Source organism: Mustela putorius, unplaced genomic scaffold, assembly GCF_011764305.1.
Source record: "Mustela putorius furo isolate JIRA1106 unplaced genomic scaffold, ASM1176430v1.1 tig00000585_pilon_pilon_pilon, whole genome shotgun sequence".
NCBI classification, from domain to species: Eukaryota; Metazoa; Chordata; class Mammalia; order Carnivora; family Mustelidae; genus Mustela; species Mustela putorius.
In genome coordinates, this window is record NW_025421424.1 from 7422031 (window position 1) to 7492179 (window position 70149).

At 52.5% G+C, this 70149-nt stretch overlaps 1 protein-coding gene across 4 annotated transcripts; it reads left to right on the plus strand.

Annotated features, from left to right (window-relative positions):
- The first annotated feature begins 2114 nt into the window (after nucleotides 1-2114).
- Nucleotides 2115-59268, plus strand: SYT6 (synaptotagmin 6). 4 transcript variants are annotated; one of them, XR_001176087.2, is made up of 8 exons: nucleotides 2115-2369; nucleotides 13083-13431; nucleotides 14898-15456; nucleotides 45127-45247; nucleotides 49495-49666; nucleotides 50860-51010; nucleotides 54823-54891; nucleotides 56474-59268. XR_001176087.2 is itself a non-coding variant. In XM_004769856.3 (7 exons), exons 1-7 carry the CDS (start codon nucleotides 2207-2209, stop codon nucleotides 56543-56545), a joined length of 1587 nt encoding a protein of 528 aa, XP_004769913.1. In that variant the 5' UTR covers nucleotides 2115-2206; the 3' UTR covers nucleotides 56546-59268. The 4 variants fall into 4 exon arrangements, 2 of the variants coding, with proteins under 2 accessions (XP_004769913.1, XP_012899937.1); XR_006607273.1 differs by having other exon boundaries at nucleotides 50860-50989; XM_004769856.3 differs by lacking the exon at nucleotides 54823-54891.
- Nucleotides 59269-70149: the final 10881 nt, after the last annotated feature.

The window sequence follows — 70149 nt, forward strand, 5'->3', positions numbered from 1 at the left end:
GGCGCCAGAGAAGCCGCAGAACCGTTCGCCTACTGTGGAGGCTGAATCCGGGAACAATGAGAAATTATCTGTTAATTCTCGGCTCCTGCCACCTGCTCTGCTCCAAACAGGCTCCTTTGCCTTCAGTTTAGATGCAAATTCCCCCACTCGTTGTAAAGCAAAATATTGATTTCCCTGCATCACAGGCCTGGGCCCTTGGAAGGTCCTGTGCTTTTTCATTCTCTGCAAAGGCAAAACAAGGCTCTTTGTTCTGCGAATTTCCTCAGGAACTCGGGAGGGGGAGGGAGAAATCGCCGCGGAGTGACAGAGTTGCCATAAACATAGGCAGAGAGCAGTTCTTCTCCATTTGTATTTTACATAAACACAAACCTGCTCCCTCGGAAACAACTAAAGAGCATGTAACAAGGGGGCCTCTCCGGTGTTGAGTTCTGTATTGGGTGGGGGAGCAGGAGGTGACAGGGCTTCTGGGCTCCTCAGGTGGGTTCGTGAAGCACTGGGGGGGGGGGTGGCGCCGAACGGGGACTCCACAGCCTCCCCTGTTCTTGGAAGAGCAACTGAGCACCTCCCTCAGGAAGGCGTCCTGGATTGCATAGTGTCCCCGGGACCACGCTTCCTCGGTCCCTCCCGCCTGAGTTTCTAGCATTCTCCCATCGCAGGCTCCGGAGGTCAGGGTGGAAGGTGTGAACCCGGCACAACTGCCCATCCCCCCACCTTCCCTAACCCTCCGCCCACGCTACGATTGTACCAACTGGGCTTTCAGCACCGTGGACAGAGCTATGGAGCCCTTCCCGAGAGCAAAAACCAGCTTAAGCCTGGGTCCTCTGAGGCCTCAGCTTGACCCTCTGTACTCCGGGCACTAGCTGCCGGGGGCTCTCCAGTCCAAGGGCCAGCTAGCGCGGCTGGCGCAGATGGCGCTTGTGGAGACCGCCAGGAGCTAGGGCTCCGAATCTCCTCCCTCTGGAACGTGAGTCACCGCCCGAGCCACTTCCAATTAGCGTGATAATTAGGAGGAAAGACCCTCCTCCCCCACCAGCTACCCGGGTACACACCAGCCCCGCGGCTTCCGGGGGCTCCTGCTAAAGTTTCCTTCCCAGCTCGGGGGAGGCAAAGGGACCTGAGCCTGGACCTTCGGGTGAGCCGCACACGGGAAGGGGCCCCCACCGGCTGACAAGCCGAGGACGCGCGACTTCCGTGACAGGGCCCCCTGCAGGGCCGCGCCGGTGGCGGCCCCTAGACCACCAGGGCTGAGTGAGGTGCCTCCGAGCCCCTCCGCCAACCTGTTCCTAGACCGTACGCCCCAGTTCTTGGAGGGGAAGTCTGCCTTAAGTCTAGCCTCAACCCTCCCGTTTAGTTTTCAGGCTTTCTGGCCCTGGCTATGCTTAATAGCAAGACGCATTATCTCCGGTGGCGTTGCACCGCTGTGGGGAGACGGGTCCGGCGGGAGCGGAACTCCCTCTTGAAATGCCCCCCATTCCTATTTGCGAGAAACTTTCCCCTCCCGTTGCCATGGAGAGAGACGGCCGCTGCCTCCCGTTGCCATAGCAACGTGCGGGTACCGTGGACCGCAGGATTGCGGGGCTCAGAAAGTCTTTCTGCAGTTCAAATAGCCCCGCAGTTTTAGGGTTTTCTGCCTCCGAAGCTGGGACTTGGGGCTAGTGTGACTAACTTCTCCCGTTAGAAACCTTGGCCAAGGTTCTCCTACTCCCAGCCGGGTCATTCTTCTTTCTATTTCGTTGCCACTTGTGTGGAATGTGGCAATTTATCCAGTGTTTTCACGAACACCATCTTTATATTCCCAGGCAGTCCGTGAAGCCCTCCTAATCATTATACCCCTTTTACAGAGTGGGGAATTGAGGCTCAGATAGGCCAAGGTCACACCAGGCAGTGGATGTGAAGTCAGATGCCAGGCCCATTCCTGGGCCTTGCACCCTCCGGGGTGCTGGACAACCGGGCTCCCCTGCCTCGAACCCCGCCGGGACTCAGACCTGTCCCTGGGTGTAGAGGGGGCGGCGGTGAGGCGCCAGACTTGCCAGCTGCCGCGGGATGCCACGTGAGGGGCGGAGACCCTGCGGGGAAGCGATTAAAAGCTGAACGGAGCCGCAGGGGGCCGCTGCGGGGAGGGTCTTCTTGGGGCAGCCTCGCCCCGCCCCAGTCCGGCGGCGGCACCGGTTCCGGCGGCTGCTTGAAGCGCCGGGGCGTCCCGGGCATGAGTGGGGTTTGGGGGACCGGGGGGCCTCGGTGCCAGGCGGCGCTCGCGCTCCTGGCCTCGCTGTGCCGGGCCCGGCCGCCCCCTCTCGGGCTGGACGTGGAGACTTGTCGGAGCTTCGAGCTACAGCCCCCAGAGAGGAGTCCGAGCGCGGCCGACTCAGGTAACGGGAAATCCGAGGACCCCTCTCCTCCTGGATTCTCACCCTGGCGGTCCTGCCTCCCAGAGTACCGGCCCCGGGAGCACCGGAACCTAGGCAGAGAACTCCAGCTCAGGATCCTGGATTCGAAACCAGCCCTAGCCAGTGCCCTGTTCCATCGCCCGCAGGGCAAGCGGAGAGATTTGAAAGGGGACCTGGGAGGCAGCGACTCCCCGAGCCCCCTCCCGTGTGACTCTTCGGGGGTGTCGCGCAAAGCAGCGCTGCCGGGGTGCGGCGCCCCACGGGGGCCTCAGTTTCCCTAGCGTCTCTCCTCGCTCACCCAGCGGGCAATCTGCCAGGGAAGAGGTCTGTGGAGCGACTAGGGGACCAGGAACACCCCGGCGGACGAAGTAACTCGTTTCTTGGGGGTGTCGAGGTCCCAAGGTCCGTCTGTCGGTCTGCGCGTCCCTTTGTTCTCTCAGCGAACGCGGTCTGAGCCCCCTGGCGTCAGGGAGAAACTTGGGTCTGCGGGCGGCACGAGGTCTTGGTGTCCGTACCTCTCTCCGGCTGCGAGTGGCTGTCTGCGTCTCCGCCGGGGGGCGGGGGGCGGCGCGGGGGAGGGTGTCTCGGCATCCTCCCCCCCGCGCCCGCCCCTATAACTCGCTCCCTCGGTCCCTCTCTGACTCACTCGGACTCGGGGCCGGTGCGCGACTGAGCCGGTGCCTCTCGCCGACTTTGCCAAGCCGGCGCCTCCTGCTCGAACCGCGCGGAGTGCGCGCGGGCAGCCCCGGCGGCCGCCGAGCCCAGGCGGGAGCCCGAGCCGAGGCGAGCTCGCCGGAGCCGGTGAGTCTGGAGCCCGAGCCCCACAGGGCCCGGGCCCCGCGCGCAGCGTCGGCGTCCCTCGGGAGTCGCGACAGCGGCAATGGCGTGTCGCGCCCTGGCGGCGGGAGCCGTGGGAGGGTAGGCGGCCCGCCGGCCCGCGTATTTACTTGCCGCACCAGCGCCGTTCGGCCACGCTCGCCCGCTGCGGCCGGGCTTCTTTGTCGGAATGCCGACGTCTGGAGGGTCCTGGGCGAGAGGGAGCGTCGGGTCGCCTTCCCTCCATGGGGAGGGGCGGGGGGGCAGAGTGAAGCCTCGAGAGGGTGAGGAGTGGGGGTGGGGAGATCCTGCAGGGACCAAGGCGCCGGGCTTCCTTCAGCTCCGCAGACACCGCCCCTCCTCGTCCCCCGACCCTGACTGACCCCGGTGGCGCTGGGCCTCGGGGTAGGCGAGGGTCGCCCCCGTGGTTCCGCACCAACGGCGCGGGAAAGGGAGGAAGGGGCAGCGAGAGGCGGGAATTTCGTCTCCACGCGCGTCTCCAGGGACCAGAAGCCAGAGACTGGAGCAGCGGTTCCGGGAGCAGGTACAGGTGGGGTAAGCTCCCCAGAAACCGCAGGTTCCAGGGCTCTGTTTTCACTTGAGGTTAAAGGTCAGAACTGTTGGCAAGCTCCTGGGTTAGAAACCCGGCCGCTGGGCGGGGTGGGGTGGGGGGTGGGGGGTGAGGGGATGGGTAGAGGAATAGAAGGGAGGTAGTGAGTGGGCCGGGGGAAGGATTGTGTGTGAGGGGATTGTGTGCAGCCTTGGAGGACTGGAGCGCACCTCAGCCCTGTGAGGCTGGTTGGGGCCCTGCTCTCTTGCGTGCACTCTCCCTGGCCCTAGACAATGTTGGATCAATGGGTTGATTACTGCAGCAGAAGGGACTGAGGTTAGACCTAAAGAAGAACTTTCAGAGGACAGTACGGTGATGGGTGCTGGAGAAGTTGATTCTCCCCATGGAAGAACCTCGGAATAGAGGAGGCCCAGCAAGTGCTGTTAGATTTTGGTTCTCAGGTGCCATCATCTGCTATCCCATCCCTCTTCCCGTGTCTCCCAGACACACAATTTTCCCTAAGTTAGAGAGTCTCATTCCTGGCTGCCTACCCAGCTCTCTTCCATCCTTTCCTCCAACAATTCACCGCCAGTGGGGGGCCTTAATGCCGGTCCTGACTCTCAAACCCTAAAGGGGGTAATTCAGGGTGAGAACACACCTGTCGAGTTCCCCCTGCGATGGAGGCTGCTGCCCTCCTCCCCTGTCTGTCCAGAGCAGAAATGCTGTGTACTGGGAAGGGTGTGTGTGTGTGTCTGTATGTGTAACTTTCAGATACAGGGAGGCCCTGGTGTTTTGACTCCAGAGGGACACCCTGCAGTCTGGAACGACAGGAACCTGGTGACCAGGCTGAGAGTAAGAGAAGGTTGAGGAGCAAGAGCAAGCAGCCTCTGATGAATCAGCTTGCCTTCCCTGTAGGCTGCTTGAGCTTGACTTGTCAACCCTAGGGGGACTTGAACTTTGGCTGCTGAGTCACAAGCCTCAGGAAGCACCCCCGCCCCCTGGGGTCAAGCGAGGGGGCTGAAAGGGAGGAGGGGGAGGCAGCAAGAGACCCTTGACCATAGCAAAAGAAAGTGGTTGAGAGTGGCTTTGCGATCTTGGGGTTTAAGTGAGCTCAAGTCTGGGGAGATATATAGTTTGGGACCTGCACCCCAGAGCCACGGCCAGATTCTCCAGTCAGAGAAATGTTGGATCTCTTCATTTGTATTTTCATGAAAAATGCAAGTAACTAAAGCATGCCCAGTTCTCTTTAGCTCTCTGTATGTTTCCCCCTGCCTTCCTCCTACTGAAAGTCTCTAGCTCATGGGTTTTGTAGTAACACCCTGAGATTCAACAACTGAGATTCAGACTCCACTATCATTTCCTGGGACCCTCCTCTATGTCATGGTCTGTGCTAGGAATTGCACAGGAAACCTTAATCAGATCTCCTTCGCTTTCCTGACTTGAAACACCTCGAACAAACTGTCCCAGATAGAATCAAGTTCTGTTTTACTTTAAACATTCTGAAGGTGAAGGGTCTACTATCCTCTTTAATATACAAACCCCCTCACCCCCCCCCCACCCACCCCTGCAAGTGGACACTGGTAAGCGGTTCTCTTTCTTCTTCATGCTGTTTGCCTTGTGGAGATTAATGAACTTGCTCCTAGGCCAAAGTGAAGACTGTTGGGTGTGGGTAGGAGGGTTCTGGATTTGAGGTAGCAAGCAAAGGTTCAGAGGTATTTCAAAAAAATTCCAGAACTGTTGGGAGACCCTGAGCTGCCCTGTCCCCACCAAGCTGAAGGCCAGGAATGTTTATTCTTGGCCTTAATTGTGGCCATGAGATGTACGTACTGTTGGTTCACTTCTCTACTGACTCTGGAGATGTTCTGTGATTCATTCAGCTGGTTTGAAGTTGGCCTTCCACAGCACAGATTAGAATTTTCCTGCCTGTGATGGCAAGTTAAACGCATAGCATTTCATCAAAAGACAAATGTCCTATTTCTATAACTAATCATTACTCCCTCATTCCTTGCTGGCAGGAAGACATTCTGCAGATGTTGCCAATTTTGAGGAAAGGTGCAGTGGAGGATCCTTTAGAACGTACATCCCTTAGACGATGTTCTGACTTTATGGCGTGTCTTCAGCTTTAAGATTCTAGAACTAGGGTAAAGTATCTAGGAGCTATAGAGCACTTAGGTTTACAGTTCTAGAAGTTTTCTTCTACTTCTGTCTGTGGGAACCTTAAGAGTGGAATGGTAAATCCATCCCCTCCATGTTCCAGTATGGAAGATGTGTTCTAACTGTTCTGTTCCTCTGTCCACAGAGTTGAGGGTATAGCACAGGGCTGCAGAAAACTAGGACTAAGACTGGGGCATCTGCACCTGGCAAGGTTTCTTTAGGGTCTGAGAGTAAGGCTGTCTGACATGGGGAAAAAGCAGGCTAAGGGAAAGTCTTGATCCAGCTCCATGGCACCCCTGCTGGTCCTGCTTAGGAAAAAAGGTCTCTGAGCACCAGAGGACTGAGTCACATTTAGGAATTTTCATGCAAGGGGATGTTGAAAGCGGAGGTGAATAGGATACCCAGCTGTGGACGCTGTAGGTACACAACACTGTCTCATCTCCCTTCTCTCTCTTGCTGATCTGTTTTTCTTGCTCCATGTGTGGGCCTGAACAGACCACAGACCGCTCCTCTCAGTGCTTGCCTGTGTAAACAGGAATGGGGGTGTAGAGGGAAGGAACATTTCTGGGTCTCTGTCTGCCCCTCCCCCCATCACCCCAGCCTTGATGTCCACAACTCAGAGAGGCCCCAAGCCCTGACTAATCAGGCAGAAAGTTACAGTTACCATCTGCCAAAATAGAAATACTAATAAATGCTAAATTAATTCCAATGCTCTGTTAGCTACAGCTCTCCACATTAGTCTCCAATTTATCTCTGAATCCCCTAATGGTGGTGGAAGCCAGTGCCCAGTCATAAAGCCCAGTCATAAAGCTGGTGCGGCCATAATTAGCCCGGCATTGTCTCTCCTCATCACAGCTTTTCAGGGACATTAATTCCTTCTCTGTTTGGACTCTGCTAATTATCCCCATCGGTAGTTCAGTTCAGCCTGGATCTCTGAAAGAAGGAATGGAAGCAAAGGCTCCCTGCAACCCCCCCCAACCCTGAATTTTAATCACACCAGCTTCTAATAAATTTACAAGCCATGGCAGAGTTTATTATTAATGGACCACGTCTGTAAGGCTGGGAACAGAATAGCCTCTGTTCCCCCAACACACGCACATGCACGCGCACGCACGCACACACACACACGCAGACGCACGCACACGCACGCACACATGCGCGCACTCTTGGGTATTTCTCAGGGACATCTATCTCTGGACAAGGTCTTTCCAGGGGCCGCTGGTTATGGGCCCAGCACCTGGTGGGTAACCTCCAGTGTCTGTACTTTTTAGGGAAGAAGAAAGAGGTGGGGGATGAGGTTGGTCAGAATCCTAGTCTCCAGATTTCTACCCGCAGGCACAGAGGATCAGGCCAAATAGTAGAGGACATGTCCCACACTCTCCTGATTTTAACAAAAAATGCCTCCCCAGCTTCCTCCAGCTTTTGCCTCAACCCACTCAGGGGGCCCGGCTCAGAAGCTCCGACTTTGGCATCAGAAGTCCCGGGTTTAAGTCCCCGCTCCTTCGTGTAACGCAATGTATCCTTGAAGAAGTTACTTAGTTAATAACACCTTTAAGCTGAGTTAATTTATCTTTGAGAGGTGCATACTAATTTCTTAGAGAGGCAGTAAAGATTAAAGGAGATAATATAAGGGGCACAGTGCTGACCATGTAAAAAGGAATAACAAATAATATTACTGGTATTCATATGAATGATTCTGCCCAGAGTCTTTTCCCTTCCTAGACCTGGTGCTGTTCCCTCCAGGCTCTCAGGTCTCTGCATTTCTTGCCGTGTGATCTCTGGGGTGTGCTTGTCTGGGTCTTGTTCTGTGTCTGAATGCGGGCTCCTGGGTCAGGTTGGCCCCTATCCCACACAGGGCAGCCGGTAACCCATTTCCCAGGGTCTACTAGAAGCCCTAAAGCCAGCTTTCTCCAGCTTTGAGGGAAGCAGACAAAATGGTCCTTTTCTTTTCACTTCCTCTCCCCAGTTTATCTTTTCAGGTACAATCTGTTAGCAAAAATGCCTGTTACTGTTATAAAATGGATTTTCCTGACATGGAAACCTATTAGAAAAATGGGAACAATAGCAGGTGATAAGAGCTGCTGATGAATCCTAACATTCTGGGTGGGGAAAAGGGGAGGGGGCACCAGGCCTCCGTCTTTAGAGAAAGGGGAGATAAGAAAGCCCCAGGTTGCTAATTAATAACCCAGCATTTTCCAGGGAAGGAAGGAGGCCATGAGCCATTACCCCTGGCAAACAGTCTCACTGAAGGTGACAAACAAATTCCTGCCCTCGTGGGCTTCAGGGAGCTCTTCACTTCCCTGAGAAGAGGGGCCTGAGGTCTCTTGGATGCCTTGCCCTGTGGTCTGGTGTCCCCCTTCTCCGTCTTAGAGGGCCCAGCTTTGGGTCTGTTCGGTGTTATTTGCCACCAGAAAAACAAACACATGAAGAAAAATAGCAGCTGACCTTTGGGGAGCCCTTCTCATGGACCAGGAACAAAGCCCAAAGTCTTAGTTCATTTAATATTCATAATGACTCTATAAAGTAGAAATCTTTAGAATCCCCATGAAATCAAAGAGGAAAACCAAAGTTGGAAGAATGTTAAGTAACTTGCTCAGGTTCACACAATTAGCAATGTGGACGGATGTGCTCTGTGGTCATTCTGGGGCTGGTGCTCGCCTCAGCTACCTGCCCAGGGTCTGAGCACTCAGCCAAGTCTACGTCCTCTGCCAGGGCTAGAAGCCACCTGCCCCTTCGCAATGCCAGGTCACCAGGGGTGTTTCCAAAGCTTAACTATGCAGCTGTTTGCTCTCCTGGAGGCTGCTGGATAATTGGCTAATATGATTTCCCAAACTGGGTGCCCATGGAATACTGGATTCTTCTGAAACCTGAATAAAGATGTTTCACACCTAATATTGAGTAATGGACTGGACTTGCTTTTTCCGAATTTCCAAGAGAACTTTGCAAAACCATAGCATGTCCTCTCAATTGTTGATTTTTCTTCCATGATTTTCTTTTTACTTCTTTGGCACTCCCTCCTGCTCACCAGATGGCTGGTGATGGTCCCAAAGAAACTGGACAAGTAGCAAGCAAATGAGTACTGACAGAAAAACTCGGAGATGTGAGATCTTTAATGTAGTACATATTGTGTCTTGGCATGTACCTATATATGAAATACTTGTATACTTTCTGCGAGTAAGGTAGTTCCTTATTTGCAATGACAAAATTAAAGCTCTGTCTGTTAGTGTTCATGGCTTGCAGGTGTTCTGCCAATGAAACTTTTCCAGACGAGGGGGTATTCAAGACTAGACTGGGCAGAGCTGAGTGATTCTAATAGGACCAGCTAGTATTTATTTTATTTTTTACTACATTCCAGGCACTGTCCTGGCACTTTGGATCTCACGGAAACCTCACAATGACCCTAGAAGGTAGATGCTCTTATTATACCCATATCACAGATGAGGAAACTGAGGCTTGAGAGATTAAGTACTTGCTAAAGTCACACAGTTTAAAGCCAGTGGAGATGAATGTTGAAGGGCCCCAGTGTGACCCTAGGGCAGTGATTCTTACTCTCCAGGCTGAAGAGGAAATAAAGAAGGAAGAAAAAAGGGAGGAAGAATGTAGAGATTTGGTGGGGGGAGGGAGGTGGGGGGGCTTTCTCCCTTTCTGGAGGGTTGCCTCTCTCTCTCGTCATGAAGCTAGTGCACGATAGCCATATGGAATATGAAGAGAACTGGATCAGGACTCAAAAGGCAGCTGAGTTGCCCATCAAAATTCTATCTGCCTTGCAGTGTTGAGGTTCAAACAAGATGAGTGGGAAAAAGGCTTTGAAGGTGACTCGTGCACCTGTGATTTGCTAGAGGGCAACATGTCCTGGTGGGTTGGTCCCAGCAGGCCTGGGGTAGGAAGGCGCACATCGGAGCTGATCTGGCCCTTGGCAGAACCCTTAGCCCAAACAGGAGCCTGTCCTTCCCAACCTCAGACTATGTGGGTTGGCTGAGTTCAAGCCGCATGTAGTGATTTTACAAGGGCAAATCCTGTACAGTCACCTTTGCCCTGGCCTAATTCTGCTCTTTACCAGCCTTGCTCACTGCCTTCCATCTCTGGCAGGGGAGAATCCATGTAGGAACAGGACCCCAATCTCCGTTGTAATGCCTGTGGGCGAGGTGTCCTGGAAAGAGATTGTCCAGGCAGAAGAAGGGCCTCTTGGTCTTATATAACCAGTATTGAATGCTGGGTGCTGATTCCCAATAATCCATACCTCTGCCTGCTTAATCACAGCTCCCAGGGAACAACAGCAGGGGAGGCGGTGGTGGTGGTGGGGCACATGCACAAGCAGCCACACGGAGGAAAACTGATTCCCTCCGCCCGCCGCCTTCCCCCACCTCTCTTTTCATTTATGAATTCAGTTTTTTGTCAGGCTGAACATTCAGATGCACTCAATGCTCTGGATTCCCCCATTTCTCCCCCTTTCTCATTAAAATTCTAATTATTACCAGAGCAAGCAAGATGTATGATCAAAGGAAAGCAAAGTCTAGAAATACCTTTTTGTTTTAAGGTGACTCACATTGTAGATAATGCCTGCAGAACAGCTGTAAGTGAGAGCAGATGTGAGGGGCCTCGAGACACCCGGATACTTAGAATAAGGACCCGTATATCTGTGGAAGCTTTCCTCGAGAGCCCCAGGGGCATAAGGGCCTACAGAAACAGTCTCCAAACCATTTAGATAATGAACTCATAACAGCACAAATTATTCGATTTAATGCCTCTGATATATATTTGTTCCCATGTTACATACCCAGGTGGGTCATATCACCAATCCACGGCTTACCAGACATAGGGCCCCGGGACAATCTCATCCTCTGTGCCTCACCTTCCTCATCTGCGAAATGGAAATAATCACGCCTCTTTCACTGGAGAGTATTAAACGAGTGAATGCATATAAAGCACTTTACCATGGACCTCATAATGTTCCAAACTTAACTAAGTCCAAAAATAAAATGCTCTCATTTCTATTGCTACCAACTGGTATATTAACAATTCTCATTTATTATTTTTAAGATAATAGATAAATACGAAAGCAATCTGATATTTTTCCTCTTGTGCCCCCAGGATGCACGGACACCATGCCAGAGACCTTTAGTTTAGAAATGAGCTTAGTGTCGGCTTTCCAGATCCCTGGCAGTCTCTGGGTCAGGTGCTAATCCCACCCAGCTCCTTTGGCCAGGGAGCGGCTCTGATGTCTCTGGGCAGGGGCCTGGGGTTGCGATGGGTGTCTGTGATAGTTCATCCAGGCCAGTACCCTACAGTCAGGGAGTCAGAAGGCAGTGCTAGCTCCCCAGAGAGGGTAGCTGACATTCTCACTGCCTTCCCAGGTTCCTCTGGATGGGGGACTGCTTTCCCTGGTGACTGTATGCTGTGAGAGTACTCTGGATTCTCCCCCGGGGTGGGGGGCTTGGCATCTTGGTACTGCAAGCCTAGCTTAGCACCTGGTACCGGCAGGTTCTCAGTAAATGCGGTTAAGAGATAATTATAGCTGTTTTATGTGCCATTCATTCATTCATTCATTCACTCATTTGTTCTCATGGGCCAGTTTCTGTGCTAGGCCCTAAGTCAGACAAATAGAAAAACACAGGGTTACAATAGACTACAGTTGAATCAGGAACAAACAGGGTTGAATAGTGGAAGGACCCCCAGCCTGGGCAGCGGACATCCGGACCCTGGTCCAGACTCTTAGTCTGACCTGTGACCCCAAGCAAGTCCCTTCTCTGGACCACTTCTCCCATCTGCAAAAGCACAGTCTGACCTCAGTACTTGTAGGGTCGTTTCTCACCTTAAATCCTAAGATTCCTGGGTGCGCTGGGCCAGGATAATCCAGACTCTGCAAACCCACAGGCCTGCAGGGGCCACGCAGGTCACAGGGAGACTGGTGAGGACACACCCCTCCAAAGGGAGCCCAGGAGCCCAGGTCCAGTGACCAAGGCATCTAGCCTCTTCCAGAATTTCCAGAAATTTGGTGTGATGGTGGTGATGGTGGTGGAATTTCTCAAATTTTCCATTGTCACCCTAGCCATGCAAGACTCCTCCTTGGGCTTGACCTTGTGCAAACCCTGGCATGTTTGCCATTGGTTTGGAGCCTTCTGACCTCTCAGAGAGAGAAGCAGCTTTGGGCTCTAAGGGTCATTCCAGAGGGGGGTGGGGGTGTTCTTTGCTTAATGACTTAACCATTAAGCAGACCTCTGCTTAATCATTTCTTCCAGAGGGAGGCATCCCCCATGGCTCTCCTGGGATCCCAGGAATCCTGCTGGGGGACAGGGGTGGGCTGGGGGCAAGGCAGTGAGCGCCCACCTCTGCACCAACCACAACATTCAAAAATATCAGCTTTACAGCAAAGCTCTCAACTGGCCATGGGAATGGGAAAAGCCGGCTACAGGAATCACTTGTATGTAGCTTGGAAATAAGCTGTGTGGCTTCAATTCCAACTTCATCCAAGTATTTACTGAGCCTACTGTGTGCAGAGCTGAGAGTCCCAAAGAAGCCTGAGACCTAACACCTGCCTCTCATTGACTTCAAGTCAGCCCATGTTCCTTGAGCTCCGCCTCTGGGCTCCATGGTGGGGTGGGGGTGGGGGTACCATTAGAGATGGAGTTGGCAGAGCCTCTGGTCCTCAAGGCCACACAGCCTGTTGAGGAAGAGAGCTGTATACAAAAAATGACTGCTCTCAGTCTGGCCTTAGTAACAGCTCTAATAGAAATTCAAACAGCATCCGCGTGTGAACGCTTCACGAATTTGGACATTTGCTTAGGCTGCTATTTAAATTACTTTCCCTTCCCGGTGCACATGCCACATGCCACGACAGGCAGTAGGGGCGGCAAGGGAGGCGGCCCAGGTGCTCCCAGGGCTGGCAGCGGGGGAGGGGGGAGAGGGGAGGGTCAAGGGAAGGGGGGGGGAGAAGAGGTTGCGGGTGGGGGGGGTCAGCGGAGGCCCGTGCCAGGCTGCAGACATCTCACAAAGTGGACGGCGGCGCACCACCCCGCAAACCACCTCTCCTCTGGCGGGCAGCTTTCTCATGAGCGTTCTTTTCTCTTCTCCCGTCTTTGTCCCTTCTGTGTGCCCCCCTCTGCCAACACCCTCTCTTGCTTCTGCCCACCTCTGTCTGTCTCTGTCCCTCCCTGCCTGGCTCACGCCGAGGGCAGGTACCTCTGTCAGCCTCCTCGCAGTGGTAGTGATTGTGTGTGGCGTGGCCCTGGTGGCAGTTTTTCTCTTTCTCTTTTGGAAGCTGTGCTGGACGCGCTGGAGGGGCAAGGAGGCCTCCAGTCCCACTTCTGCTAACCCTCCCCCGGAGGCCCTCCAGGGCCCCGGCTCCAGAGGCAACATGGCAGACAAGCTGAAGGACAGCAGCACCCTGGGCTTCCTGGAGGCGGCTGTGAAGATCAGCCACACATCCCCGGATATCCCGGCCGAGGTGCAGATGTCAGTCAAGGAGCACATCATGCGTCATGCACGGCTGCAGCGACAGACCACGGAGCCAGCATCATCTACCAGGTGAGGGCGGACCTCTCCCCTCCCTCACCCCCACACCTCCACATTCTCTGACTCAAGACGTTAATGAGATTCCAGCCCTTGAGGAGCAGAGGCCAGAAATAATAACCCATGTACTCTGATTGGAGACTGTAACAGGTGATGGAGAATGCGGTGGGTAACCAACTGGGAGGTGCGTACCAGGAAAGGCTGGAGGAGAGGGGAACCTTGGAGGTGGGGCACTGTGCTCTGGGGCATGTGTGGGGATGTGTGTGGGGGAGAGGTGGGGGAGGAGGTTGGGGGTAAGGAGAGATTGCAGGCAGAGGGCAGAGAATATGCAAAGGCCCAGGGGTATAAAAGTTCATGGTGTGTCTAGGGATATTCCAGTAAAGCCTTGTCGATGGAATATAAGACAAGAGTTTCCTAACATTTTGAGAATGAGGATTCCTTTATAACCTTTGACACAGTCCCCTGCCGGACAGCAGCTGTATCCATGGCATTCTTTAACGGAGAAAAGCAAAAACAACTCCCACCGCATAATAACAAACAACCTACTCTAAATTCAGAAACAGAAGTGGTGCGTATTTATTCAAATCTAGGGCTCTGGCTGGCTCCTGGGTCCCTGTAACGTCTCCCCAGGCTCCCGGGGGACCAGCCAAAGGGAAAGAGACCAGGTCTTCAGCTGTGAGTTCAGGAACGAGTGTTCTGGGGGTCACATTTTCAGAATTTATCATATGACCTCAGGCAAGTTGCTCACCTTTTCTAGGCCTCACTTTCCCCAAGTATAAAATAGGGCTAATGACTGGTAAGGTTACCATGTGAAGCCAAGGAAAGAATCCATCAGAGCTGGATTCTTTGACAATCTGGAGCCAACTCTGTTTCATTTACTATACACCTGTTCTAAGTGCTTTTTATGTGTATGAATCTTTCCTCCTCACAGCAATCCTGTGCAATTTCTACTTTTACTAACCTCATTTTGTAGTGCAGGGAAGTTAAAAAACTTGACCACGGTCCCGTAGCCAGACAGTGGCAGAGCCAATATCAACCTACACAGTTTGACTCCCAAGCCCAATCACTGTTAACTATGGTGTCCGTGGTAGAGCTGGTGAGGATAACGAAGGGACGGACACAGCCAGAGTAAGAAAGGATGGTCCTTCTCCTAAGGAATCTCATGGTTTCATGGGGGGAGCCAGAGCCACATCTACTAGGAAGAAACCCAGAAAGTAAGAAAAAAAAATGACAGCAAAGGCTACCATTGAATTGAACTTAATATGTACACGCCCCATTCCAGCTCCCTTCCGTGGACTTGAAATGCTTGCAACCACCTGTGCACAAAGTATGTGCAGACAGACAGAGGGTCGGCGAGCAGGAGGAAAAGGGCCCACAAAGGGTAGGATGAGCCAGGGTGGCCGGCAGGTGTTGGCCTGCACGCCCGTCCCGCAGAGCCCTGACTACCCTCTCCCTACCCTCTCCTCCCAACCCCCTGCCAGGCACACATCCTTCAAGCGCCACCTGCCACGGCAGATGCACGTCTCCAGCGTGGACTACGGCAACGAGCTGCCGCCGGCAGCAGAGCAGCCCACCAGCATTGGCCGAATCAAGCCTGAACTCTACAAGCAGAAGTCGGTGGACGGGGACGATGCCAAGTCCGAGGCCGCCAAGAGCTGTGGGAAAATCAACTTCAGCCTGCGCTACGACTATGAGAGTGAAACCTTGATCGTGCGCATCCTGAAGGCCTTCGACCTCCCTGCCAAGGACTTCTGTGGCAGCTCTGACCCCTATGTCAAGATCTACCTCCTGCCTGATCGCAAGTGCAAGCTGCAGACCCGAGTGCACCGCAAGACCCTAAACCCCACGTTCGATGAGAACTTCCACTTCCCGGTGCCCTACGAGGAGCTGGCTGACCGCAAGCTACATCTCAGTGTCTTTGACTTCGATCGCTTCTCCCGCCATGACATGATTGGAGAGGTCATCCTAGACAACCTCTTTGAGGTCTCCGACCTGTCCCGGGAAACCTCCATCTGGAAGGACATCCAGTATGCCACAAGTGTGAGTACAGCCTTGCCTCCTGGGCTTCTGGAGGGTTTCTAGGGTTGGGTTGAGTGGGCTGTGTCCCTATCCTCCTCCATCCTAGAGACAAGTGGGTCTTTGCCCTTCAGAATGTGAAGGGGAACTCTGGGAACAGACCAGTGGCTCCGCCTGCCCTGGGAAGGTCCTTGCACACTGCCCCAGATTGGGGCAACAAAGAGAATTTTTGTCCATTGCTTCTGATTACACGTTCTGGGGTGGTTCCCTCCACCTGCTCGGCCTCAGGTCTAGCTCTTTGATCATGGGAGAGGATTGGGCAGGTCTCTAGACTGAATCAGACAGCAGCATCTGCCAAGTGCACTGATGTGTACTAGAAGCTTGGAAAAGGCAATTAAGAACAGGGCATGTTAATCAGGACGAATGAGGTTATGTTGCAGCAACAAATAATCCTAGGATTTGGTAGCTTAGAGCAACAAAGATCTAGTTCTTGTTCATGCTGTCCATGCTTCGCAGCATGGCTGGGGGTTCTACGTTACCTTGTGACCCAGGGGTTTGAGCAGATAGAGGTTCCATTTGGACATGTGCTCCCATAGTTACCACATCGGGAGAAAGGGGATGTGGGGAATCACGTACTATTTCTCAAAGCTTCCACAACGAAAAGATATATGTTACTTCTACCCGCATTTTGTTAGCTACAGCAAGACACATGGCACCTCAGGAGGGCAGGGCAAAGAAATCCTACCATGTGCCCGTAAGGGGAACTGGAAGCACTCAATGGCTGACACCAGTGACTACCACACAGCCATTCCCTGCCCAGGCCAGCCCAGAGGACACCTGGCTGATGCACACGTGGGATGGAGGCGCTGGGCTACTTATGATCCACTGCAGTTCACCAGGGAAGGTCACAAGGAGCTGAGGCGCAGGCTCCCTCCTTTTTGGAGGGAGGACAGGTTTGGCAAAGAGAATTAAGAGGGCATATCTGGAGCCCTTTAGTCCAGTGTAGATCCCATAGGTGTGGGGGAGCCTCTCTCTAAGCCCATCCAGGCAGCTGAGAGCACAGCATGGGTGTTCCCATCAGACAACAATGGCCCTGTGTCTGGGGTCTTGAGTGCTAACTGGTTGAGCCCTCCCAGATACATCTTGCACTGTTTCTCTGGGGTGGGGCTCACCCCACTCAGTCTGCAGGCCCTCCTTCTGAACAGTCCATTCTCAAGGTCTCCGTGTTGAATCCGTGAGGATGGAGACCAGGAAAATCATCCCCCCTGCTCTGATAGGAAAGCTGTAAGAAACTTGATTTGTTCAAAGCTTGGTGGGCTCTGTTTCTGCCCCAGGGCGGGTCTCGGGGACACCCCATTCTCCGAGCTGGGGTTGACTTTGACCAATTCAGTCCCAGTGCCTCCCCTGCCTTTGCTTTCGGGAAACCCCTAAGAATAGGACCAGCCGCAGGGCCAGGCAGACGGGGCGGGTGGACGGGGCAGGCTGGCGCAGCAGCTGTGCCCAGGCCCAGGCCCAAGAGCTCTGCTCTATAAATCACTGTGAAGTTTACATCTGGTGCAGCTCTTCCCTTATGGTCTCCTTGGGCAGCAGCTTCGTTATGGTGGCTGCACAGGTAGAGAACAGCAGCTCAGTCCTCCCCATGTGAAGGTCGAGGCCCAGGGCTTCTGAGAGTGGGAAGGGGTGAGGCCGGGGTCTAGGGAAGCAGAGCTTGCCTCAGACTCGAGGATTCCCCTCCCTCTCCTGCGACCTTAGCTGTGGGCGTGATGGAAGACCCAGGCCTGCATTGGACAGTCTGTGCCTAAGCATGCTTAGGAGGCCAGCTACCTAAGCCCTAGAAGGCTGTGGCTGTCCCTGTCCTCGTCCCAGCCCCTTTCCCCAGCGCAGCAGGTCATCCAAAAGGTGTTGGACACTTCGTCACCACCCTCATCATCCTCAGTCAGTTCTGTCCTAGTCCTCCTCCCTGTCCTCTGAGCAGAACACTGTGCCCCGCAATGAGGAGTGAGCAGGACTGGGATAAAAGACAGCCTCTTTGATCCACAGAAAATTAGAATCGAATTCCAGAGACAAGAGACATCCGTGCAGGAGCTGGTAATGCTAAGTAGTGAACAGTGTGTACCGGGTGAGGTTGCTTTCGGAGTTAGGACAGCCCTGGAATTTTCCCCGGATAGGGAGGGGGTGGTATATAGGGCGTGACAGAGGGAAGGCTAGCATCCTAGCCCAGAGCACAGGGAGGCTGGACCCAGGAGTTTCTGAGGGGGAAGAGCAGGTGACTGTGCTCACACACTCTGTCTTGCTTGCAGTCTGTCTGAGCTGATGTTCTGCCAGTGGAGGCCCCTGGGGCCCTCCTGTCTGCAGCTCTTCCGGTGGGCTGGCTTATCCTCCTGGTGGACGAGGAATCAGGCAGAGGAGAGGAAAGGGAAGTAAGAAAGTGGGGGCTCTTACCTGTTTTTTGGTGCTGACTCTGAAATTATAGTTATTTGGGGGTCAGAGAGGCCCAAGTCATAATCCCTGAGAATGATAAGCAGTGAGTGCGTGTGAAATCCTGTGGCCAGCGTGGTGGGGGTGGTACAGATGAGCACAGGGGCTTCCATCTGTCCTCGTGCTAGATTCCACTTCTAGGGCTACATTTGGGCCTCACTGAGCTCGGAACTCAGGCAGCTCCTCTGTCCTGCAGCCTGGTCCCCTGAGCATCCCTGACATTCCTGTCCCCTGCCTGTGCTCACAGGCTTCCATCACACAGGCCTTTCCCCCACTGCCCTGCCTGACTCAAACTGGTCCCCCTTTCAAAGTTCCCTGAGCCCTCCTGCTCCTAGAGGAATTGCTCCTCTGGATTTATTCCTGGGTCCCTCAGTTATACCCCGAATCATCTTCAGATTTGCAAAGTCCTCCCAATGGCTCAGGAATGCCTTTGGTCCCACATTTGACTTTCTTTTGTATTTTTCCTCTGGGCTGAGTGTGTCATTTTAAGCAAATGTAAAAACTCAGCACGTTTTTGTAGAATGGCCCCACAGCTTCATTAACTCAATTAAAACTGTATATTGAAGGATGATTAAAGAAGCCGGGGTGTGGGGGGGGAATCGGGTGTGGTTATAACCTGGGAAGGCTTCCCGGAGGAGAAGGTCAAACCATATTTTGAAAATGGGTAGAGTCAGGCTTGGTAGGGAGAGACGGAGCCTGTGTGTTCCTTCCGAGATATGGTTCAGGTGGACGGTTTGTGTCTGGAGCGGTAAGTTGATTCACCAGTTGGATCAGACAGTCTGGACGTAAGCGGAGGGTCAGTGATGCACAGGCTAAGGAGTAGGAGAGGAATTGTGAGAAACAGGGGCTTAGCAGGCTGCTTGGAGGTCACACGAGCCCAGGAATGCTGTTCCCTTGTTGGTCCTTCTGCTTATCTTGGAGCATTACCCTCAGCCCCGGTGGGGGGGACCTGGGTTTGTGCCTCATTTTGGCTCCAGCACCATGGCTCAAGTTGGTTTCAAGTAGCAAAGCCTGGAGCATTCCTGTTGAACGAATTAGGGGCTTCCAGGCTAGTGAAGAAGAGGTGGGCATCCGGGGAGTCTAGCTCTTGGTTAATTGCAAATTTTAAGCCACAAGGGACATTGGCCTCATTCCCCACCCCCACCTCCCGGTTGTTTTGGAGGAAAGCCTGGAGGGAGCAGTGGAGGTAGTATATAGCACCCCCAAAACCAGGCTGAGGGTGAGGAGCAGGCAACTTGGACGTGTTAGAGAAATTGGAGGCCTCTTCTGATCCGCGGGGTCTAGGAGCTCCGAGTGGCAAGGGAGTCACAGCAGTTCACCACATCCACTCCGGCCCGGCCCGGGGTGCCCCTCCTGCTCTTGCTGCCCCTAAGCCGCCTGGCTTGACTGAGAACCGCGGATGGTCTCCTGGGCATTGCCAGCGGCTTGCCATTTTCCCTCCCCCTAGAACTTTGATTGGCCGAAAGCCCCCGCTCTTCCCTCCCCCGTCTTCTGCCCCCAGTCTCATTATTTCTATATAAAGCTATAGATTTATCATTATAATAGAGCCGCTGTCCCCGGGGTTTGCTAGCGTCTCTGTAATCTTGTGGTTATTGCTACAGGGGCCTCAGACCCCACTGCACACAACTATTCCTGTTGCTGTTCCTGCTTCTTGACGGCGGGGGGTTGGGGGGGTGACGGCTGTAATTGGGGCCATAAATATGTGTTGTGCTTGGGGTGTTAATGGACTTGGCCATCTTCCTGCCTTAGCAGGTCCCCACTAGGTCGGAGTGAGCAAGAACGGGTGTGTGTGTGTGTGTGTGTGTGTGTGTACGTGTGCGTTGTTTTGGGGTGCTGGTGGGCTTCGTGCACTTCCAGGGGGCCCGGATCCAGAGTCTGCAGGAAGGAAGAGAGGCCTAATAGAGGGGGAATTCCAGCCTGGGAATGAGCAGGGCCCCCAGAAAGGCCCCCAGACCTGTGTTGTATTCTAGCTTCTCCTCTTTCTAGCTCTTAGACCTTGGCGACGTCATCTACACAGGGTCTCAGTTTCCCTGTCATAGCCCGTGGGAATAGTAAATGTAGAATACTAAAGTAACACACATGAGATGCCTAAGTGGGCACTGTCACAGAGCAGCGTCCCAGGCCCCGTTCTCACAGTGACTCTCCTTCTGGCCCAGCCCGTGGGCCGCTGTGTGTGCTACTCTTGGACCTGACCCCTGCTTTGGTCCCAACCATCCATTCTGGCACACTGTTGGGTATTCTTATTAGTTTAGTTCTTGTCCTAGCCATGCCCTTTGTTCTCTGTGTGACCTTGGGAAAGTGGCTTGTCCTCTTTGAGCTGCAGTTTCCTGAGTGTTAAATCAGCTTCAGAATTCTGAGATTCTTAGACTCCTGGCTTCTCTTGGAGAGAAGTGCTTGGTTCCCTTGCTTCCAGGACAGAGCTACCCAGGCCCTGGGCGTGTGGTCCATAAGTTAGTAGGCCACTTGGCAGAATTCCCAGACGTGTCCTCCTCCCGTAAATGTCAGTAACAATCAGTCCTCTCTTTCAGCCCCTGGGAAATGTCCTCTAGAGGGGGTCCTGCCACGAGGAAGCCCCTGCTCCCCACCAACAATCTGTCTTCCTCCTTTTCCCACGAGGCCCGGCCCCATGGGAAGGAAGAGGGTGCTTAGCTCCCTCCTCACCTGCCTCCTTTCCAATCCCTGTTTACTGGGGAAACGGGGCTTATTACCGGAGCTCCCACCAGGAGCCTAGTGCACAACCAACTTGATCACACTTTATCCTCACCACAAGCCCCATTATCATTCCATTTATGTAAACAAAGAAATGAAGGATCGGGTTAAGTGATTCACCCAGTGTCACCCAGAGAGAAGGTGTTGGAGAGCCAAGACTCAAACCCAGGTCTTCAACCAAGCCTTGCATGGCAGGAGCACGGCGGGATAACATTGCTCCCTGGGGCCGAAGGCAGCTCCAAAATTGTGCCGCTAGTTCAAGGTATCCAGAAGAGTGTTCTTGTTTTCTCTTGTGGCCCGGTTGGGTTCTCTCTTTCCTCTTGTTCCAGACGGCAGCTTTTGCCCTGATACTGGGATTCCTTTCCGATCTCCCCAGGATTCTTCCTGTGGGCAGTAGGCTGATGTTCACTGCTCTTTCATTCAACAAACATTCGAGTGTCGAGGATGTGTGGTCAGTTATATCACTGAGGTAGAAGCTTGTTGAATGTAGGAGCTTGAGCTGGCTCTGGGGAGGATGGCAGAGAAAGAGCCCTCCACCTCAGAGCGCCCAGGCTGACGGGCACCTTAGAGTAGACCTGGAGGCCCTGCCTCCCTTGCACACACGGCACATGCTTGGGGGATGGGCCGGCCGGTTCAGGATGCTTGCAGCAAAACCATGCCTACAGCAAGCCAGGTGCAGAAGTGCTGGGGGAAAATGGAGAAAAGAAATCAGGGTCAGGAAAGGAAAGTTACAGGCTAGACTTTGATGGCAGCGAAGATAGAGAGTGCTAAGAGGCCGGGATGGCAGGTGTAGTGGAGTGCTTTTCTTTATTTTCTCCGGATTGGGGGAAGTGTCTAGAAAGAACTTCTGTCATGTCAGATTGGGTTTTTTCCTTTGTGCAAGACTGGCTGCGGTGTAATGAACTCTGGGCCAGACGGCTAGCATGAAGAATACGAGGGCTTAAACTCCAGTCCCGTCCTTAGAGGCTCACAGTCTGATGGGGGAGGCAGGAAGGTAGCTCTGCTGTCCTGAGGGCTATGCGAGTCCTCACTAGCCCAGCACGTTGAGGAAGGCTGCGCTCCTGGAGTCAAACTGCCTGTCCTTGCCAGAAAAGAGTTCGGTTGAATCCTCTTCTCACGCCCACATACTCAAGTCAAATGAGATCCAAGGGTAGCCACAAAAGGCCTCTTCAAATAGAGCCAAAGAATCAGCTAAATTGATCCACTGTGACTCATTAAATCACTGTGGGATGAAGCCTCCCCAAGGCTCATTGACCAGCAGCTTGAGGCAATGCGCACCTTGGATCTCAGGCTCTCAGTTCCATCCTGGCTGGGAGGCAGCAAGAGGGAAGCGTTGAGAACTCTTTATCCCCTCAACATGTCTTCAGTGATTGGTCAGAGAACTTATTTAGGTCCAAAAACAGCCAAGGGGACTAATAGAGTCCTGGGCTTTCAAGGAGTTTCTCATTGAGTGAAGGTTTCAGAGCAAGGGAATGCGATCAGAATACAATGGTTTGAGGTGATTTTGGAAGCCAGGAGAGTGGGTGAGTGGGCTGAGGGTACAGATGGTGGAAGGAGAAGTTGGGAGCAAGAATCGAGCTTTGCGGAGGACTCACAGTCACGGAAGAGGAGGCGAGGGGCCAGCAAAGGGCAGCAAGCAGGAGGAGACCCAAGAGAAAAAAGACCTGAGGAAGTGAGAGGAGGGCTGGTTTGAGAATGGCGCCTTCAGTGGTGATCTCTTTGACCAGCTGTGAGGTCCCGAGCACAGTCCCGAGCTCTGGGGTGTGATGTTAAACCAAAGCCTTGCTCCCAAGGTGCTTATCCTCGGGTTGAGGGACACAAATGAGTGGGTGAGGTAAATAGTACCATCAGAGAGAGCCTGTGGAGAAAGCAAAGCAGGAGAGTGTGGTGGGGAGAGTGGTTTGACAAGAGGATGGCGTGAAGAGAGGAGGTGCGGGAAACAGGCTGGTCAAGTGCGGCCTCCCTGAGAAGGGCCTTTTGAGTAGACCCGAAGGATGACAAGGAGAGCCATGCAGATGTCCGGAAGAAGGGAGATCTGGGTGGGAGAAAGTTGAATGCAAGGAACGTGGCGTGGGTTGGTTAGAGAACATCCAAGGGCCAGTGTGGTGGATGCAGAAGTTGGTTGGGGAGGGGACAGACAAAAGACGAGGTGAGAAGGGTGAAGGGGCAGGAAAGCTTAATGGGGTTCTACAGTCAGAAGCCCTTAAATATCGCTGTAACTGGAAGGTTATATGTAACTGGACTATACAACCAGGGCAGAGACAGAAATCAGTTGAGAGACCGTTGCCGGAAGAGACCACAGTGGTTTGGACAAGTATGGTGGGGGTGTAGGATCTGGCTTGATTCTGCATATATCTCGAAAGCCGAACTAGCGGAATTTGCTGACTTGTTGAGGGTAGGGTTGGGGGTATGGAGAAAGAGAAGAATCAGGGTTTTCAGCTTGAGCAGCTCGGGAGGGAATCGCCATTCACTGAATTGGGGAATCCTGGAGGAAGAATCCATCTGAGGAGGAAGACCAGGCACTCAGACTTGCTCACATTATATCAGAGATGACTTTGGGACATCCCCATGGAGTTGTTGGAGAAGGACTTGGATATAGAGTCCAGGGTCTCGGAGAGAGGCCTTAGCTAAAGAAAAAAGGAGTCAGCATAGAAATGGTGTGAAAAGCCATGAGACTAGTTGAGAGCCCCTGCTTGGAGACCCATGTTCAGCCTGAGCCTCAGGACTGGGACTGTCTTGTTCGGTGGTGGGGACTGGGAGGGAAAATCAGCCAAGAGGACTGACAGTTGAGAGCCAGTGAGGGAGGAGGAAACCTGGGGAAGCTCAGGGTCCTGGGAAGCAAAGTGAGCATTTCCAGGGTGAGAGGCAAAGACCACCCACACCAGGTGGACCCCGGAAGAGACAGATGAGGGATCCCCCTTTTGCTCAGCATCATGTGACAAGAGCCCACCTGGGGAAGAGATCACATGTGGAAGACTGGGACATGGATTGTATCGTTTGGGGAAAATTTTCCTGGGTGGCTGACCCTTGCAATGTGATTTAAAGGACTAAGAAGGCAGGTTTTGCAGCGAGTTAGTAGGCTGAGTCCAGGGATGGGTCCTGACTCTGGCAAGGCTGGGTTGGGCTGGGCAGGGGGCAGGTGAGTGGCTGCAGCCCAGTCAGAGCAACCCAGGCCAAGATGACATATTCCATCAGGAGTTTGCAACAAGGGCTCAGAAGCTCTAGAATTCTGCCTTCAATTCCCAGGTATCTGGACTTCTGCAGGCAGGATCACTCCAGGATAGAAGCAGAGAGGGAGAGGTTCCCAAAAGAGGCCCACAGGGCAGAGCAGGGTCCCACCGAAGCCACGGGAGAAGTGAGGAGCAAGGCCAGGCCTGGGCTGCTTGCCCAAACCACGAAGACGGCTCCCCAAGCCTTTCTACCAGCAAGGCTCTGAATAATGTATGAAGCCTACCAGCCCTGCCCGCTGTTCCGGCGGCCTGTCCCGAAGTGAGCGCTGCAGGTTGCTTGACCCTGCGCTGGAGTCAGAAGCTGCCTGGGTTCAGAGGCGCAGTCAGGTTGTTTGCACGCTGCTCAGTGGGACTGCCTCCTGGCCTGCTGCTGTTCATTTACCCCCACACTCTCTCAGGTCTGGCCTCGTGGTGCTCTTTCTTCTCTGGAATGCCAAGCCCCGAGCTCTCCTCCTGCACCCTCAGGTGGTGGGCGGCAATGTCCAGACCACGCTCCTGCGAGGGCACAGACAGCTGGAGGAGCCCCTTCCTTTGGTCTCCTTCCCGCAGAAGGGGGTAGAGGGAGGGCCTCGTTGCAGCCTGTGAGGAAGTCTTGGTCAGATGGGAACATCAAAGCCTGGAGCTGCTTTTCCTGCCCAGAACAAGAACCGCAGCCCTACCCTCAGAGCTCATGTCTTACAATGGCCGGGAGCCAACTGGAAGGATGGGCATCCAGGGGTCCCTCCAGGCTCAAAGCTCAGGTCCTTAGAATGCAGCTTACCCTGCCAGGCTCCAGGTTCTGAAGCCAATGGGGCCAAGACTGGTCTAGAAAAACATTGCTGAAAACCTGCCAAGAACCCAGCAAGAGGAGGTGGCAGGGGGTGGGCCCCAAGCTCCACCCCAGAGGCAGCATGCTGGGGAGAGGGGGCACACACTCCCTGAGTGACAGCAGGGCCCTGCGCGCCCCCATGAAGCCTCCATCCGGGTCCGTGCATTCTTTCAGCAGAGGTGATGGGCATGCACCTGCGCTTTCACCCCCTCTCCCTCAGGCCCACTGAGACCAGGAGCCATTCTTGGCTCCAGAGGGTTCAAGGTTTCCCATGCGGTGCTGGAAAACAAAGCTAACTGGTCCAGACAGGGCCCTGACCTGGCTGTGGGCAGAGTTGCTCAGTAACCGCTCTGCTGGCCTTGGGTGCTGCCCCCTTCATGAGACGTCTTTCCCCGAGGCTGCAGAGGAAACAGCCCTAAGAGGCTGCCAGCCAGAGGCTCACCCCAGGAGAGACAGTTCCAGTCTCACCCTTGATAAATTCCTAGCATCAAGACAGCGCCCCTGCCCGCTCTGGCCGACTTCTGGCAGGGCCTGGCTCCTACTGGCAATTGGCCGGAGCCCGTCCTGATTCCCTCCCCTGCTTGCCGCTCGCTGCAGCCTCGAGCAGGCTGAGCCACCCCCACCCCTCAACCCTGGCCCACGTGCCCTTCATTGGTATGCTGTGCCTCGTGATCGTATAAATATCTGATCTTTGCCTTACGCGAGAATGAATGGGAAATCGTTAGGCAGGGAGCTCATGCATCAACAAAAATCTGTAACTCAAACACTGGGGTGCTGTCTGGGCTTCCCCCACCTTGCTGCGTGCAACATATGCACTTGTCTTGTCGCTTCTATCACCTGATAACCCACAGTGACATTTTCTCCCGGAGAGAGATTAGTTGGTCACAAGGTAAGCAACCACCAAACCTTCCCTCTGGACACTGTCAAGGGCGTTCAGACTCCAGGATTCATTCAGGAGGAAGGGCTTGTAACTGGGTCTCCTAGATCAGCATAAATTCAGAGACTGGGGTCTCTGGGTGTTACTCTGTCCAGAATAGCAACCACTTTGGGAGAACTGGCATGGTCCCTGAGGGGTTTCTAATGTCCTGTGGACCACACAGTGTTAGGACTCCATGTTCTCATGGATGTGGGGGAGGTCAGAGCTGGAAAGCTTCTCAAAGATTATCTGGTCCAGTGTCCTGCTACAGAGAGCAAGTCAGGACCAGAGAGGTCACACTTGACTGGGGTGGCTCATAGAGTCCATGCAAATCTGGACCCCAAACTCCGGTCTCATGAGACCTAGTCCTGGGCTCTGCCCACTGCCTTGAATATCTCTAGGTTTTGGGGCGTTTTCTCCTTCCCTTCCAAAGCCACTGCCCACTTGCCGTCTTCACTCCATGCCTGTGAGTCTCTCTGTCCTGCAAGGAAGAGGCCCAAGGCAAGACTGGAAGCCCAAGGCAAGAAGGGTCAAGGGCCATAGAGCAAAGACCACTGCCAACAGATAGCCTCTCTTTAAGAGACTTCTGGTCTCCACTGAGACTGGAAATAGGGCTAACCAACAAGCAAGGTCAGCATGAAAACCAAGGAGGGAAGAGAGGCCATTTCCCAAAGTGCCTCAGACTCTAAGCCAAGTAACCTTGACTTCAGACCTCCTTACCACACATAAATATTTATACTTTGGAACAAGACAGAGACAAGGCTAGCACTAGGGTCTAGGTCAACCTTGTCCTGTGGGTAGCATATTTTTAGGGTGTTTTCATGTCAGCAACTATGTGGAAATAGTGGCCTCTCGAGCAGATAGCCTCCCCTACGCCACTCTCACATCAAGCCCATGCCCCCCATTCACGCTCATCCGTTGTCCCTAACCACATTTTCCTCTCAGGTCTGAGTTGCCACATACTCATTCTCCATGAATATCAATGTCTTCCTCTCTGGATGAAGTCTCTAGGGCTGTAGCAAAACTCAGGACGCAGCATTTTCTGTGGAGCCCACTTGGCATAGGGATGAGGAATTAGAGCAGGGAGAACGCCCCAGGATAGGAGGAGGCTGAAGGTTGAAGGCTCACCCTTCTCTGGCCACCACTGCTCTCAGACTTGATGGCCCAGTGATGGCTTCAGTAGACTCCCATGTTCTATCCCGCTGATGGGCTGGCCTTGGCACAGCCCGGCGTTCAGGGAGGCTCCAGTGTCCTCAACTATGACACTGGTTTCTCCCGGAACTAATTTATATCGTTATCGGAAACCATGTGTTGGAGTCTGCGCAAGGTGGGCAGGATCGAGGTGCAAGGGGAAGCGGCTGGAGACTGGGGCTCGGATGACTGTCTGGCCCCAATCCTATGGCAGATGGAAGCCGACATCAGCTGGGGCTTCTCCGCCTTCTCTGAGGGACGCAGCTTACTCTTCATCCTCAGCACTCCTCACCCCTGCAGGGTGGACACTGTTGTCATCCCCAGTTTCTAGATGGGGAGACTGGGAAAGCATGCTCAATGGCGCAAAGCCAAGGAGATGGGGAGCCAGGAGTCAGACAGAGAGACTTGGCTCCACTGTACGTGCTGCGGGTCCTCCTCTCGGCGGCCTCTTAAAAGCTGGCTAGGGAGAGCTCTCCCCAAGGTCCTGCCTCTCCTGGGGATGGGCCAGTGGATGTTCTTCCTCTGACTCTTAATTTTCTTCCTCTTCTGAAATGTCCTCTCTGCCTCTGGTGGCTCTTTCTTCACGGACCTTTTTTTTAGTCATGGGACACGAGCCCAGCTCCACCCCACCCCCGGGGACACAAAGTGGGTTGCTGTGCCCCAGTTGGAGGTTTCTTGGCGTGGGGACTGGGGATTTCTCCTCCCACTGCTCAGTAAAGCCCCATGGGTGCCTGCCCTGAGGGGCTCTCCCACCAAACCTCCCCGAAGGCACTGGCTCCCAACCTCCCCTGGGCTCTGCTCCGCCTTACCTGCTTCTAAGCCTCAAAGTACAAACGAACGAACGAAGGCCTTCTTTAAATTGTCCTGGGCAAGTCGTTCTCTCCAGCTCATCCCTGAACACTGAAAACCCCACAGGGTGTTTGGTTGGGGTTGGCATGAGCGGCCATCAGCAGGAGCAGTGGGATCCTGAGATCGGTTTCCGGCCTGTGCCAGGCTCCACCCTCCAGAGAAGGCAACCGTGGCTTTAAGTAACATTTGTTTTCTCTTCTTACCGAAGAATTTCTCTGGCCATCGGCGTTCTGTGAGCCCACAAAAGGGCATACAGGGCCATCCCTACAGACCCAGGAAGAAGCCCCTCCTTGGGGGGCTAGGTGGAGCCACCACCGAGATGGCAGAGGGGAAGCCACCCTCCATCTCCCCCCTCCCAGTTCTGCCTGTAGGTTGAGAAGGAAACAGCTCTTCCCACAAGGATAAGGCCTGAAAGGGAGGCCCCAGACTGACAGACTTGTTGGGCAGGGCCTCAGCCGGGAAGGGTATGGGCTGTTAGGAGACCACAGAGGAATGCTGAGAAGAGCAAGGATGCCGCTCTCCAGAAACAGGCAGAGGCTGCCAGGGACAAACCCAGGGAGGGGCCTGTGAAGCTGTCCCGGCCCTTTGGGGCTAGAGCCCCACGTCCCACCTGTGTTGCCCATGGTTATTTCCTTTTGTTAGCTCTCAGTATTTAGAGAAGAGCCAAGCCAAGCCACTTCGGGGATGCTGGGAGCCAAGATTAGAGCAGATTTGAATCTGTACTTGGGTTGGAGCTTTAAAGAGAGTGTGAGGGCAGAACCTGATGGGAGCGGCTAGGACCAGAGAGAAAGCCCAGAAGGAAAGAAGGGGACACTCAGGGGGGCAAGAAGGGAGCTACCGTTCCAGCCCCTCCTCCCCTGGCAAGTCCTCTCTGGAGCCCCTCCCTCTGAATAAGGTAGCCCCGTCTCTGAGGGGCAGGATGGGGAGAGTTGTTCCTCCCACCCCCTAGAAGAGCACTGGTGGAGGGCTCCTTGTCTAGGGACCTCTTCTTGGTGGAGTCCACGCCTTCCCGGAGTCTTTGGCTGACTCACATCTTTAGTGACACAGTTGGGACCATGTGCTAAGAACAGTTCAACTTCCAGAGACAAAAGCAACTCTGGTGGCATGTCATGATGCAAACGTGAGAGGCACTGCCCTTCTCCACGAGCTGGGGATAGGCTGGCTCTGGGACTTGAGGCACCTGCTGAAAAATACTTCGCCACATCCCAGAAACCGTCTCCATCCAAGTCAATCCCCCAAGGCCCCTGCTGGAGTGACACTCTGAGGAACCCTCCCCACCACTTCAGCTGCGAGTAGCCGAAGGTAGGCACGCAGGAGGGAAGGGCCTAGAACAGCTAAGTTTGAGAGCCTCAGGACAGCAAGGAAGAGGGCTGGACGGGGAGAATCCGGGAGCCCGCCGGCTGCCCTCCCCAGGCATTTTGAAGGTGGCGGTTAGGGCTCCGAGGTGCATTTTCAGCGGAGAAACCAGGAGACTGAATTTTCTTCTTGCTTCTGGGCCTTTCTGGTAGTTCTAGGGTAAAAAAGAGGCCAGGGGGGAAGGCAGGCAGCAAGTGCCTTTATAATTCCAATTCCTGCTGACAGAGCTTTTTTTTAAAAAATATATTAGTAAATCCTATCCAAGACTGGGCAGCCACCCAGCTCTCTTTAGGGAGTGAGTGTTCCCTAAGAGAAAATAATCCCCCAACCCTATTTGGGCACTGTTTACAGAGGAACTCTGGCTGAGAAGTTGTCCCTTCTTGCAGGAGATAAGAAGGGTGATGTGCAGCGGAGTCCGCCACCTCCCGTGTGGCCAGCTGGAGTCAGCCTGGGCCTCCCTGGGCCAGACCCCAGACCCCAGCAGCCCGTCCTACATGCGTGCGCGCGCACACAGACACACACACACACACACACACTCTGGGTCCCTGAAGCAAGCTTGCTTGATTAGCTTTGCATCCCTTCCCTGCTCCCAGGGCTCTGGCTGTCCCAGGTGGGACACTCTTGGTGGCCCTAAGAAATCACATTTGGAAAAGGATAATCTGGGGGACACCTTGTGTCCTAAAGATTATGTGGCTTATTATATACCCGGACAGGTGGTTATCAAAGCCCATGGCGGCTTCTGCTCTAGGTTGTGTCTCCCACGGGTTGATAAAAGAGGATAAAGATTATCTCTTGGTTTCACTGGTGAGGAAGCCTAGGATCAGGGAAGGCATCTGTTCAAGGCCAAGCAGTCTGTGAAGGCCCGTCGGTCAGGACCCATAGATGGGCCCACTGGGCAGACATGGAGCCAGCCCTGAGGGACTCGCAGATCAACCGGACTTGGAGGCCAGAGACCGGGGCATGAATCCTGCCTCTGCTGAGTGGCCTCAGGTGGATCACATTACCGCTCTGTTTCCTCACTGGTAAAACTGAGAAATTACCTGTATTTCACACGGTTGTGATGAGGAGGTATTAAATATCAATGAGAAAGGGCCTTCCTGGGTTCTTACTGTAGATTATAGTCCCTGATGCTAACAGCAGGAATACCTAACAGGTTTCCAAAGCATCGTCTGAGTTTATTACCTCATTTAACCTCCTGAAACAGTAAGAAATCCCTATTTTGATTTTATGGATGAGGCAAACTAAGGAAATTTTTGGAGTCATGTGGCTTTGAGATGCTAAAACAGAGAACCCAAACAGATCATTGTCTTTAAAGGCTGGATGGCTATAAGATATTTCCTCCTTCCTTGCCTCAAGGCAAATTATTACAATGTTTCAGATATTTTGGAAAATACGGAAAGCCACACAAAAAAGAAACGCTCCTCACCATAATAAGCCCATTGTCCCAAGGTAACCACCATTACTGTTTTCACCGACTGCAGAGTCTTCTTTCTTAAAAAGATCATGTGGATGCAGGGAGAGGCAGAGATGTGCTGGAGACTCAGAAAGTGCGGCTGCATTGGCTCAGTGAGGGATTTCTAGAAGTTTCTGGGATTAAGTGATTCTGGAAGAATGCTGGGGAAAAGGGCAGGATGTGTGTGGGGAACAGAAGGAAAGAGATGGTTAGGCCTGCAGGTCTGAGGCTCAGGGTAGTCATGACGGGCTCTCACCATAGACTGTGGCCCTGCCTTATCTATTATTAATGAACCCCTTCATTTCCTGAGGTATGAGCAGTAGGAGTGACTGTGCTAGTCTCCTCTTCCCTGTTGACGAGGCTGACACAAGCCTGGAGGATTCTGGGGAGCCTTACAATGTCATGGTGAACTGCTGGCCTTCCCCTGGGGGACCCCAGTCAGCTCCTCAGTGGGCAGAGCAGCAGGGACAGCTCTAACCGAGGCCTGCCTCCAGGTACGGGAGGTGCGACGTCTGGTATAGCTCTGTTCCCCCATCAGAGCAGCATCAGGCCCCTCGGCGACACCCATCACAGCTGTGGGAGCCTTCCCACTACGTGGGACTGGGTCCCAGCCAGCAAGCCCCTCTTCACCAGGGTCCAGACCGTAAATGGTGCAGGTGCCCAGGGGCAGGGACCCATCACGTTATTAATAACAATGTTACTGACAGGTCTATTTTATTACCTTTATATGGCACTATGGAATTGACCAGGCTTTTCACACATTGTCTCATTTAATCCTCAACAAGTCTTTAATTCTGTAGATAGAGAAAATAAGCTAAGAGAGACAAAGAGAACCGTCTGAAGTCTTGCACAGCAAGTACTAGAAACTGTCATTTATGTTTGTCTGTGACTTTGTGCTGCTCCAAAAAGGATTTAGCTAGCCCACGAGACCTATAATGCGATTAAAGCTAAGTTTAAAATGGCATGCAAATGTTAGGGAAAGGATCCACGCAAGACAGTCCCCTGAAGTTCATAGAGGCCACCATACGCGTGCCCTGCCGTCATGCACACAGCTCCCTTTAAGCACTCTGGCAGCGAACGCAAAGAGGGAAACCTAGTCCCGGAATTCTGTGTCCATGAAGTAAATACAGACCGGGTGCTTGGGGAAAACAAAGCTAGTCCTGGTCTTAGCACGGGAGAGAATAATGAACATCACGGGGTCTGTCTAGGGCATGGCCATTGAATTCCAAAACCTTGTTAGCATGCCCCCCCGCCCCCCACCGAGGCCTCAGTTTCTTCATCTGCAATGTGGCGGTAATCGTAAGATCTAGTTCCTAAATTTGTTGTGACAAATGAGAATCTCTTGAAAAGGTTTATGAAAATGAGGAGCTGGGGTAGTGTACGAAAGCACTGTCATACCTTCCTCAATCAGGACTCCAGAAGTATTAGGGGAAACCCAAACACTGGGTAATGAGTGTAATGAATTTGATCCCTGTGACAGCCTTGTACAAAATCAAGCTGGCTTGGCCTGGTCATTAACAGGGGGTGTGTGGGTTCGAGCCACATGACCCTCCTTTTCAGTTAAAATCTCTGGTTGCTATCTCTGCGCTTGCTTCCCTATCTGTACAATGTGGGTAAGAATATCTCCTACTCATAAACACGCAGCGTTCTCACGCAGGTGCCCAGTGAGTGTCAGCTGTGAGTAGTTTCTTGAACGTTTTTCCCTGTAATCCTCCTTAACTGTGGTAGAGGTGGGCAGTCTCTGGAATCTGGGGGGTTCTCGCCCCCTGCCACCCTTCGATCTCATTTGTTTGTATGTCCCCTGCAACCCTTAACCCTTAACCCTTGACCTTAATCTAGTAGGTGCTCAATTTATACATGTGCGGTGAAATTGGAAAGTGAGAGGAAGGGGTTCCAAAGTGGTCTAATATCAGGAAACCCCATCTAGCGTCACCTGGGCCACACGGCCCTTCAAAGCCTTGTTTCCCTGGTCTGTAAAATGAGAAAGGATCTCTATTATCTGAGGCCACTTGAGCTCTTACCCTGATTATCACAGAGAGGGGTTTACTCAGAAACTGCTAACTGCAGAAGGTTCAGGAATCCTTTAGAGACCCAGATCCCACCCTCGTCTTTAGGAAGGCACTGGGCTAGAAAAGGGTCGTCGGGCGCTCTGCAGGGCCGTGAGCCATGTGGATGGCAGTGAACACAGGCTCTGTCATTTCTCACTGCCTGGACTGGCCTGGCGGGATGGGGCCTGGGTCTGCCTGTGAACCCGGTGTTTCCACTCCCATGTGGGTCCTCCCCACCTGAGGAAGAGTGGCCTCAGCTGACAGGACAGGAGATGCTCTTTCTGGTGTAGGAGAGGCAGGTGGAGGCGGGAAGGGAGGCAAGGGTAAGAAGGAAGCACTGGCTGCCATTTGGGAGGGCAGGAAGCTCTGGGCAGCAAGGGCCTAGGGCCTGGGGAAGGAGCCCAAGACATGGGGTCATCCATGGGGCAGCTGCCTCCTTAGCGGCAGCCTCAGCAGCCATAGGAACCCGAGGATGCCCAGCCCAGAGGCTGAGGCCAGCCCTGCCAGGGGGTACGGCCTTGCCTCCGTGCCAGGCTGTGCTCTTCCAGGCTCATTCAGTGCCAAGAGGAAGTCCCTCTCAGTGAGGGAAGGAAAGACCTGGAAGAGCTTCTGCTGGGGGGCTCAGGGACCCACTAGCAGTGGTTCTGGGCTGGGGGCAGGCAGGAGCCCGGGCTCCCTGGATTCCCACACCCTCCAAGCTGCCTCCTCGTCTGACCCTCGTGTTGCTTTTGCCCCTCTCCACTTGGTGCCTGGAAGGGAGGGGAGAACCATTAGTGTCACCCGCTCACCAGTGGGAGACATTAGCTGGCTCCGGCAGAACACACGACCTATAATTTTTGGAGGAGTTACAATAATGGAGCTAATTTGGTGTTTCATCATTGCACTCTTGGGTGAGCAGAGGGGGAAGAGAGAGAGGCCTGGGGTCTGGTTTCAAACAAGCAGCCAGTGAAGAGCGCTGCGGGCATCTTCTGGGGCCGGAGAGCCGGGCCTCCACTTCCGTTGGCCGCCTCCCCCACTACTGGCTTCTTCCTCCTGTGATGTGTTGTCAGAATGCTGCTCGAAGAGGGTAGAAGTCAGCTGCCAGAAGCAGCTCTGGGGCAGGACAAAGCAGGAGGGGGGTTGGAAGTTTGCAGAAATGCTCCAAGAGTCTGCCCTGCAGGGGAAAGTGCACACATCATTCAGCCGTTAACCCCCTTTTATGACGAGAAGGTGAGGCCGCCTCTACAATGCTTTCATTTCACAGCCAAGGACACCGCAGCTCTGGGAGGCACAGTGACTTGCCCGAGATCATTCTGCGGGTTAGTGGCGGGGTTGCGATTAGAACCCAAGCCTCCTGGCTCTAAGTTTATCCTAGTGCGGAAGAACCTGGAGGCTGAGAGGACACACAAGAGGTCTTCCCTCACCCTGCTTGTTGAAGGTGATGATGGGTGGGGAAGCCCAGGCTGGGAGAGAGGGACGAGGCCTCCTACAACCTGGCATGGCTTCACGCGGGCCCCAAAGCCAGAAGCTGGCTTCTGAGAGCCAGGCTAGAAGGTGTCCTCATGGCCGCCCTCCAACCAGGGACATGCCCACGGTGGCTTCCCCGCCTTCTTCTCTTGCTGACCCAGATGTCCAGGGGAGCACACATGGCCCTTCAGCCTCCCAGGGGGGCTTTGGTTAGCCTGTCCCTAGGTTGCAGGGCCACCACCTGCCCTAGTGGGGCTGGAGAGTAAGAGGTTTATACCCTGCCTGCTTGCTGCGTATGCACCTCAGTAGTTCTCCTGGCCACTGGCAAAGTTTACCTTGTGGTCTCCTCTTCTGTCTCCAGATCAGGGTTTACAGCAGCTTCCCGGGGGGAGACCCCTGAGAATGGCTGATACTCAGGATCAGACGAAGTCAAAGAAGTTCAATGACTTTCACAGTCGTGCAGTCGGGAAACAGAAGAGCCAGGACTTGAACCCCAGGCTGTGCCCCAAACCCTGCGCATTCCCCACTTGGGTTGTTTATACTAATTCCCTTGAAGCAGACTAGTGATTTCCTCCCCCTCTGGTTAGATGACAAACCAAGACCCTAGTTTCCCACCAGACCTCCAGTCAAGATTTCTTCGTTGAATATTCTGGGTCTACACGAGGGCCACTAAAATGCCTGGAAACTGTAGAAGGCCAAAGACACTGAGTTTCTGGGCTTTGGAGAAGAGAAGACAGTGAAAACTGACACAGTCTTCCAGACCCTGAGGGCATAATGTCTGCATCATAATGGAATCGTAGGCGGAAACTGGGAGGGAAGGGTGTACCTGCCTTGGGATGCCAGGGGGTACGGCCTTGCCTCCATGCCAGGCTGGAGCACATGCCGGGCTGTGCTCTTCCAGAAGTCCCTCTCAGCGAGGGAAGGAAAGACCTGGACATCAAGGAGAATTTTCCGAGTTCAAAGATAGTGGAATGGCTGAGAAAAGTGTGAGATGTTTTTAAATGGGGGCTTCGTTGTTGAGTTTAGAAGTCCTGCTTAGAAGCTGGGACTGGATGAGTTGACCGATCACTTGTGATCTCTCGCTGTCTAGAATGTGATTGGAGTGGCCTTGCTCGGATCGGAAAAGATCCCACAATCAAGGGCATGAATCTCCAGATATGGCACCTGCACTCCTCTTGGGAAACCCACAGGGACCACAAACCAGCCCCTTACCCAAAACCTAGGGGAGCAAGAAGGTGAAAGTGAGGGAAAATAGGCCCCGTTCTGCAGGAGACAAACTTCTCCACCTGAGGGTTTCCCCCTCCCAGTCCCGGTGTCTGCACCCTAGCTCAGGGGATAGAGACGTGTAGAGAAAGCCTCGGGTCCTTGCTTGGAGACAAGAACTTCTGCCTACCGCCAGTCCAGCTTTCTGCAGGCAGGGTGGAGGGGAGTGAGTGGTGCGTGCACAGTTCCAGAGGATTCTGAGTGACGGGGTGAATAAGAGCCAAGTCTTCAGTGTCAGCAGACAGGAGTCCAAACCCAGGCTTGGCCAATTACTCCGAGAGCTTAGCAAGCTACTTAACCTCTCTAAACCTCACGATGGCAATGGTCATGGGCTCTTCCAAGGAATGTGATATGAATGTGATGAAGAACATATCTGTAAAGTATCCAAACGCTCCATATCTGTTAGTCTCCTTCTCTCTTGACTTTGGCTTTGGTCACCAAGATAAGTAGGTTAAAAGAAGTAAAAGAAAGTTCAAAATCCTGGCCAGAGCGTGCATGCTCGATTGGTTCTGCTAACTGGAAAAGGCAGTGGTTCTTATGTGGGGGGCCAGGAGGGGCGATACTTTGCTTTTCTGGCAAGTTCCAAGTGCTGCCAATGCTGCTGGTCAGGGAAACACCCTTGGAAAACTATTGCAATAGGACTATTCACAGACTAGTGTCAGACATCTTTAAAGCCCTACCCAGGTTTCTTAAACTCGAAATTTGGGGCAGGCGCCTTCTTGCTAAAACTTAGCTCTCCGGGGGATGCATGGTGCATTGAGGAAAGGTGAAGAGCAGGAGTGAACACGCTGCTCCAGGAAGATCTCGCATGGCTTTGATCCATCAGAACCCTTGTCTGCACCCAACAGAAGGGAAGGGGCCCCTCCATCCTCCTAACTTTTGCTTGGTGCCATTAATACCAAATGACTTGGTCATGTTCCATCTCACAGGGATTCTGCTAGGGTCTGATCTACGGTGGCTTCAGAATCCCCTCATTGCCCTTGTGCTGCAAACTGAGGATGTCCAAGAATGACCTGGGGGGTCTCTCAGTCATTCACAGCCCACTTTCACAGGTTCTGACTCAGTCTGTCTTGGGCACAGCTCAAGAATCAAGCCTCCTCTTCCCTGGAGGGAAGTCTGGTGTACCTTATGAGGCTCAACCCTGAAGCCATCTAGTTACCCAGGGGGCATCCCCCCTGGACAGACCAGAGACTGAGATTAACCAAGGTCCACTCCTGTCCCCCACCCCCCCTCACCACCTTCTTAACCGGGTACATCCCACAAAGCTAAGATGTTCATTCATTCAGTAGTTATTTGCTGAGCATGTGTTATGTAGCAGGCATTGTGCTAAGTCCTGGGAATACAGTGGGGAGAGAAATATGGAGCCAAGACTAGGGTCAGGGAAACAAGGTGCCTAGGAGGGACAAGACTGAAAGAGGCCCTCACTCTTGGAGGCATGCATGAACCTGAGAGGGAAGGCCTCCTTCCCTTTTTGCTTCACCCTAGTCCTGCTCCTGATGAAGCAAAACCCAGTCCCTGTCCTTCGGGAACACACCGTCCAGAGCAGGGGTGCGGCTTGGGAGGAAGGGGCCTGAAGGGTGAGTGGACACCTGCCGTGTGCAGAGCTGGGGAAAGAATGTTCAGACGGACAGAGCAGAATGTGAGGAGTCCCAGGAGTGGGGAGACCCCGGAACGCTTCAGTTGCTGCGGGAGGGCGAGGGCGGGGACTTGGACACTAATCAGGTAGGGCCCTCCCTGTGGGTCTTGATAAGTGTTTTAGATTCTATTCCAAGTGCAAGGGGAAGACACTGGAGGGTTTTAAACAGAGGAGTGACGTGTCCCATCTTACAATTTTGCAAGAACACTCAGGCTGCTGTATGGAAAGTGGGACGCGCGAACTTGGGAAGCAGAGAGGTCCATTAGGAGGCGGCTGTAAGTGGGCAGGTGAGAGATGGGTTTGCCCTCTGTGTGGTACTGGAGATGGAGAGAAGTGAGCAGGCTTGAGACTGACTTTGGAGGTGGAACTGACAGGGCTTGGTGATGGACTCCATGCCAAGGTGAGAAGAAGGCAGGCATCGACGAGACTGTCGCATTTCTGGCCCGAGCACCTGGGAGGATGCAGGGGTTTTTCCCCCGTTGGGCAAAACAAGGGGAGGATGTACACGGCAGATCGAAGTTCACCTTTGAACATCAGAGAGATCTGAGATTGCTGTGAGACGTCCACATTGAGACGTTGGGTTGGATGTATGAGTCTGGAGTCTAGAGGAGAGGTCCGAAAAGGGCCATAAATTTGGGAGTCCTGAGAATGCAAATGGGCATTGACATTATGGATGAGCAGAGAGAGAGAATGGGGGTTTAGAATCCCACTGTGTAGAGGCAGGGATGGGAGGAGAATGGAGCAGGAGCTGGGACGGAGAAGCCAGAGAGGCGGGAGGAGACCCCAGGGCGGGAGAGTCAGCCGCTGCGAGAGCCTCTTCACCCAGCAGCCACACCACGGTGAGACCGAGAGATTCTCGTGTGTCGGAGCAGGAGGGGGTAAAGACCTGAACCCTCAGGTCAGCAAAGAAACGAGGAAGCTAAAGTCCCTGTCCCCGGCCATGCGAGCTTGTGGCTGTGACCGAGACCAAAGCCCTGCCCACAGGCATCCTCGGGGCACCTGTCTGCAGAAATGCCCCTCAGCTACCCCAGGAGACAATGGCCCTGGGACCAGGGCATCTTCCCTCCTGCTGAGAGCCCCTGCCCCCACCACCCTGCTTGGGGCAGAGATTAGATCACTCACAGCCAAGATGCCCACCCTCTTGGGGTGGGGGGAGGGGAGGACTGAAGGCGGTTTGATAACCACACAGCAGGACAACTGGAGGCTAGAAAGGAAGAACCCATTCTCATTGTTAACTTCATTATTGTGCCATTTATTCCTGTCATGAATGTGATGCCAGTGGAAGACCAGAGCAGAGTCCCTGGCCTCCCATGGACAAGCCCCCATGCGGCAGACTTTCCAGCTTGACCAGACATTGCCTCCATCTCTTCTAGAACTTTCCCAAACTCTACTCTCCTCAAGTTCCTTCCACCCCCTCACAGCCCCTCTCCCTTTCCGCCCACCTTTTAAAAAGTCATTAGGAAGAGATCTGTACCTCCCAGTGTGATTCTGACTCACGGATATTTGCCCAAAAGTAATGGCGCATGTGAAACACTAAACCTCTTTTTGAGGGCAGGTTCATGGAAGAGAGGCTGAGAAACTTTCCTAAATAAAACCATCTGTTTCCCTGAAGATGCTCAGTTACGGCAACATTTGCCTCCCCCTCCCCCCGCCATGTGCTTTAATCTCTCAGGTCCCAGGGACCCAGCTCAGCCTGAGCATCTCACCGACTTCCTCCTGCACGCCCTGTCCCCCAAAAGCTGGAGGGTCTCTCTCTTTGCCGGGGGCCATCCAGGACTTTCAGAGTCCATGCCACAGGCTGCAGCTGGAGTCCACTGAGTTCATATAAGGCATCTCTCTCCTGCCGGATCATTTATTCACATTGCAGCAAAGCCCTTGGGGCAGAAAGCACTTGAGAGAACAAGCAGGCAGAGATGGAACGCAGAACAAATGGAACCTGCCTTAGCCCCCCGGAGGGAACCCGAGCATCACAGCAGCCTTGTTCGCGTTCCATCTTGGCCACCCCCAGCTTTCTCCCCAAAGCCCTAGAAGCTTGAGCCTGAGGAAGGGCAGGGAGGGAGCCAACCCAGCCTCAGTCCCTCCCCGAGCACCCCCTCACCCCCAGCTCACAGCAGGAGTCCTGGAAGCTGCTGAGGAGGAGCACGCCCACCCCCTGGGATCCAGGGGCGCTGGGCGGGCGGGGTGTCACTCTCTGCTCTCCGCCCCTGCAGCCCCATCATCCAGCGGGTCACTAGAACCTGCTGATCGTTGTTTCAGAAACGTGCTGCCTTTGCTTCAGGGCATTTGTAACACTTGATCTTTCAACTCAGAGGCATTGGGAACCCCAAGTCAGACCAGGGGGGTGAGAGTAGGCAACCCCAGAGGAGGGAACAGAGCAGCTGGCCTGGAAAGACGAGTGTCGTGCAGGGACATCAGAGGTAGGGACAGATGATTTCAGGCAGTGGCAAGAGCAAGGCAGAAGCATGGATGTGCAGAAGTCCCCACCCTGCATCTCACCTTCTGATCCAGAATCTCTCACGTCCCCGCCTCAGCCTAGAACGGCCTCACTCGTTTCCTCTGCTCGTTTTCCTTTGGCTCATCTTGCCAAAGACCCTGTTGGAAGCCTACCCTGTAACTCCAGGGCACCTTATTACTCCCTCTTTCGCCCCTTCCCCCTACATCTCGCCCAAGCCTGTCTTAAAGCATGGATCACCCCAACAGATTTCTTCTATGCTTTCTCTTCCCTGTCCCTGCCCGAGGACTGTGAGATCTTATAATATTTGCAAAGATGGAAGTAATAATTATAATAGCAGTGAACAGTCACTGAGAGCCTGCTCTGAGCCCAGCATTACACCAAGCACTCTACACAGATGACATCATTGAATCCTAACAGCAACCTTAAGAGGTGGCTGCTGTGTTATTAGCCCCATTTTACAGATTAAGAAACCAACACTGTTGGGCGCCTGGGTGGCTCAGTGGGTTAAGCCGCTGCCTTCAGCTCAGGTCATGATCTCAGGGTCCTGAGATCGAGTCCTGCATCGGGCTCTCTGCTCAGCAGGGAGCCTGCTTCCTCCTCTCTCTCTCTCTGCCTGCCTCTCTGCCTACTTGTGATGTCTCTCTGTCAAAAAAAAAAAAAAAAGAAAGAAACCAACACTGTGAAAGTCAGTCGCACTGCTCATTAACATCACAGCTGGAGCTTGGATCGCCCCCCACCCCCGTCCCCCACCTCCTGCCCTGAGCTGACTGAGCCCCATTCCATACTCTCAGCCTTTCTCTCATCAGCCAGTACTTACTGAGCATTTACTGTGGACCAGGCCCTGGACTGGGTGCGACAGAGACCCCATCTCTGCCCTCAAAGAGCCCACGATCTAAGACAAACTGAGCATTTGTCACAGAATCTGCGTGAGCGATAGGAAAGTTAGGGCAGTGGCCTGGGCTATGGAGGAGGAGCTCTGGGGTACTTTGGGGGCAGAGGAAAGGGCCCAGCCCCAAGAGCTAGCCAGCCTCCACCTCCGACTCAGCTCTACCCCGATCCCAAGCCACAGGCCTTCACAGAGGGATTGCTCCCTGGATGTTTTTCTACCCATTGGAGGCAAGTGGCTTCCACCCCGTCTCTCTTCCAGGCCGCCCTGCCCTGGGGTAGCTTAGCCGCACTTCCTACCCTGTGCTTCAGAGATCCTTTTCGGTCTCCTGTGGCCTTCCTCAAAGTGTAGCAGATACTTCTCTGCTGCTGACGAGAGATTCCGACAGGCCACTTAATGATTAAGAGACAAGCGTTCTCTAAGAGATGGGGAAGCATGGTTCTTACTTCGCTTAGCCTGGATTCCCAAGACAGACCCGGAGCATGGATGCCACTCATTGCCTATTTGGAAGGAAGAGAAGGTGGCTAGCGCCGGAGAAGACTAAAACATTTGGGGGTAGTGGGGACCGAAGGAATGAGAGCGTTTGGATTTCAAGGCGAAGTTGCTAGATTCCTTGAGGCGGGTTATAGACAGCAGTCGGGCATCCTTGGGTGGTCTCCTCTGGTGATGTTGATGGTAGGATTTCCAGGGTGTATCCTTGGTTTTTATGGCTGGCAGGGAGGGACTAGAATGTTCAGGACGATCCTTCCATGTTACAGAGATGTGAAAGGACGAGCCCAAGTTCTCGTGGCTGATTGGTGGCTGAAGGATTCGTGGCTGATTGGTGGCTCTTGACTTGTGGTTCACTGTTTTTTCCTGGGCAGCCCCCAGACAGGAATTCTCTTCTGTGCTTGGGGCTCTGTAAGAGGAGGGGACTCTGTTGCAGACAGCCTACCGGGCAACCCACAAGAGCAGCGGTGTGCCACAGAGGGGCCCTTCAGAATCTTGCGGCTCTCTGCCCTCTCCAAACTCTAGCCAGGACTGAGAGCCAGAGCTCCTGGACCCCCATCCGCCCCCATCCACCTGCAGGTTAGCAGCTGAGAGGGCCACGTTGGTTTCTGCCAAGTTCTGGACAGCAGTGACCTCTCCATCACTGGGGAGCTCATTACCAATCAGGGGCCCTAAGGCGGCCTCCCCTGACAGCCAGTGAAGATGAAAGCAATAATGTGCGGGCTATTCTGCAGCCCCTGGTCACCCTGGTTTTATTAAAGCCAAAGTCTCAGGCATCATTAATGAGCATAAAGGACTGGCAAGGAGTATAGGAGCTCCTAAGAGAGGGGGTGGGGCAGAGCAAGGATCTGGCGAGGCCACCCAAGGGGCCGAGCTGGGGCCCAGCTTCCCAGAGAGGGAGGTGACTGCCAGGAGATGCTGACTCTGTGTTTGCTTAGCTCCCCCTTCCCTCTCCTTACTCAAAAGTAACCTCTTTATTTTCCTTTATCAAACAGGCCAGTCCTCTGCTGCCTGTATGAGCAGGGGAACAACACCCCCTCCGTCCATTGAGCCAAGGGCATCCAACTTGCGGTCGGGCCCCGTGAGGCCCCGTGAGGTCCTGGGTCCAGCTGCATGCCCCTTCGCTCCTGTTATCTCTCTGCCTGCAAGTCATGGGGGCAGATTTTGGCTTGTTTTCTTTACTGTGCATGAAGAAAGGAGTTCACGGTCAGAAGCAGGGACCACAATGGGGGTAGGGAGCCCCATACCATGCCGTAGACTCAGCACCCCTGTGCTGCCCAGCTGCCACAGTCCTGTCAAGGAAAGAGGGGGCCCTGCTGGGCTGGTGCCCCCCTGGAGGGAGCCATCCTTGAGAGCAGTGCAGAGAGCTACACATGATTCCCCCACACCCCAAGCCAGTCTCCCGAGTCCAAAACAAATCAGCTCGGACTCCCCCAGATAAGACAGCCCTTGAAAGGGCCACTCTGCATTGTAGGGGGACAGTGGCAGGGAAATCAGCCCCTTCAGAGGGGGCCACTGACATTGAGAAGCACTCCTTCCAGGGCTCTCCTGGCTAAGATAGGGCCTTGTGTTTCAGTTTGCGTTCATGGAGCTCCTCTCACACGTGGCCGCTTCTGAAGCAGGGGTAGGTGTAAAGCAAAGCTAAACCCAAAGGGGTCTCCACTCACCAGAGGTTAGTAGGAGGGCACGGGGGCAGCAGAGGGGGGGACTTGGTAACACCGTGACTCAGGGGCAGAAGGTGCGGCCAGGGTAGGGGGGAGAGGTGCTCTCCGTGGGCTGGACCCTGGGTGAGGACCCCTGCAAGATGCATAGCATTGCCTGTGCCAGGACAAGAGGAGAAACATTTTGGCAAAAGGGACCCAAGCTCCACCAGTCTTGTGGAACGGAGGGTTGGCGTAGAGGAGTAGAGAGGAAGTGAGGTGAGGAAGTAAGATGGGACCCTCAATGCAAGCTAAGACGCAAGCTTCTTGATTCCAGAAGCCGAACAGGGGGAGCCTCGGTGGGTATTTGAGCAGCAGCCTGGATCTGTAAAAACTGGCACCAGAGCACTCACTAGTCACGCAAGTGGCTTAACTTGGGCAAGCTACGTAACTTCACCAAACAGTCCTTTTCTCCTGTCTGCGGTGGGGATAAGAGCACGCACCTTGGGGGGCTGTAGTAAGACTCACTGAGATGATTTGGCAAAAGACTTGGCATATGGCAGACACATGACTGAGTCTGAAAGGTTTCTCTAGCTTCGGGTAGGAATGAACCTACGAGGCTTATGAGGGAAATAAAGGGAGCTGGGGGCCCCCTCATGCCTCAGTGCCTTGGTCAGAGGTAGAACTTCCAGCCAGGTGCACCAGGGACCTGCTACATGAGGGGAAGGTTGCACTTCCTCAGCACCATGCCACAGGGCCATTTCCTTTGTCTCCCTCCTTGGACTAGGGGACTAGGGGGACAGGAGACATACCCGAGGGAGATGGGGACCCTGGCACCTTTTTCGAACTATACACCCCCCAAGACCATGTGTGTGCTGAGGGGGGACTCTATCTCCACAGAGCATGGAGCCAAGTTCTAGAGGAGCCAGAGTCCTCTTGAGGTGCTCCCTGGGTGAGCCTGACGGTGCTCCAAGATAAAGTGAGTGGGAGGAGCGCTCTCCGAAGAGTTGGGAGTCCAGCTGCGTCTCCCACCAGCGGTGTAAGCCTGGGCAGAGCTTTGAGACCTGTGTTTGAACACTGAGGTCTTCAGCCTGTGAAGTGGAAGGAATAAGGACACTTCCTGCCTCACAGAGTTGCTGTGCACAAGAGAGTTCGTGGCTGTGGGTGTCAGCTTGCTGGCTCTGCACTGCTGTGGGGTTCTGTGTGCTGGAGGGGTTCCCACCTCTAAGGAGTGTACACCTCTGTGCCCCCAGCCCCCCTTCTGGGGAGCTGGGGGGTTCCCTTTCTGCTGCTCTGGGATTCAACGGTGGAGGCAAATAAAAAGACCAAGGCTGAGTCTTGCGCTAGAGCGAGGGTGGGCACCCATCCCGCCTAGAGGAGAGCCCTGGGACCCCATGCTCTGGAAGGCGGTGAGAGGCTTGGATTCATCTCTAGCTGGGGCCAGGTGTCAGGTGTTTCTAGGAGTCCTGAACAAGGGGGGTTCTTTATGAGAAGAAGGGACAGAAACCTTGGTGTCACCCTTGACTGCTCTCTTTCTCACACGTTGGCTCCTCAGGGAGGCCTGCCCTGGCCAACCTGTCTAAAATTCAAACAACTGTGGCCTCCTCTATGAGCATGACACATCCCCCTTCCCTGCCTTACATTTTCTCCTCGATACTTTTTCACCGTCTAACTTTTACCTTTTTTCTTGTCCTTTGCCTGAATAAAATGTAAGCTCCGTGGGGCCGTTGGGGCGGGGGTAGGGGGGAGCGTTGTGTATTTTGTTTTTTTCCCGTATCTCTAGCACACAGAACACCACTTGCACAGAGCAGGCGCTCAGTGAACATTTGTCGATTGACTGAATGAATGAATTAGCAAGCGGATGGCCCATCCGAAATCAGAGCCCCTCCAAACCCTGCCCTCCTCCTTCACCCAGGGTTGGGGGCCAGGGAGGGGCGCACCAGACCTGCCTCAGAGCCTGGGGGTAGTTTTGGCAACAACAGCATCCTCCTCCATCAAGTGGGGAGCAGGGAGAAGAAGCAGTCCAGCCAAGTGCGGTTTCACTGGACAGACAGACATTCTTACCCTCTTTGAAGTTTACTGAGAAACTTCCTAGGATTGGGCGCCCCCGGGGGCAGGAGGTGCTATATTCTCTGCCGGGTCATATTCGAGGGATGATCACATTTGAGAGAAAAGGACAAGGTGGATCCAAGGCCTGGCACAGACCCAGGATGGGGAGTGTACCTCTGCTAGGCAGCATGGCCTGAGCAAGGTCACGATCCTTTGTGCTTTCATGACGAGGCCTGGAGGTTAGAGTGCTGGGTGGTTCTCCGGAGAGGTGGGGAAGCTGCTGGGCAGAGGGACTGGTGAGGGACAACTGAGCCTGGGGGCTGGTAGCAGACCTTCAAGGAGAGAGCCCCGGCTGGCCGGAGCGTGTCTTGTGTGGGACACTGTCATGCCCACAGCCGGGCAGGGCCTGGGGTGTGGAGTCAAAGGGGACCAGTGGCTGAGAAGGGCAAACTGGAGGGGAACAGGACGGGGCCACTCCGGGGCTGCTGGTCTGGAGGCTGCAGCCAAGGGCCAATGGAGGGCAGGGTAGGCCCCAGCAGGATGGCGAGGACTGGGACCAGCATCTGAGCAGAGTTGAGAAGGAACAATGCACAGGGCAGATTCTACTGAAGAGGAACATCATTCTCATAGTCTTTTAGTCCCAGTTACTCCCAGCAGGGAGGCCAGACCCTCAGGTCCAAAAGACAAGGCACTCAGCCTCAAAGAGCCTTCTCCTAGGTCCCAGAGTGGCCCTCGGCAGCGGCCCTGGGAGCCGTGTTCCCTTCATGTGCCCTCTTGTCTGCTTTTTTGCAGGAAAGCGTGGATCTGGGAGAGATCATGTTCTCCCTGTGCTACCTGCCAACAGCAGGCCGGCTCACCCTCACAGTGATCAAATGTCGGAACCTCAAGGCGATGGACATCACAGGCTACTCAGGTATCTCTTCTCCCCAAGTGGCCTGCCCATTGGCATTAGCTCCTCCTGTCATTTTCCTGCAAAGGAAAGAGAATAAGAAATAAACAGGGGAAAACAAACAAAAAGCAAACCAAAAACAAAAATAAATTAAAAAACAAAACAAAACAAGGGAATTCTTTCTAGTTACATGAGGCCCCAGGACTTTCAAGGGTTTTGTCAAGTTTGAGCGTGCAGATGTTTGTAGGTTCGCATGGCCCTGGGGCAGCCCCACAGATCTATCTAGTCAAGGGGACAAAGCCCCTGCAAAGCCAAGTGTATTTATATATGAGTTTTTTCTGCAGGGCTCGTGGCCCCAGCCCCTGCACCAGGATTGCTCTTAGGTCCAGAATAAGTCCTGTTCTAGCAACTGAGGACATGCTTGATTGGGGGCCAAGCAGAGACTGATCCTTTCTGTGATTCTGTAAGTCGTGATTCTTCCCATGATTCTAGAAGTCGTTGTCAGAGGAGGTATCGGAGTTTTGATACAACAGAGGCATTGTTTGAGTCCCAGGAGCCTCCTTCCCCCTGTCGGCTCACATTAGCCCGAGAAGTATCCCAAAGAGCAAATGTGCAGAGCAGCCTGGGCTGTGCTCAGAGTTGCAAATGTAGGGAAAAGCTTGTTTCTCTAGACCCATCACCCAAGTGGCTCTTCTGATGAAACAGATTTCCAGTGTCAAACCACTCCAGAGGTGCCGATGTTTCCTTTTATTCATTCATTATTTATTTTCCTCGAAAACCCCTTAGTATCAGCACAGTGACTATAAAGAGGGGATGGTCCAGCTGCAAACCTCCGGGCCCAGGTATGACCTGGTGTAGCTGGAAGATGAGGTATTAGACCTTGAAAAATTGGGTTTGGGGGAAAGGTAGTTGGAAAACGCTGAGGTAATGTGTGTCTGCTGCCGCTTTGACTCCCTCAGAGCTTTTGCTCCCAGCCCCCCATCTCTGAGCAGCGCTTGAGTCTTCCAGGCCGAAAGCTCCCCAAGGTAGCATCCACCCTAATGCTCCTTCCGCTGGAGCTCCCACTGCACTTCGGGGAGGACGCCGGGAAGGGCTTAAAGAGCCTCTCCCGACGTGTGCAAAGCTCTCAGGCCCCACCAAGTCGGCGTCCTCCAAAAATACAGCCAATGTAGATTTCATTTCAATATCAAAATAAGTGCATGCTGGGGACAGAAATTCGCTGAGGACTGTCAAGGCTGCTGAGGGAAATAGGATTTTGCTGCCTAAGTCCCCACACTATCTTCTCTGGTGTAATTAAATTGATGTGCTAGAGAGAGAGCTTACGGCAAAGCCACTGAGGTAATCGTAACGGCCGTTCCACATCAGAGGGTTGGGGGGAGAGATTTTTCTCACGCTAAATTCTAATCTTCCTCTTGCAATTGACCCTCTTTTCTACCTGGGTTTGGAATCTGCTGTTAAATCTCAGTTTGATTCTGAAAATTCAGGGGTCCTCTTTTTGTCAGGAATTTCTGCCTGTTTGGTTCACAGATGTAAGCAAGTGTCTGGAACAGAGCATGCAACACACTAGGCTTTGGATAAATATATTTTGAATGAATGAATGAATGAATAGTGCAAGGAGCCTTGTCAGAGGGTGAAACAATGGGGCATGTGTGCGGGGGGGGCCTCTCAAACAAGATCTCTTGTTTTTGAGGATGAGTTTGAGGTTGCCGTCGGTCCAGACTTGCTTGGATCTTGGGCTAAAGCAGGGAGTGAGTGGAGCTCACTGTCTGTTCTTGATTTCTATGACATTGACCACCAAACCTGAGGGTCTACCTAGTCTCCTTGATTTTACTAGTCCTGAGTCAATTCCCTAAGCCCATCCACTGGAATGATGACAAAATAATAATAAGGATCAGGACACCGCAAAAGAGTGATGAGCAACAGCACTCATCTTTCCCACATCTGGTCTTTACTGATTTGAGTCTAGTGGCTTAAAATGTAAACTTTGGAGTCAGACAGATCTAGGTTCAAATCCGAGGCAAGTTCCTGAATCTCTCCAGCCTCCATCTCCCTATCTCTAAAAGGGGATGATGATGATAGATATTCTATAGCATTGGTGGGAAACTTAAAAGACACAAGGTACATAAATCTCAGCACAGTGCCTGGCACATACTGAATGCTAGACTGTGATGGTTCCCACGACAATGGGGTAAAAGGTATGGCCAGGCTTTGTGCCCCCTCCCTCAGCTGCATGGAACATCATAGGCTCTTAGAGAGCAAACAACCTCCAAGGTCTTACAAAGCCAGCATTCCGCTGGAAGCCACACACTTTTTGGCCCCAGAGAATGCTAAGGAACAGTCATCCCTCTGCTTAGCCTCTTGGACAATCACGAGATTGATGGTCTCTCCAAGGGAGCTACACCCACTGAGTTTTATAAATGGATATGCCTCGTAGGAGTGAACGGGGGGGGGGGGGGGGGGAAGGAAGCTGAGTCTCTCCCAGTTGGTGATAAGCCAGCTATCTGCCTAGTGGCCTCTGGGACAGTTGGCTCTGTCACATTTTTTCCAAGCTAGGTGGCATGGGACACCGCTGGGCTGTGGGAATGCATGGGAATGGGCATGGTAAGGGCTAGGAAAGCACTCGGGCAGCCTCAAGCCTGAAAACGCTTTCCAAGGCACTGTCCACATTACGGAGTGTAGACGTTGCCGTGTTAGTGATGGGTCTTATAACAAGCTTTCTCCACCTGACTGCTCGGACCTCTACCCTGCCCTGGGCATATCCATAGAGAATAGAGCCCTCCAACATCAGAAAGCTGTCTCACAGAGGTTCTAGGAACCCCACCTTCCTTTTTACTGACAACACCTCCGAGAGCAGGGCCTTCCAAATGGGTCATTGGAAACAGCAGGTCGATTAAACACCACTGTTTAATCACAGTCTTGCCAGCTCCCTCGTAAACCTGAGTGCCCCCATGGTTAAGGCATAGCTGCCCTGTCGAGTTAGTTAGTCCGCAGCTCCTCTGGGTGTCTGCGGCAATGCCTTCAAGGCTTGGTGTCTCCACTCACATGTTGTAGTTCTCTCTAGCTTCCCCAGCGCTGGGTGCCTCAGCTGCCCTGTGATCGATGTCCAGGGAGCGTGAGGGCCTGGCAGGTGCTCAGTGGCCAGGAGATAGAACCACGTGCCTGGGCCTCAAGGTTCCAGGCAGCGGCCGCTCGGCCCACAACCTCCCCACCCCACCGCCCCCATGGCGTCCCAGGAAACCTGGCTCCTAGGCAAGAAGGTGTCTCAGTATATCAGCATCTCAGAAGCTGTTATTACCTGTGAGTCGCTCTCCCATTTCTTGAGCTGTGACGCATAAATAACCATTATGATGGTGCCTGAGACACCTGTGCTATGAGCTACAATAGGTGTCCCTTCACTCAGATGAGTGGGAAATTTCAGGGTAGAAGGGTGACCATGAAACATGTATTCAGAAAGCTAAAGAAGGGACAGGGAGGGGGGCGTGTGGAGGCTCAGTAAAAAGCTATCTCCTCTGGCGATGGAGAGGATCCAAGGTCCCACTGGGCAGTGAAATGTCACCGGGCTGCCCTGAATCTCAGGAACCCGCCTTACTCTGGGCCCCAGCACAGCTCCGTCCTCCTCCTCTGCCCCAAAGTGGGCAGGAAACGGCTTCCGGGGAAGCAGAGAGCAGGGTCCTTCTTGATGCCAGCTGGAAATGAGCTTGCTGGGACAATGAGACCCATAATCCTCTTGTCAGGTGGGAGGACACAACAGCATTGCGACTGTCACCATGCCTTTACTCTGACAGCTGCGACTCCTTGGGTGTCATCAGCTTCTGTTTTTACCCCCTCCCCTTATCCTTTGGTTAATAATGCTGACGAACCCCCAGAGGAAAGGACTCTAAGCAGGTGAAAGGAAGGGTGCCTTTGCTCAGCTTCACCACCCTTCGGAGCCAGCTGGCCATCATGGAGCTGGGAGGTGGGGCCGTGAACCGCATCCCCACAGGCAGGTGTCCTGTCTGATTTGAGGCCAACTTCACCATTGGTGAAAGTCCATTAGGCGTTCTCCCAATAATCCTGAGGTCGCTAAAGACTCTGTGTTTTATGAAGCACGAAGTGTCCTCAGAGACAGGTGCGCTGCATAAATACAAGGTGGCTTAATTATCCTAACAACCCACTGGTACCATCCGATGAGCAACAGTAGGTCCATGGCTTCCATCCCTCTGCTGCAAATGATGTTCCAGGACATCTGGTTAACATGCTCCCTTCCCTTCCCATCACTCCCACTGGTGCAGATCCATATGTCAAAGTGTCCCTGCTTTGTGACGGGCGGAGACTGAAGAAGAAGAAAACGACCATAAAGAAAAACACTCTAAATCCTGTCTACAATGAAGCCATCATCTTTGACATCCCCCCAGAGAACATGGATCAAGTCAGTCTGCTCATCTCGGTTATGGATTATGATCGGTAGGTGAGGGTCCCGGAGGGCCAAGGTTTCCTGCCTCTCACCCCCACGCCAGGGCAGTGCAGGGTTTCAGGAGCCCATTGGCCTCAAGTCTGGCTCTACTCAAGAAAGGTGCAGAAGTTTGAGGAAGAGCCTGGATTCCCCTGAGCAGAAGCTCATGCTTTGATTCCCAGCAGGCCCATTTCCACCCATCAGTTTCCCTGAATGCGCTCCTGTGGATTCCTTTTCCTCCATCTGGCACCAAGTCCGAGCACCTCTCCTCTCCATTTCTTATGCTACTACCGTTCCCACTGACGGACAGCTGTGCAGCCTCCCAGCAGACGGCCTCCACCACTCCCTGACTCAAGTCAGCCAATGCGTGGGAGGCTCGCCTTCCTTAAAAACCACTTTCTTCAGAACCCTCTGTGGTTCCTGTTAATCCAGGCCCTTCCCCTGGTTTCTCAAGACCTTCCAGAATCTGGACCCAGCATCATCATCCAACTTCATTTCCCCTTCCTTGCATGGATTTCTTCTCTTCCACTTACCCAAATCCTACCTTCCATCAAGGCTGGCTCAAAAATGTTTCCCAACAACCCCTCCCCCCCAACCTCCGCCCCGAGCCACCATGACTCCTCTCCATTTCACTCCAGCTGAAGGAGGGGAAATAAAAAAAAAAAAAAAAAAAAAAAAAAAAAAAAAAACACAAAACAAACATGCAGTAAAGCCTTCATCTAGGATTTTTAGCACAAGTTCTCGGGCATACTAGGTACTCGCTGAACATATTTGCGTGAAGACTGATATTCTTGCTGAGTGAGTAAATCACATTCTAACCACTGGCGGTATGGAGAAGTGGTGCTTAGAGCAGGGTGATTTATTTCCAAAAGCCGATGTCTCGAGCAAGGGTGTGATGTGCTAGCTGAGTCAAAGAAGAGAAAAGACTGAAATTCTCCTGTTCCCTAAAGTCAGGCCATCTGCCCACCATTTCCTGAGATCCCAAAGGCGTTTATAACCTTTTTCTCATCTGTCTGAGTCAATGTCCACCCAAGGAGGCTGAAGCTTCACTGCCACTGGTCGTCCGAGAGAGACCTTGCCAAGCATCTATTTTCAGAGCTCAGCACTCTGAGTTAGCCCTGCCAGGCAGAATCCCAGACCCCTGGACCTCCCTTTCTGGTAGCATGTCCAGACACCAGCTCCAGGCCCTTTGTTTCTCCCCCAGAGTGGGCCACAATGAGATCATAGGAGTCTGCCGTGTGGGGATCAATGCTGAGGGCCTGGGCCGGGACCACTGGAACGAGATGCTGGCATACCCGCGGAAGCCCATCGCACACTGGCACTCCTTGGTGGAGGTAAAGAAATCCTTCAAAGAGGTGGGTGAGGTCGTGCTCGGCCCTTGGCATGTTTGCTGCATGGCCACGCGGGCTGGAGAATGGCAGTCGGCGGCTGTGTGACCTCGCCTGCGTTGCTCCTTCCCGGGGTGCACGGAAGCAGCAGGAAGGAGGTGGAGAAGGATGGGGGGGGGGGGCTGCCTGACAGAAAGCCTCTGATGCTGAGTATATTGAAAGTGACACTGAGTCCTAAATGGAAAATTAAAACCGGGAGGAAGCCCTCCCAGCGGCTCCCCAGTGCCAGGCCCGGAATGCTTTCACAGAGCCCCTGGGCCAACTCGGTCCTCTGGGAGAAAGCCCCACGAGGGTGAGCTCAGAACTTGGCAAGAAATTCGACCCTTGTTGAATCACTATGCTCCCTGAGGCTCTAGCCAGGCTGTCCTCAGGCAGTCTTCATGGCCTCCATTGGGGATGGCCAGAGACGAGATCCTGCTGCCGTGAAAGCTGGTTCTCCCACGGCTGGAGAGAGCATGGCTTCAAGGCGTCACGCTATCTGACAGGATCCTAACAGGGATGGAACATGTGGAGCACTACCCAGGAGTCCTGTGCCTTGAGCTCCAAACTCGGCCCCTTCACACTTGCTGTATAATCTCCAGCCGGTCATTTCTCTCAGTGGCAAAAGAAAATGTCCCTTCCCATGATCTTTACAGCCGGCTCCCCCTTCACCAAACTGCACCAGTGTGAGATCCTGTGAATTATCATCCTGGTGGCTCCCAGGCCTGCTTTTTCCCAAAGGGTTGGGATGTGGGGGTAGCCAGGCGAGCCTGAAACCTCATTTTGAGGATCTCATACCCCAATCCATACCCTAAAAAGATAGGTGGTTGTTTGTTCATCCCAGGCTTCAAGCCTAGGAAGTCCAGAGGCTAAAATGGGGAAAATCGACTAATAAACAAAATAAATAAAGCTTTAACTCTTACACCACATGGCCCCTCAGCTTCAAAGCAGTCACCTTAAACACAGAGGACTGTGGACCTTTGAACAGCACAGTTCAAATGGTGCAGATCCACGTGTGTGTGGATTTTTTTTTTTTAAATAAATACAGAACAACACTGTAAATGTGTTTTCTCTCCCTTACAACTTTCTTAATGACATTTTCTTTTCTCTCACTTTATTGTAAGAATACAGTATAGACTTCCTATAACATCGAAAGTATGTGTTCATGGACTGCTGATGTTATCAGTAAGGCTTCTGGCCAACAGTAGGTGATGAGTAGTTAAGTTTTGGAGGAGTCAAAGTCATAGCAGATCTTTGACTCTGTGGAGGGTCAGTGCCCCTAATCCCAGTGTTGTTCAAGGGTTAACTGTAATTGTAATCCCTTCTTCTGGCTCTGGGACACGGGAAAGGCACGAGCAGCAAAGCCAGAGGACCTGGCGGCTCTGCCTTCTCTTCTCGGTGTGATCAGGCCTGTCTCTCCCTGCTTGCAGCGGTGTGGGTGGTCTTAGGAGAGACTGAGGGCTCTGAGGGAGAGAGGGCTCTGGGAGCCAGGCTAACTGATTTACCCACTGCGGTAGGCATGTCTTTGGGGTGAGCATGGAGAAGTAAGGCATCCACACAAAGCTCCTGTTCACCAGAGGGCTCCTGGTTCTGTCTTGTGGTTGCCTTCATTCACAGTCGTGAAGCTTGGATGACAGAGACCTGTCCCTCAGCTCTCTTCCCCCAAGGGAGCCTCTGCCCCCTCTTAGGCAGAAGGCTCCCTACAGGGTGTGGGTGAGGCACCCACTACCACCCTCCGACTCCACAGGAGGCAGCTCCTGGAAGGAACCGAAGATGACCTGGGGTCCACACCCTGTGCCTCACTGAACCCAGGCCTGATTCAACCAGTGAAGGGTGCCGTGCACCTCCCCCCTCTTAAATCCTTTGGAGATATTTACGAGTAGAATAAGCATACTAAAATGTTCAGAGTGGTTTAGGGGCAGGGACATGTAAGCTGATGGGCTGTAGGGCCTTAGGCAACTCATTGTTCCCCCTCTCCAGTTTCTTGGTTGGTGAATGAGGGGGTCGGCTCCTGTCATCTCTGCTTTTCTAGGAAACTCTGACCCTAAGTGATGGCGGATAGAACCAGTGAGTACTCCCATGGCACCAGCTCAGAAAGATAATCATCCCCACGTGACTGGGCCGCCCTGTCCACACAAACTGAAGCTACCGGCCCCGTGGCGGCTGGAGTTGGGGGTGTGGGCAGAGAGGCCAGAAGGTGCCAGCCCTCGGTTCCAGAATCACTCTACGGTGAATACAACCTAATTAAGCCAAATAATTGATTCCGAGTCCCATTCCTTTGAAAACTCTGACTCACCAGTCCAGACTACAAAAGAAAGAGAGATAAAGTAGAATCAAGCCCTTGAAAATGAATATTTGATGAGACAGTAAAGGGAAAGTAACAGTATATGGAAAACGGAAAGAGAATAAATTGATTTATATCCTTTGGGTTTACTTTTTTCTTGACCTCGCACACCAAGCTCCCGAGCCCGCCCCTCCCCCTCTCATTACCCTACCATTTTGTGCTCAGCGGATCATTTCTCCGTATGAAGAAACTGAAAATGACATTCATCTTGGCAACCTAGGATTTCACCTACACTTTTAGCACCCACAGTTTGAGTATCTTTATAAAACTGCATTTAAAACCCTACCAGGCAGATAGGAAGTAAACCCTCTTTGGGCTCAAGTGATGCTTTGCACTCGAACACCTCCCCCCTCAATCCCCCTTAAAGCTCTCATCTTGCCTCCTTGGTTAAGTTCTGGACATTGAACAAGAGACTTGCTTCTCCCATTCATATCCTATATACAGAAATCTCACTCTCCCGCTCCCAGGAAGATCTATAAAGTACTCACATCTATAAAGTACTCTCTATTTAGATTGTACCTTCCTTTGAGAAGTTTCGAGTGCCGTGATCATTTCTTTTTTATTAATGAGAACAGAGGGCACCCTACTTGCCCACTTGTTTGGGGTTTTAAAATAAGGTTGAGTGGAACAAACGAACTGAAAAGGCATTTTCCCCTGCTGGGATGTTTTCAGTGAGTAGAAATGGATTAAGCCCCAGCAAGCGTCCTTCCCTGGTGGCAGCGGTGGCAGGGGTCCCCTTCCCTCCAGGCACTGCTGCCTGGTGCTGCGTGTCACTGCTATCACCGCACACAGAGCCAAGGCTGACCAGCAGCCTTCTCCAAGGTGTTCTATCATGAAGGGCCAAGTGGAGATCAGCTTCCAGAGATTTCAGATCTGTCTGAGCGTGATCCCATTGCAGAACAATAAAAGGTCTTAAGGAACACAGGCGTCCTGGCACAATCACCTTCCCAGGCACCAGGGAAGGGAGGCCAGTCTTTTTGACTTCAGAGCCACCGTGCTAAGCCTGCTGGAGTCATTCACCTTCCCGTTGTCCACGAACCCCATCTCCTTCCTCTGTCTTCACAGAAACAATCAGAGGCTGGCAGGGAAGCCAGCCTGCCTTCTGCATGTGTCCTGGATGGACAGTTACGCTCCGCGTGACTTGGGCTATTATAAGAAAAAAAAAAAAGGTACCCTGTGTGGCCATTTTGCTTTTTCTCCTCCGCATTGGCCTATCAGTCAGATTGTTTAAGATTGTTTAAGTGGCATGCTTGACCAGGGGAGAAGCCAGGAATCACTGTGTAACTTTCAGTGGCCCTAAAGGCTGGCACAGAGAAAGTAGATCCCCTAAGACAGAGGTGTGCTAGATGAGAGGATTGGTGACCATCTTGTGTCGCCTCTGGTTAAGAGGCACTTGAGTCAGAAGTCACCATGGGCTCAACAACCAGGCACTTATTTATTTAAAATATTTCACCAGGGAAACCCTCGGTTGTGATTTCATTCACGTGGACGCTGCAAGCAGAGAGACTGTCACCTGGAGTTAGGAGTAAGTACCCGGTGTGGCCCCTAAGATGTTAGGTTTCCTCTTGCCCCGTGCATCTCCTTCTCCTCCGGCTGTGGCCGGATCGAAGCTGGCAGCAGGAGGGAGTGGAGGGAGCATCGAGCTGGGAGTTAGGAGACCTGGTTTCACCTGCTCGCTCCGCCCCTAACTAGCGGTGTCTTGACTTCTCTGTGTCTTGGTTTTGTTATACATGAGAACTGGACAGTTGAGTGGATGGCGCCCTGGGCCTGCCCCCCCCCCCAGGTTGGACATGCTAAGATTGCTCAGGTCTAGGGCACATAGTGGTGGTCCTCCTCCGTACCCGATGGCCCAGCGTGGGGTTAGTTGTGAAGATCTGCCAGATGGCCTGTACAGGGACATGAAGGGACCGAGCCTGGGGAAGGTGACAGAGGCTTTCTGTAGAAGTGGGAGCGTGGAGATGTCCCGCAGGTTGGGGTCTCTCCTCAGCGCCGTGGATTTCCAGTAGGAAACACTGGCTGGCAAACATTCTATTCCTTAGGTGGCTCAGCTCTGTCTAGAGACGGCTGTGCTGTGGGGAGCACGGCATCCTTCCCCCTCCCGCCCCCGTTCGTGCAGAGAGAAGCTTCTACTCAGCCCCTCATTCCATCGTGGAGACCACCAGAGCTCAGGGGCAGCAGAGGAGGCCGTACTTTGTTTCAGAAAAACCACCTTGATCACCTTTCTGACTCCCTCTGGAGCCTTGACCCACGGGCAGCTGGGAGAGGTTTGGGTCTCCTCAGCTCCCAGGAAGGATGGAGTGAACAGTGGACACTGCCTCACTTTGAAGTTACACGGCCCCAAGATGGGTCAAGAATATTCCTGGGGTCAGATCTTTGCCCAGAAAACAGTGCCCCAGCACAACTGGCTTTTCAGTTAAGGATGGGTCGAAGGGCTCAGGTGCGGGTCCATCCACTCTCAGCCCTCTTCACTCTCTTACTCCTCCTTCCATCACCCACCTTGACAGGAGGATCAAGGTGGAGCTGACAGGGCAACCTGTGAGTCAGGAGAAGGCAGGGGATGGTCCTGAGGGGGCGAGGGGCTGCCCACCTCCTACCCCCAGCTCCTCACAAGGTGGGTGTGAATGCCCACAGGAAGCATTAAGCCTGAGAAAAAGAGCTGGATGCTAGAGTGATATCAGGTTTGTAGCTGCACTAACAGCTCCCAGACAAATTGCTAATAATTCATGGACGTGGGTTCTTGGCAGTAAGGGCACATTCTGTAGACGGCCTCTTTTGCTGCTAACATAATCCGATTTTCACTGTGAAAAATGGCTGAAGCACTCAGAAACGGCCCAGTCATAGCATCTCATTAACACACACACACACACACAGTGGAGAAAGTGTTCATTACCTCTGCAGTAGGTCTTTAAAAAAAAAAAAAATCAGGTATTCCAAACTGGAAGCTCTACAGCTCTTTTCCTTCTGTGTTCGCATGGCTGACAGCAAAATTCAAGTGAGCTTATGAAAAGCTGGGAAGGGTGAATTCAGTGCATGGGCCACAGAAGTTTCTAAAGTTGAAATGCCAGTCCCCTTGGCCATCAGTAACCAGCCTTCTCCCCTCTCCACAGTGGCAGGGCCGGGCTGCCAGCTTTGACAGCGAGAGCTCGTGCCCGTCTCCAAAACCACCTCCCACACCATGAGCTGTGCGACCGGGCGACACCAACGGGACTCAGCGACGCTCTTTTTGCACTCGTTCAACTGTCCAAACACAGTGTCGCGCAGGGGCAGCAGCAGCCGTAGCACGAGTCTTAACTGCTCCTGCGTGGGTCAAGGCCACGACCCTTGTCGTGTGGCCAGACCTGTCTTACTTAGTCTTTCTTGTCTCTCAAGGTGATGTTTTCTGTGGTTTTTCACTTTTTATGGATCTGCTGCCAAGAAGAGAAGGGGGAAAGAGTAGGAGAAAAAGAAGAGTAGAGTCCAGAAGCTGGTTCATATAAAATACCATGTAAAATAGTCTTCTCTTCTGGGGAGGTGGTGTGATTTCCTTCAGTGTTGTGTCTCCACCAAGTGCCACAACCATGGAGGAGAAGGACGTGGGATGGAGCCATGGCTGTGTCTGCAGTAGCCTGCAGGAAGGAGCAAATCGGGCCAAGAGCCTTGACAAAGCTCTAGATGTGACCCTTGGAAGCTCTCTGTTCCTGTGACACAGACCGCGATGCAGACTCCTGGTCCTACGGTGAAATCACGAGCGCTCCGAGGTGTCTCCGCTGGTCGTGCAGGGCTCCTTGTGTCCCCATCTGCCTCCACTTCCTTGTTGACTTTCCTCATCATTTGAAAGTGTCTTGACTTCTCCTGAGAACTCAGCCCCTCTCTTTAGGAATGAGATTCTGCTGAATCTAAACATGCCGAATGTTTTCTGGCACACCACAGTTAATGACCATATTTGTTTGAACGCAGGGTCTTTGTTCTCAAAAGTAACCTCCGTTGTAAAGAAGAGAAGGCACACGTGTTTCAGAATGACTTCTGTGTCGTGCGTAGCTTTATGAATTCCATGAAGTATCGAGCAACTGTGTAAAAATGCCTACACAGATCAAAGAAACACCTGCATAAAATGTTCTTTGGGGAATGGGTGTTTTAATCCAAGTCACAGCTGGAATCCATCTTTCTGTGAAGAGAATCTTCTCGATTGAAACAAAGCCAGTTTAAGCCTATTTCAGCCCCCTTGACTCTGGGACAGTATTCATCTTAAACTTTAGTTCTATAGATTACTAAGTATTTCAGTGTTTGTTTTAGTGGTAGTGAACGCTTTCCCCCCATGCCCTTTAGATCTCTATCTTAGGCCAAATTCAGTTTAGGAAAAAAAAAACAAAAAGTTTCAACTATTCTGTATTGTAATGGTACGTTTCTGTTGAGTTTGTAGTGGTCTCCCCACCAACCACATATAACTTGCTTGATTTCCTCACAGTCTGTAGAGCCCTGGTAAATTTGTGGAGGTGAGTTTCTACTTTATCTGTGACTACACAATGCCAGCTTCCAGAGTTGTGTGTGTGACTTGGCAAGAGGCAAGTCTGCTGAAGAACCCCTTCTTCCACCAGGGGAAGGTCAAGAAGGGAAAAGCTATTCACGCACCTTGTGTCTTAGTCTTTATGTCACGTGCTTTAGGAGCAGAAACTCAATAAAGTAAGCCTCCCCTTAAGCCAAGTTATCAGGTTTCTCTGCTGATAGAACTGTGGGCAGTATCTTCTACCCAAAGTTCAGACTGGGCGAGAGGATGACCAAGATATTGTGGCCAGAGAAGTTTTCAGCTTAGAGAAGCAAAGGCAGATACACCAAATCCCACTCTGTACTAAGCCTTGGGCTAGGAGTTCATGTGTCATTGGTATAGAGATAGTTTTCTCCCCAAATATCTTGTGATCGAGAGGCCATCCTTGTCAGGCTGTACTGAGCTGGGTGATCTTTTGAGAGTGAGACAAAAACCCAAAATCACGACAAGACTCAGAGCAGGCCGTAATCTTCATTCTGTCTCTTGACTCGAGACTGACTTCATCAAGATGGCCGTCTCGATCACTGAGCAGAGGCTGTGGGGTCCCTGCAACTAGGAAGGGGACAGTTGAGTTTCCTGGGCCATGAGCAGCCCAGAAATGAGGGTGAGAGGGTCTTTCCGGAAGTGATCTCAAAACGCATGTCCAGCTGCCTTCTTCATAGCCCTGGACACACGAGGATGACCACTTAACTCTTGGAGGAGGAAGGGTGATCCGTGGAATAGTTACTGCTCTCAGACATCCCTTCTATGTCCAAGCAGCTAACTCACACAAGTGAACCTCCCAGTGGTTTTGGGAAATCATTTCCTGAACAGATGATAGTCAGCCCCACACTACCTACCCAGCTGCTGCTGCTCACACTGCAGCGGTCTTGGTAAATTTCTACAGGCTGGGAAGCCCACCCCAGGGAGGCTCTTGGCTCCAGGAGCCCCACCCCCAGTGTCTTCTGGGGGGACTAGTCCTCAACCCAAAGCATGAATGAATCTGAATGTCTGTCAACGTCATTATCGAGCCCAATACTTCTTCCTCGCGGATGAGAGTAAAATGAATTACAAGTTTCAGAATAAAATGGAATACAAAGTCGATTCATTTGTTAGCTTCTCTGCCACAAGAAGCCTTTTTCTTGGGTTGGTGTTTTGAGCTTTGCTGAAGTCATGATAACCAAGGCCTTTTGCATATTGATGTTTTTAAAAAAATGCCAAGTTCTCTTCTTTATTCAGCAGTTTTTCTGGGCTGAAAGATGCCCTCCCTTCCTTTGCATACTCAGGATATTAATTAATTGCAACATCATTTAAATAATTATGTTGTTAATTACCGCTTCATGTCTCCCGCCCCGTCACAGCCTGAAGTTTTTCTTCAATTAAATCTGTGTCTTGCCCGTTTCTCTTGTCATCGTATGTTCCTGAGGCTCAGCCGTCCGCATACACACAGGACACTGCACAGCTTTTGTCTTTAAGTGTTGTTTCCCGTAGATAACCAGTTCCCTTCCATCGGAGCTACCGTGGAAGGCTTGTTTGTTTTTTGTGCTGCCCAGAAAATACCCGCATACCCCACGAAGCTAAAATCCACCTGTGTTCTGCCAGGCTTATGGCTCGCAGAGCATTTGGAGCGCGGGGCTGTGCTGTTTCCTAGCTGTTCAGCTCAGCAAGCAGCCCCTCCAGATGCCCAGGCTTCTCTAGGGAAGCGGGTTGCACGCTCATCGCCGGAAAGTGCAACACTTCCGCCCACCGGGGGAGGAATCCCGCTAACTCTCATAAAACACCACTTGGCCGAATGAGGAGAAAAATCCTGCTGCAGACTTGAACATTTAAAAAGAACATTCTGACTTAATAGAATATCCTCTGTGCTCACCCCCAGCTTTTAATTAATTTAGGAAGCAGCCCATAGGGAGGAACGTGGAAGGTACCGTCCGCTCTTGCACATCTGCATCTAAATTACTGGCACTCGGCAGTGAGCTGCCGTGGAGAGAGCCCAGGTGGTGAGGGAAGCACTCTGCTTCCCAAACCCACAGCCTCCCAGGGCTTCCGCAGGCCGAGGGGTCGCCCATCAGCAGGCGGGGCCGCTCCTATTTGGAGCGGATCCCGGAAAGGGGCAGATGGGTCTGGCTGGCTGGGCTGGGTCAGGCAGCCAGAACAACCTTCAGACTTCCGTGGCTGGGAACAACAATGGCTTCTCATTCGTGCTCATGCCCGTCGCAGGTCGGCAAAGGGATCCCTGCTCATCTGATGTTTTCAGGGGAACTCAGAATGACAAAGGAGCCGACATCTCCAACATGGCTAGTTGCCACACCCGAGGGAAATGAGCACTCCGAAGCTTCTCTGTTGGCCTCAACACTGTGGCCCAGAGGAGACACATGTCCCTTTCCCTGCCCGTCCATGACCCACGGGGCCTCCCAGAACACAGGGGTTCAAGCGCCCAAGGGGAAGAAGAACTGGAAATCACTGTCCAGTGCTTGGGATGACCACAGTGAAGTTAGCAGCCCCATGGAGGGTGACAGCTGCCCCTGGCTGAGTCAGAGAAACAAAGAGAAGTTACAGTCCATTAGTTGTTGAGTGAACTCAAGGACTAGATGGAGCCCCCAGGACTGGGCCAGCCTCAGACTCGCATGCTGCCGGCAAAAAGCTTTTGGCTAGTGAACTGGCAGCGTAAGTGATTATAGTCCGAGATAGAAAGTGGTGAGCACAGGATGGGAGATGAAATAGAAGGCTCCAGAATTCTGAGAGAGCAGATCACAGCAGGGCAGAATGACCCGCTTCAGATTTGGAATACAGGAGGGTGTGAGGAGGGGACACATCCCGGGCTGAGGGGCCTATACACCATGCCACTAGGCTGCAGACCTGGCCCCTGCCTCGTTCCTGCTAGGTGCCTCCACGAAATGGGCCCGCTGCCCCTCCTCCCTCCACTGCTGGCTTGGCTTCTGCTCCTGGGTGGGCTAATCCCCCCGGAACTGCAAGCTTTGCCTGACTTTGAGACTCTGTCTAGCTGTCACACGTCATCCACTCACCCAGCCTCCCCTCCCCGGGAAGTTTTGCAGCCACAGCCCACTCAGGACTTCGTGATTTGTCCCTTGGCCCGCTCCTCTTTGCAGTGAGCCCCATCTAGATGTCTGATGGCCTAGGAAGGGGAACAGGACTGGCCTCCCCTCAAACCCCCCATGGCTTTCCTCTGGCTGGCTCACAGCAGCACTCCCAGCATGGCCACGGCAAGCCCACCAGCAAGATTGGAGGCCAAGAGGCTGGCAGGCAGTTAGAGCCGTTCACCCAGGAGGGGCGGAGGGGTGAGCTAGACAGAGGTCCCACACAGGGAAACGAGGGCACCTGTACAGGACACAGTGGACACAGGTGGACCACGCAGCAGGGCTGACGGCTTAGCAGATCTGGAAGGCAGGGATAAGGAAGGGAGTCGAATGTTCTCACACTTGAGGCACCAGAAAAATGATGGAGCCTTCCATAGAACCTGGAGACTCGACAGATCAGCTCTGGGCTCAGCAATGAGTCGGGTTTGGGTCAACTGAATTTGAGATGCAGAAGGGATAAGCAGCAGACGGCCGTAGTTTGAGAAGCAGTTTGGCAGAGAGGTCGGGCGTGAGATGTTAATTTCTAGAAAGCTTATGCACCAGAACGAGATGTGAAGCCAAGAGTCTGACACAGCCACATGGGTACAAGCAGACAAGGAGAGTCTCAAAGAGGGCTTCTTGGGGAACCAAGGTTTAGAGGTCAAGGAAAAAGAAAGTGATGTGAATGATCATGGAGGTGTGCCCAAGCAAAGTTGATCAATGAGGATGGGGATGAATAAAACAGATCAGTCAAGGGCCTCATAAAATGATTCTTCACAAGTTCATCCAAAGTGCTTGGACATCGCTTGAGTCGCAAGTCTGCTCCCCCCTCGTTGGCAGGGACCCTCGTCTTCCTTCCCCTTGCCTCTGCTCTTGCCTTTGGCGTGGGGGGGTAGAATATACTTGTCTTCAGTTTACCATTTTAACCATTTTTAACAGTATAATGCAGCGGCTTTCAATATATTCACATTGTTGGGGAACCGTCACCACTGGCCCTCCACAGAACTTTTCTCATCTCTGCACCCATTGAACAGCAGATCCCTAGCCCCTGGCAACCCCATTCTATTTTCTGTGTTCATGAATTTCACTATTCCAGATACCTCATGTAAGTGGAATCATATCGTATCTGTCCTTTCGTGTCAGGATTATTTCACTTAGCAGAATATCCTCAAGGTAGACCCATGTTGTATATGTGTCATAATTTCCTTCCTTTTTAAGGCCAAATAATATTCCATTGTATGAATATACTACATTTTGTTTTCCATTGATCTGTTGGTGGACCTTTGGGTCGCTTCCACCTTTTGGCTATCGTGAATAATTCCTCTGTGAATGTGGGTATACAAAGATCTCTGCTTGTCTCTGCTTCTCTGGGGTGTACACCCAGAAGTGGATGGTCATTCTATTTTTAATATTTGGGGGAACTGCCATACTGTTTTTCATAACGGTGGCGCCATGTTACATTCCCTCAGGCAGTGCCCAAAAGTTCCAATTTCTCTCCACCCTCACCAACACTTGTTATTTTATATATTTTTGATGGCAGGCATCAGAAAGGGTGTGAAATGGTATCTAACTGTGATTTGATTTGCATTCTCCTAATGATCAGTGATGTCAAGTATCTTTTTTTTTTTCAGTATGCAATACAGGTTTATTAACTATACATCCCCATGACTTACTTGTTATACAACTGAAAGTTTTGATGTCAAGTATCTTTACTGGCCATCTGTATATCTCTTTTGGAAAAATGTCTATTCGAGTCCTTTGTTCATTTTTTAAAAAACTTTATTAAGTTTTAAATTTTACTTCCAATGTAGTGAACATACAGTATTATATTAGTTTCAGGAGTACAAGATAGTGATTTTTACACTAAAGCTCATTTTTTAGTTTGTTTTGTTGTTGTTGAGTTTTTGGATTTCTCTATATATTTGATATATAAATCCCATATCGGATTTAGGATTTACAAATACAGTATTGCCTCCCATTCTGTGGGTTGCTGTTGATCATGTCCTCTGATGAACAAAAATTTTAAAGTTTGAGGTAGTTTGATCTACCTACTTTTTTTTTGTTTGTTATTACTTATGCCTTTGGGGTCGTATCCAAAAAAAAAAATCATTGCCAAATCCAGTGCCATGATGCTTTGCCCCTATGTTTGCTTCTAGGAGTTTTATAGGTTTAGCTCTTACACTTGGGTCTTTGATCCACTCCATTTTTTGTATAGGTTGTGAGGTAAGGGTCCAACTTCATTCTTTTGCGCATGGATATCCAGTTTTATCTACATCATTTGTTGCAAAGACTGTCTTTATCCCCACTGAATGATCTTGGCACCCTTGTTGAGAATCATTTGACCATACCTATATGTGAGAGTTTATTTCTGGCCTTTCTATTCTGTTTCATCGGTTTATATGTGTGCCTTTATACTAGTATCACATTAATTTGATTACTTGTAGCTTTGTAGTAATTTTGAAATCAGGAAGTATGAATCCTCCAACTTTGTTCTTTTTCAGATTTGTTTTGGCCTCTCAGGGTCCCTTAGATTCCCTATGAATTTTAGGATGCTATTTCGACAAAAAAAAAAAGGGGGGGGGACTTTGAGAGGGATTGTATTGAATCCATTGATAGCTTCAGATATATTCATAGGGTTTCAATTTTTGAGGACACTATAAAATATCCTATAGGAATCACCTATACGGTGCCATTTGCTGACATTCTGTCTGCAAACACATCCCTCATTCTGCGGGACCGAGCACAGTGATGGAGGTTTAACCAGCTAACTAGACTTTTTACCCAATTCTTGCCAATATCCTATGGAGTTCATCTCCCACAACTGCAAATGTCTTGGACCAACTCCCAACGTGCCAACCAAACACAACCCTACTTCCCAGTCTCTCTCCTGCCCTACTTGGCCCCAGAACACTCAAGAAACTTCAGGGGACTAACTCCCATGAATGCAGGTTCATCTCTTTTTCTGAATGAGCGGAGGGATTCACTCAACAAACCTGTTGAGCACCTAGTATATATCAGATAAGGCGCTAGGCTGAGGGCACAGCAATTAATAATAACTAGCCAACACTACACACTTCTATGCTGGGCACTGTTTTAAGTGCTTTATATCCATTCCCTCACTTAATTTTCTCTTTAACTCTAAGAGGTCAAGAAACCTGCCCACGGTCATACAACTAAATCCAGATACCTAAATCCCATTGTCCACCTGCTTAAGCATGATGCTTAATCATTGATCAACACAATGCTGAGCTGCCTTCTAAGAAAACACATCTTTCGAGGAGCTCATGATTCAGAGGAGACAGACACACAAAGAGGCAATTACTACAATGTGGTAAGCCTGGAGAAGGATTGCCTAAGCCACCCACCTATGTGTATACCCTTCCTAGTGCAACCCTAAGTGTACCCTCCGAGATCCCAGCCTCATTCCTTCCAGGAGACAGCCCTGCAATGGCCTGTTTGTGAACCAGGACTTACGCACATTCATTTGCCGTCCCCCGGCCATCAGTTACTCCTTCAGGAATAGCTAAAGAATTGTGGAGTCTGGGGCGCCTGGGTGGCTCGATGGGTTGAGGCCTCTGTCTTCAGCTCGGGTCGTGATCCCGGGGTCCTGGGATCGAGCCCCACATCCGGCTCTCTGCTCAGCAGGGAGCCTGCTTCCTCCTCTCTCTCTGCCTGCCTCTCTGCCTACTTGTGATCTCTTTCTGTCAAATAAATAAATAAAATCTTTAAAAAAAAAAAAAAGAATCATGGAGTCCACTCATCACCCCCAACCCGAGTCAGTCACCCCATAAACGTGTCCTGTGTTGGCCAATGCCAGGAAGAGCAAAGTCTTACTGTAACTTAGTAGCTCTACCAGAAAGCTCAGAAATGGCAGGAAGGCTCATCACTCTACAATACACAGCTCCGAACAAAGCCTATGCCATCAGACTCGATATAATGGGAAATAAGCTGCCATGGGAGGGGGCAGACAGAAGAACTCAGAGGGTTTGGAGGAGCTCTGCAAACTCAGGAATGCCCACGGGCTAGCTCAGCTATCCTGCCTTCTTGAATCTCTTTACATTCAGTGCCGGAGGGTTGAGTCTCCTCCTGCAGGAGCCTCAGCGGAGGATAGCTCCCTGACAGTAAATTGGTCCTGGGGACAGAGTGAGGAGATGTGTGACTCTTTCCCCTGAGGTGACTCTCTTTTTCGGTACAGACTGGGTAAGTTTGGTGACACATCAGGGATTATCCACAGAGACACAGAGTGCCCATGTGGGCAGGCGCCTCGGGCATCCCAAAATATGTAGCATTGCTTCTTTTCTCTCTGGCTTCACTTTGTGCGGCTTCGGTCTGTGTCGGAGCTGGGACAATGAGGAATGAAAACCCGTGGCTAGGCATTCTCAAATGTTTTTGGAAACACGAGGCCTGGAGATGACAGAGGACTTGCTAATCACAGTTGAAAGGGCTGTGGTCCTTCATCTCCCCAGATGAATTATTGACAAAGACACACTACGGTGAAAGCAGATGGTGAAATTGAAGATCCAGACAAGCGCCACACACTGTCCTCCGTCAATGACTACTGGCTTTCTTTTCCAGATGGTCCAAATATGCCTGACTTCTTACGCAGAGAGGCTCTCCCTGTGCCTCCTGATCTTGAACCGTCAGACAGCCCTGATGCTCCTGGCTTGCTCTCTCCCCAGCCAGGAAGCTGGGGCAGAATGGTATTTTCCATTCTGTTCCATCGTGGCTACCTGACCTGTAAATCTATATCTTGCCACATTTGCCACGTGAGACGGATTCAACTCTTCAACACCATCACGTTTGGTAAACTCAATAGCCAGAAGATCTGGGTTTGGCCCTGGCTCTTCAACTTCCTCAGTCTACCCTGGGCAAGTCATGTAAACTCTCTGAGCCTCTTCCTGCCCCGCAACATCCCCCCCGCCCCCCACTGTCTATAAGACAGAGGCGGAGTGGGTGAGCTCAGCTCTGGTCTGCAGCCCAAGAGCACAGCTCAGAAGCCAGTGCTGTGTGGACCACGGCCTCCCTCCATAGAAAGAAACCATGTTCACCTTTGGCAGTGAATAGCAGGAGAAAACAGGGAATAAGACTGCACTGCTTTGAAATCTAGGGAGGGTGCGAGGGAGCAGGGAGGGGGAATGTACAGAATAAATCAAGGGGTTGGGTAATTAATTTGGAATAACTTAAGCCCTGAACGCTGCAGAGAAAACAAAAGTAGTGACATTTAACGAATGTGTCCGTTGATATCTCACTCATTCCAGCTGTCTTTAGAAATGTCAGCTATCTCACCATCCTTTTGCCTTGCAGCTGGAAGGTTTGTGCTAACAACCAATTCTGGTTTCTGCCCAGTGGGTTAGCACGGGTGTAGAATTTCAGAAGCAGGAGGTCCTGGCGGCGGAAGGAACGGGGGACAATGCCTGTCACCCGCGGAGAGCCCGAGCCTGCAGCTGCTCCTTGAGGCCCCCATGGTCCTGTCTCCTTGCCTTTTGCCCATCTTGTTGCCACTAACCATAAAAAACACACAACGCATCCATGCTAAGAGAAAGACATCCATGTTTTCACGGAGATCCTGCATTTATGCCTCGTCAAACTTCTCAGAGCTTATAAGTTTTCAGGAGAAAACCTTAGCTGAACTCCAGGGAGAGAGAAAGCCAAGAGCCAGTGGCTCCAGAGAACTCCAGGCTCAGGAATTTCCATTCTGAGCTGATTGGCCCTTGGTGCAGTCCTCTATAAATACCAGATCCTGCTTCAGAGACAAACTGGGGAACAAACCAGCTGGATTTTCACTTTGGGGAAAAACACGAAGCCAAGCGGCATTGAGCAGTTTTCATCCCAAACTCTGTCCCGAACCCCCAACGTGAGCTTCCCTGCTTTCATCCACAGCTGAACGGCCAATCTCGCCTACTTTATGGGTGCTGAGAAGCAAGGTGAAGGAGCCATTAAAAGCCAAATGGAAAATGAGCTGGTGGTGGTTTAAGTGAGCTAGGCAGACTTCAGAGTTCTGCAAGCCCTGCTCATCTAGCGGAGTTCAGCTTCCGGCCTGAGGAGCAGAGAAGGGCCATGGTGTTCTAGGCTGTGGGGGAGCAGGGCGGGGCAAGCCCGCTCAGGATAAAAGACAACAGCTCAGTCTTGGCCAAGCTGGGAGGGGAGCACACAGAGCACACGGTGATATGTCAGAGGAAGCCATCCTTCCACTGTCTGGTTCAAAGCCATGTTGTGCAGGCAGTCCATGCCAGTCCCCCAGGCGAAGCCAAACACACAGGAGTCCCACCACCTATGTGTGCTCTCACTTAGAGCAGAGCCAGACCACAGGGACACCCTCCCCCGCTGCCTTCGCACCAGTTCACAAAGCCCGACTCCATGCGGCAAGCGTCCCGGTCCATCTTGCAGAGTGCCTCCTGGGTACTTGCCCTCCCTCCCGGAGCTTCTCTCCTGACTCTGGCCTCCACCATGGAGCCAGTTTTGCTGCCCCCCCAACTTTTAGGCATATACCCTTAGAAGTGAGAAGGCCCCCAGGCCCAGTCCTCGGCCTCCCCGCCAACTTTCTACACCATTTCTGCCCCTGCTTGCAAATCACTTCCAACCTCGGTGCTGCTGCTGGTCCATCCCCAGGTGCCATGACTCTCCCAGGGGCCACCTGCCCTAAGCAAGGCCCTTGGACGTCCCGTGGCAGCCCAGCGGGCCCCCTTGCCGTCTGTGAACTTCAATAGCCCTCCCCCATGGGTTTAATCCTGGAACTCTCTTCTCTCCCTGCCTGAGCCACGACACCACATTTCTTTCTTTCTCTGTGTTGGCTCGCTGCCCCCTTCCCCATACCCTCATCACTGCCCTCCTGGGTTACCCCTGTGACCTCTGCTGCTTGGGATGTCCACTTCTCACCCTCCTCTATGACGATCTGGGGGTTGGAAACTCGGAAACAGCAGCGGCTGAGCAGATAGCGTAAATATGTGAAGCTGTAAGTCAAGGTTGTGGCACTGGAGGGGGCAAGCTCTATCTAAAGACATTTAAGTTGAAATTTTTAAAAAATACACTAGCATATTAATCAGATTCAGCCCCTGGACAACTACTTCTCAGCCCCTAAAAAGCCAGTCTCCACTTTCCTGGTAATTTCATTACCCTGACACATGTTTCTTTCTTCTTCCTTTCTTTCTTTCTCTCTCTCTTTTTTTAATTTTATTTATTTATTTGACAGAGATCACAAGTAGGCAGAGAGGCAGTTAGAGAGAGGAGGAAGCCCCAATGTGGGGCTCGATCCCAGGACCCTGGGATCATGACCTGATCTGAAGGCAAAGGCTTTAACCCAACTGAGCCACCCAGGTACTCCTCTTCTTTTTTTTTTTTTTCCCAAGATTTTCTGATTTGAGAGAGAGAGCAAGGAGAGGGACAGAGGGACAGAGGGAGAGAGAGAGAGAGAGAGAGAGAGGAAGAGAGAGAGGAAGAGAAAGAGACAAGCAGACTGCCCACTGAGCCCAGAGCCCGACGTGGGGCTCGATCCCAAGACCCTGAGATCATGACCTGAGTCCAGATAGAGAGTCGGACACTTCAGCGATTGAGCCACCCAGGTACCCCAATTCCGACACCTTTAGTACATATTCCACCCTTACTCCAAAATGTACTCCCCTTTTGCCCACGGTGAGGGGAAAGGAATGATGATAGTTTGCATAAAATTTTAAGTATTATCAAGGGCTTTGCCTTATATGAAATGGTAATGACTTCATCTGGCCTGCCACCATTTCCATAGGCAACCCCACCTCTCCTCATGCTGTCCTTATGCAGACTCTGCCATCAGGATGCCCTCCCCTCCGCTGGAAAATATAAACATAATATTTACTCTTCAAGACCTAATTCCAGCCCCTCCTCTTGGAAAAGCCTCCCCAGCTTGGCACATGGGGGAGTGTCCCCCACCACGTTCCCAAGCAGTTCCTGGCACTGACTCCCTTACCACGTGTGTGGGTGTGCATTGCCTTTTCTCGTTGTTTTTTTTTTTTTTCCGCGCATGCATGTGTTCTAGTCCTCCACCTGTGGCAAGGATCAAGGATTTCCTCTTATTTGGCTCCTTCCCACCGCCCTACACACCCAGGTGCCCCATCACGAGAGCCTGTCAGAGGGGAAGCATCTCCCGCCAGGGAGGACGCACCGGCCAAAACCAGAGTGAAGTACCCAGACTCAGAATAGCAAGTGTGTGGTTGAGAAAATAGTTTCAAGAAGCCCAAGGGTAATGGTTATGATAATGGTTTCCAGCAGTGGCTCTCAGCCCTCATTGTGCCTTTGAACCACCTGGAAAGCTTGTTAAAAGTGTAAATAGCTACCACAGATATCCTGCGGCCCTAGACCTGGGTTGGGGCCTAGGAATGCATGTATCAACAAGCAGGCAGGTGATTCTGGTGCCAGGAACCCGGGCCCAGGCTCTGAGGAACAGCTGTTTCCAGAATTAGAGGTTTGGCTCTACCTGAAGTGGGACAGTTGTTCTTAATCGCGAAGACCTTGATCCAGACCCAGCTCACAGGCAATTGTGTTCTGAATTCCACACCAAAGGTAGTCACAGAGGGCTCTTCCTGGACAGTCTTGGGGTGGGATGACTCCCAACCTGGGCATCCTTCTGGCCGCCCCAGCACCATGGGCAGCATGCCGCCAGTGTGAACAGGAGTGGGGGTTAGCAGCAAAGGCACCCGGTGTGGAAGCTCTAACAGCCCCCCTCCACGTAATCAGCCCCATGATATTACAATTCAGCCCCGACAAAAGCAAGGCAGGCCAGCTGCTTTCAATCCCGCACCCTTGTCCTGTGTCGCCGCAGACCAAAAGCAGAGGCAGCCAGGCTGACCCTGACCAAGAGCATCTGCTCTAAGCTAGCTGACCACAGCCTGGGCACAAAAGGGGCCAGGAGGCAATGGCAGAGTGCGACCCTGGCCTCGCACCTCTTCCCCTCCCCCTAACCCAATCTTTCCCTTCTTAGAGTCAGCAAGCATTACCCAAGCCCCAAGGGACAGACACTAGAGAATTTTAGGGCAGCTTCTGCGATCATGGACTGACCTGCCATCAGGGAACAGAAGGTAAGAGAGAAGGTGGGAGCCTGAGAGGGTGCTAGTGCCACCCACGAGTCCTGTGCCCGGAGTCTGAGGTTGGGAAAGCAGTTGAGTCTCCGTTTTCCTGCCATGAGAAAAGGTCCGGAGATGCCTCGAAAGCGCTCAGCTTCCTGCTGGAGATCTCCAGG

Bases quoted from the DNA above. Each gene is read 5' to 3' on its own strand.
- SYT6 (XM_004769856.3), top strand. From the start codon at position 2,207: ATGAGTGGGGTTTGGGGGACCGGGGGGCCTCGGTGCCAGGCGGCGCTC. The intron at 45,248-49,494 runs GTATCTCTTCTC...CCACTGGTGCAG, and splicing joins GGACATCACAGGCTACTCAG to ATCCATATGTCAAAGTGTCC. The intron at 49,667-50,859 runs GTAGGTGAGGGT...TTTCTCCCCCAG, and splicing joins TCGGTTATGGATTATGATCG to AGTGGGCCACAATGAGATCA.